The sequence below is a fragment of the Dipodomys merriami genome, unplaced genomic scaffold, assembly GCF_024711535.1.
Source record: "Dipodomys merriami isolate MVZ:Mamm:240054 unplaced genomic scaffold, mDipMer1.0.p SCAF_118, whole genome shotgun sequence".
Taxonomy (NCBI): domain Eukaryota; kingdom Metazoa; phylum Chordata; class Mammalia; order Rodentia; family Heteromyidae; genus Dipodomys; species Dipodomys merriami.
The window spans coordinates 3238070-3310158 of NW_027202471.1; positions in this window are offsets into that span (position 1 = coordinate 3238070).

Consider the following 72089-nt stretch of genomic DNA (forward strand, 5'->3'; position numbering starts at 1 on the left):
TACCTAACCTAACAGTAACCTAACCCTAACCCTAACCCTAACACTCACCCTAAATTTAACTCTAACCCTAAACCTCACCTTCACCATAACCCAAACGCTAACCCTAATCGTAAACCTCACCCTAAACCTATACCTTACCCTAACACTTATGCTAACCCTAACACTAACACTAACCCAAACCCTATCCCTCACACTACCACTAACCATCACCCTAAACTTAAACCTCAACCAAACCCTAACCCTAACCCTCAACTTTACCCTATTCCTCACCCTAACCCTAACCATCAGCCTCACCCTAAACCTCATACTAACCCTAACACTAATCCTCAGTCTAACCCTCACACTCACCCTAACCCAAACCCTCACCATCACCCTTACCATAACCCTCACCATCAGCCTAACCCTCACCTTTACACTTACTGTCACCCTCAACCTAACCCTCACCCTAATCCTAACCCTCATCCTAACCCTCACCCTTACTGTAACACTAACCATCACCCTAACCCTAACCCTCACCCTTACCTTCAGCCTCAGTCTAACCCTAAGCCTAAGCCTAAACTTAACCCTAAACCTCACACTCACCCTAGACCTCACCGTATCCCTAATCCTAACCCTAACCCTCATCATAACACTCACCTAACCATAACTGGAACCATCATTCTAAACCTAATCCTCATCCCCAACCTCACCCTCAGCCTAACCCTAAGCCTCAGGATAACCCTCACCCTAACCCTTACACTTACCCTCACACTAACCCTAATCCTAACGCTAACCCTAAACCTAAACCTCAACCTAACCCTCACCCTAACCCTAACCCTAACCCTCACATTAGTCCTCATCCTAACCTTCAACCTAACCCTAAACCTAACCATCACAAAAACCCTAATCCTCGCCCCAACCTCACCCTCAGCCAAACCCTAAGCCTAAGCCTAACCCTAACTCTAACCCTAACCCTAAACCTAAACCTAATCCTCATCCCCACCCTCACCCTCAGCCTAACCCTAAGCCCAACCCTAACACTAACCCTATCTCCAACCCTAACTCTAAATCTCACCCTAACCCTAAACCTAACCCTCACCCGCAACCTCACCCTCACCATAACTCTAACCCTAACCCTAACAATAACACTAGCTCTAAACCTAACCCTCACGCTAACCCTAATCCTCACCCCCACCCTCATCTTCAGCCTAACGCTAACCCTAACCCTAACCCTAACGCTAAACCTCACCCTCAGCCTAAATCAAACCCTAACACTAACCCTAAACCTAACCCTCAGCCTAACCCTAACCCTAACCCTAAACCTCACACTCACCCTCAACCTAACCATAATCCTAAACCTAACCCTATCCCTAACCCTAACCCTCACACTAACCGTCACGCCAGTGCTCACCTTAACCCTAATCCTAACCCTAACCCTCATCCTTACCCTCAATCTAACCCTAACTCGAACCCTCACCCTAACCCTAAGCCTCACATTCAACCTCAGTCTAAGCCTAACCCTAAGCCTAACCATAAACCTAACCCTAACCCACACACTCATCCTCACCCTAACCCTAATCCTAACCCTAACCTTCACTCTAACCCTAACCCTCACACTAACTCTCACAATAACCATAACCTAACACTGTCCCTAACGCTAACCCTCACACTAACCCTCACCCTAAGCCTAACTTTAATCCTAAACCTCACCCTCAACCTATTCCTAACTCTAAACCTAATCATAACCCTAAACCTCACCCTAACACTAACCCTAACCCTCACCCTCACCCTCAACCTCAACATAACCCTAAACCTAACAACAAGAATAACCCTAACCTAACCCTAAACATCACCCTAACTATAACACTCACCCTAACCCTAAACCTCACCCTAACACTTACCCTCACACTGACACTAACCCTAACCCTAACACTAACCCATACACTAACCCTAACCCTCACCCTAACCCTAAAACTCACCCTAACCCTAATCCTAACCCTAACCCTCACCCTCACCCTAGCCCTCACCCTAACCTTAACCCTCACCCTAACCCTAACACTCATCCTGACCCTAAACCTCACACTAACCCTAATCCTCAATCTAACCCTTACCCTCACCCTAACCCCTAACCCTCACCCTTACCCTAACCCTCACCCTAACACTAACCCTCACCCTGATCTTAACCCTCACCCTCAGCCTAACCCTCAACTTTACCCTTACCATCACCCTCACGCTAACCCTCACCCTATCTCTAAACCTCATGCTAAGCTTCAACCTAAACGTAACACTAAACATCACCCTAATGCTAAACCTTCAGCTCAACCTCACCCTCAGCTTAACCATAAGCCTAAGCCTAATCCTAACCCTAAACCTCACCCTCACCCTGGCCCTAACCATAACCATAATCCTAACCCTAACCCTCATCCTAACCCTCACCCTAACCCTAACCCTAAAAATCACCAGAACCTTAATCCCCACCCCCATCCTCACCCTCAGCCCAACACTAAGCCTAAGCCTAAGCCTAACCCTAATCCTCACACTCACCCTCACCATAACCCTAATCCTAAACCTAACTGTAAGCCTAAACTTAAACTTCAACCTAACCCTCACCCTAACCCTAACCCTCACCCTAACTCTCCCCCTAACCTTAACTCTAACGCTAAACCTTACCCTCACCCTAACCCTAATCCTCACCCTAACCCTAAACCTCACCCTAACCCAAGCCCTAACAATCACCCTCACCTTCACCCTCACTCTCACCACAACTCTAACCCTAACATTAACAATAACACTAACCCTAACCCTAAAGCTAAACTTAATGCTAATCCTAACCCTAACCCTCACCCTCAGCCTCACCCTCACCACAAAGTTAACCTTAACCATAACACTAACAATAAATGTAACCCTAACGGTAATCCTAACACTCACCCTCACCCTAACCCTAATCCTAACCCTAACCCTCACCCTAACCCTAACCCTCACCCTCACCTTAACCCTAACCCTAATCCTAACCCTAACCCTAAACCTCAATCTCACCCTCACCCTAACCCTAACTCTATCCCTAACCCTAAACCTAAATTCATCCTAACCCTAACCCTCACCCTCACCCTCACTGTAACCGTAATCCTAACCCTAACAATAACCTTAACCCTAACCCTAACCCTCATCCTAACCGTAAACATCACCCTAACCCTAACCCTCACCCTAACACTTAGACTCAACCTAACACTAACCTTGACTTTAACACTAACCCTCACACTAACCCTAACCATCACCCTAACCCTAAACCTCACCCTAACCCTAGACCTCACCCTCAGCCTAATGCTCACCTTTACCCATAAAGTCACCCTCACCCTAACCCGCACCCTAACCCTAATCCTTATACTATCTCTCACCCTAACTTTAACCCCAACTATCACCCTAAACCTGACCCTCACCCTCAGCCTCAGCCTAACCCTAAGCCTAAGCCTACCCCTAACCCTAACACTCTCCCTCATCCTAGCCCTCACCCTAACCCTAATCAAAACACTAACCCTCCTCCTAACCATAACCCTAACCATCATTCTAAACCTAATCCTCATCCCCATCCATACCTTCAGCCTAAACCTAAGACTAAGCTGAACCCTAAACCTAACCCTCAGGGAAAAAGTAGTCCTAAACCTAATCCTAACCTTAACATTAAACCTCTACCTAACCATGACCCTAACCTTAACCCTCACAACAACCCTAACCCTAACCCTCACACTAAACCTCCCCCTAAACCTAAATCTAACCCTCAAGCTCACCCTCACCCTAACCATAACCCTAATCCTAAAAACCTAACATTAACCCTCACCCTCATGCTCGGACTAACCATAAGCCTAAGCATAAGACTAACCCTAACCCTCACACTCACCCGCACCCTAACTCTAACCATAACACTAACCCTTACCCTAACACACACACTAACCTAACCCTAACACTAAATCTAACCCTAAACCTCACCCTCACCCTAACCCTAACCCTCAGCCTCACCCTCGGCCTAACATTAAGGCTAACCTTAAACCCACCCCTAACCCTAACCCTAACACTAACCCTCACCCTAACCCTCAACCTAACCCTAACCTTAACCCTCACCCTCAACCCAGGCCATAACCAAACCCTAAGCCTAAGCCTAACCCTAACTCTAAACCTAACCCTCACACTCGCCCTAAAAATAACCCTAACCATAACCCTAAACCTCACACTAACCCTAACCCTAAAACTCACCCTCACCCTAAACCTCACCCTAACCCTAACCCCTAAACCTAATTCTAACCCTCACCATATACATAACCCTCACAATAACCCTAAACCTCACACTAACCCTTAACCAAACCCTCACCCTCACCCTAATCCTAACCCTAACCCTCACCCTCACCCTAATCGAAACCCTATCCCTAACACTCACCCTAACCCTACGCCTAACCCTAACCCTAACCCTCACATTCACCCTCAATCTAAACCTAATCCTAAACATAAACCTATCCCTAACCCTAACCCTAACCCTCACACTAACCATCACCCTAGTGCTCAACCTAATCCTAATCCTAACCCTACACCTCATCCTAACCCTCACCCTAACCTTAACCCGAACCCTAACCCTAACATTAACCCTAACCCTCACCCTCACTCTCATTCTAAGCTTAAGCCTAACCGTAAGCTTAAACCTAACCCTAACCCTCACACTAACCCTCACCCTAACCCTAACACTAACACTAAGGCTAACTGTAACCCTAAACCTCACCCCCACCCTAAACCTAACTCTAACGCTAACACTTACATAAACCTCACCCTAAACCTAACCCTACCCCTCACCTTCACCATAACCATAACTCTAACACTAATCCTAAAAATAACCCTATACCTAACCCTAACCTTCATTCTAACCATAACCCTCACCCTAACCCTAACCCTCATCCTAACACTTAACTTCACCCTAACACTAACCATAACCCTAACACTAACACTAACCCTAACCATCACCCTAACCCTAAACCTCACCCTAACCCTAACCCTCACCCTCAACCTAGCGCTCACCCTAACCCTAACCATCATCCTCACCCTAAACCTCAAACTAACCCTAAAACTAATCCTCATTCTTAACCTCACCCTCACCCAAACCCTAACCCTAAACCTCAACATAACCCTAACCCTCACCCTCACCCTCAGACTCACGCTAACCCTCAGCCTAACCCTCACCCTCACCCTAGACCTCTACCTAACCCTAATCCTAACCCTAACCCTAACCCTAAACCTAACCATCACCATAAACCTAAAACTCATTCCCACCCTCACCCTCAGCCTAACCCTAAGCCTAAGCCTAAGCCTAATCCTAACACTCACACTCACCCTCACCATAACCGTAATCCTAAACCTATCCCTAAACCTCAACCTAACCCTCACCCTAACCCTAACCCTAACACTAACCCTAAACCTAACCCTAACCCTAACCCTCACCCTCACCTTAACCGTAACCCTAAACCTAACCCTAACAATTAACCATAACCCTAAAACTAAGCCTAACCCAAAACATAACCCTCTCCCTAAACCTAACACTCACCCTAACACTTAACCTCACCCTAACAATAACCCTAATCATAACACTTACCGTCACACTAACCCTAACCATCACCTTAAACCTAAACCTCAATGTAACCCTCAACCTCAGACTAGCCCTCACCCTAAACCTAACCCTCATCCTCACCCTAAATCTCACACTAACCCTAAAACTAATCCTCCAACCAACCCTCACCCTCACCCTAACCCTAACCCTAATCCTCACCCTAACCCTCACCCTAACCCTAACCATCAACTTTACCCTTACTGTCACCCTCACCGTAACCCTCACCATAACCCTAACACTCATCCTAAAACTCAGCCTAACAGTAACCCTAACCATCACGCTAACCCTAACCCTTAACCTCAGCCTCAGCCTCAGCCTCAGCCTAACCCTAAGCCTAAGCCTAACCCTAACCCTAAACCTCAACCTCACCCTCGTCCTCACCCTAACCCTAATGTTAACACTAAACCTCATCCTAACCCGAACCATAACCCGAACAACAACCCTAACCCTAAACCTCATTCAAACCATAACCCTCACCCCAACCCTAATCCTCTGCCTAACATTTACCCTCAACCTAACATTAACCCTAACCCTTACACTAACCCTCACACTAACCCTAACCATCACCCTAACCATAACACTCACCCTAAACATAACCCTAACCCTCACCCTCACCCTAGCCCTCACCCTTACCCTAACCCTCATCCTCACCCCAAACCTCACAGTAACCCTAAAATTAATCCTCAATCTAACCACACCCTCACCCTAACCCTAACCCTAACCCTCACCCTAACCCTAACCCTCACATTTACCGTAATCGTCACTCTCAGCCTAGCCCTCAACTTTAGCCTTATTTTCACCCTCACACTTACCCTCACACTAACCCTAACCCTCATCCTAACCCTCACACTGACCGTAACCCTAAGCATCACTCTAACCCTAACTCTCACCCACACCCTTAAACTAACACTAAACCTCAGACTAACCCTCACACTAACACTAAGTCTAAGCCTAAACCTCACCTTCACCCTAACCCTAAACCTCACCCTCACCCTCAGCCTAAACCTAAGCCTAACCCTAAAACTACACCTCACACTCACACTCACCCTCAGCCTAACCCTACCCCTAACACTAACACTAACCATAAACCTCACCCAAAACCTCACCATAACCCTAACTCTAACCCTAAAACTCACATTCGCCCAAACCCTAACCCTAACCCTAACCCTATACCTCAGCCTAAACCTAATCCTAAACCTCAACCTCACCCTAAACCAGCCCTCACCCTAACCCTAAACCTAACCGTAATCCACACCCTAAACATAACCCTCACCGTAACACTATCACTCACACTAACCCTAAACCTAAACCTCAACCTCACCATCAGCCTAACCCTAAGCCTAACCCTAAACCTAACCCTAACCCACGAACTCACCCTCACCCTAAGCCTAATCCTAATCCTAACCATAACCATAACCCTCACCCTAACCCTATCACTCACCCTAACTCTAACCCTAACCCTAACCCCAACCCTCAACTTTACCCTTACTGTCACCCCCATCCTTACACTCACACTAACTCTCACCCTCATGCAAACCCTCTCCCTGGCCGTAACCCTAAGCATCACCCTAACCCTAACCCTCACCCACACCCTAACTTTAACAGTAACGCTCACACTAACCCTCACCCTAACCCTAACAATAACCCTAACCCTCACATTAAACCTCAACCTAAACCTAACCCTCACCCTCAACCTAACCCTAAGCCTAACCCTTACCCTAACCCTCACACTCACCCTAACCCTAATCCTAATCCTAACCATAACCATAACCCTCATCCTACCCCTAACACTCACCCAATCCCTAAGCCTAACACTAACCCTAACCCTAACTCTAACACTAAACCTCATCCTCACCCTAACCCTAACCCTAAACCTAACCCTAAGCCTAACACTAAACGTCACCCTAACCCTAGCCCTCACTCTAACCCTAATCCTAACCCTAACCCTCATCCTGACCCTCACACTAACCCTAATGCTATCCCTCAACCTAAACCCAACCCTCACACTCAACCTCACCCTCAGCCTAACGCTAAGCCTAACCCTAAATCTAACCCTAACCCACACAATCAACCTCACCCTAACCCTAATCCTAACACTAACCCTAACTCTAGCCATAACCCTCACAGTAACCCTCACCCTAACCCAAACCTAACACTAACCCAAACCCTAACACTAACACTAACCCTCACCCTAAGCCTAAATCTAACCCTAAACCTCACCCTCACGCTAACCCTAACTCTAACCCTAATCCTAACCCTAAACCTCACCCTAACCCTAACCCTAACCCTCACCCTCACCCTCACCCTCAATGTAACACTAAACCTAAAACTAACAATAAACCTAACCCTAACTATAACCCTCACCCTAACCCTAACCCTCACCCTAAAACTTACCCTCACCCAAACAGTAACCCTAACACTAACACTAACCCTTACACTAACCCTAACCCTCACCCTAACCCTAAACCTCACCCTAACCCTAACCCTAACCCTCACCCTCACCCTAGCCCTCACCCTAACCCTAATTCTAACCCTTACCCTCACCTAACCCAAACCCTCATCCTCTCCCTAAACCACACACTAACCCTAACCATGCTCCTCAATCTAACCCTGACCCTCACCCTAATCCCTAACTCTCAACCTTAACCTAACCCTCACCCTAACCGTAACCCTCACGCTTATCTTAGCCCTCACCCTTAGACTACCCCTCAAATTTACCCTTACTATCACCCTTACCCTAACTCTCATCCTATCCATAAACCTCATCCTCATCTTCAAGCTAAACGTAATCCTAACCATCACCTTAACCCTAACCATAATACTAACCCTAAACCTAACCCTGACCCTAACCCTCCGCCTAAACCTAACACAAAACCGAAACCTAACATTAACACTCACACTTACCCTAAACCTCACCTTAACCCTAAACCTCACCCTAACGCTAAACCTAACCCTCACCCTCACCCTAGGGTTAGGGGTAGGGTGAGGTTTAGGCTTAGGGTGAGGTTTAGGGTTAGTGTTAGGGTTAGTGTTAGGGTTAGGGTTAGTGTTAGGGTGATCGTGTTAGGGTGAGGGTTAGGATGAGGATGAGGGTTATAGTTAGGGTGAGGGTTAGGGTTAAGGTTAGGGTTATTGTTCATTGTAGGTTTAGGGTTATGTTCAGGTTGAGTGTGAGGGTGAGGGTAAGGGTTAGGGTTAGGGTGAGGTTTAGCGTTAGGTTTAGTGTTAGAGTTAGGGTTAGGGTGAGGGTGAGGTTTAGGGTTAGATTTAGGCTTAAGGTGAGGGTTAGTGTTAGTGTTAGTGTTAGGGATAGTGTTAGGTTAGGGTTAGGTTGAGGGTTAGTGTGAGGGTTAGGGTTAGATTTAGTTTTAGGATTAGGGTTAGGGTGAGGTTGAGTGTGTGGGTTAGGGTTAGGTTTAGGGTTAGGCTTGGGGTTAGGCTGAGGATGAGGTTGAGGGTGAGGGTTAGGGGTAGGGTGAGGGTTAGGATTAGGGTTAATGTGAGGGTTAGGATGAATGTTAGGGTTAGGATTAGGGTTAGAGTGAGGGCTAGGGTGAGTGTGAGGTTTAGTATTAGGGTTAGGGTGAGGTTTAGGGTTATGTTTAGGGTAAGGGTGAGCTTTAGTGTTAGAGTTAGTGTTAGGTTGAGGGTTAGGATTAGGGTTAGTGTTAGGGTTAGGGTGAGTGTTATGGATATGATTAGGATTAGGATTAGGTTAGGCTTATGGTGAGTGTGAGGGTTTGGGTAAAGGTTAGGCTTAGGGTTAGGCTGAGGGTGAGGGTGAGGGTGAGGGTTAGGGTTAGGGTGAGGGTGAGTGTGAAGGTTAGGGTTAGTGTTAGGGTTAGGGTTAGGGTGAGGTTTAGTTTTAGGGTTAGGGTTAGAGTTAGGGTTAGGGTGAGGGTTAGTGTGAGGGTTAGTGTTAAAATTAAGATGTGGGTGAGGGTTAGGGTTAGGGTGATGCTTAGGGTTACGGTCAGGGTGAGGGTGAGTATGTGGGTTAGGGTTAGTGTGAGGGTTAGCCTGAGGGTAAGGGTAAAGTTGAGGGTTAGGCTGAGAGTGAGGATTACGGTAAATGTGAGGTTTAGGGATATGGTGAGGGTTAGGGATAGTGTTAGGGTGAGGGTGTGGTTTAGACTGAGGATTAATTTTAGGGATAGTGTGAGGTTTATGGTGAGGATGAAGGTTAGGGATAGGGTGAGGGCTAGGGTGAGGGTGAGGTTTAGGATTAGGGTTAGGGTGAGTGTGAGGATTAGAGTTAGTGTTAGCCTTAGGTTTAGGCTGAGGTTATGGGAGAGGGTGAGGTTTAGGGTTAGGGTGAATGTTATGGCTAGGGTTATGGTGAGGTTTAGTGTTAGGTTTAGGGTTAGAGTTAGGGTAATGGTGAGGGTGAGGTTTACAGGAAGAGTTTTGTTTAGGGTGAGGGTTAGGGTAGGCGTGAGTGTTAGGGTGGGGATGAAGGTAAGGTTAAATGTTAGGGTTGGGCTGAGGGTGAGAGTTACTATAAGGCTGAGGGTTAGGGTTAGGGTGAGGGTTAGAGGTAGGGGTAGGGTGAGGGTGAGGGTTAGATTGATGATTAGTGTTAGGGTTAGGGTGAGGTTTAGGGTAAGGCTGAGTGTTAGGGTTAGGGTTACTGTTAGGGTTAGGATGAGGTTTAGGATTGGGGTGAGGGTTAGGATGAGGGTGACAGTAAGAGTAAAGATGAGGGTTAGGCTGAGAGTGAGGATTACACATTAACCCTAACCCTAATCCTCAATCTAACCCTCACCCTCACCATAATCCCTAACCCTCACCCGTACACTAACACTCACCCTAAACGTAACCCTCACCCTTATCCTAACCCTCACCCTCACCCTAACCCTCAAATTTACCCTTACCATCACCCTTACCCTAACCTTATCCCTACCTCACCCTATCCCTAAACCTCATCCTAACCTTCAAGCTACCCTTAACCCTAACCATCACACTAACCCAAACACTAACACTAACCCTAACCCTAAACCTGACCCTAACCCTCCCCCTAACCCTAACACTAAACTTAAACCAATTTACCCTTACCATCACCCTTACCCTAACCTTATCCCTACCTCACACTATCCCTAAACCTCATCCTAAACTTCAAGCTACCCTTAACCCTAACCATCACCCTAACACTAACCCTAACACTAACCCTAACCCAAAACCTGACCCTAACCCTCCCCCTAACCCTAACACTAAACCTAAACCTAACACTAACATTCACACTAACCCTAACCCTCACCTTAACCATAAATCTCACCCTAACCCTAACCCTAACCCTCACCCTCACCCTAGCCCTCACCCTAACCTTAATCCTTACCCTAACCCTCATCCTAACCCTCACCCTAAACCTAACCCTAACCATAACACAGACACTAATCCTTACCCCCAACCTCAGCCTCATCCTAAGCCAAATCTTAACCCTAACACTCACACTCACCCTCACCCTAACCGTAATCCTTAACCTAACCCTAACCCTAACCCTAAACCTCAAACTAACCCTCACCCTAACCCAAAATCTAACACTAACCCTAACCCTCAACCTGACACTAAACCTCCCCCTAAACGTAACACTAAACAGAACCCTAAAACTAACCCTCACCCTAACCCTGCCACTAACCCTCACTCTAACCCTAAACCTCACCCTCACCCTAACCCTAACCCTGACCCTCACTCTCACCCACAGCCTAATCCTAAGCCTAACCCTAACCCTAAACCTCACACTCACCCTCACCCTAACCCTAATCCTAATCATAACGATAACCATAACACTCACCCTAACCCTAAAACTCACCCTAACCCTAACCCTAACACTACCCCTAATCCTAACTCTCAACCTAACCCTAACTCTAACACTAAACCTCACCCTCACCCTAACCCTAACCCTAAACCTCATCCTAACCCTAACACTAAAACTCACCCTCACACTAGCCCTCACCCTAACCCTAATCTTAACCTTAAACCTCATCCTAACCCTCACCATAACCCTAATCCTAAACCTCACCCTAACCCTAACCCTCACCCTCAACCTCACCCTCACCCTAAACATAAGCCTAACCCTAAACCTAACCCTAACCCAGACACTCACCCTCACCCTAACCCTAATCCTAACTCTAACCCTAACTGTAACCCTAACCCTCACACTAACCCTAACCCTAACCCTAACCTAACACTAACCCTAAACCTAACCCTCAAACTAACCCTCACCCTAAGCCTAAATCTAACCCTAAACCTCGCCCTCACCCTAACCCTAACTCTAACCCTAATCCTAACCCTAAACCTCACCCTAACCCTAACCCTTACCCTCACCCTCTCCCTCACCCTCAATGTAACCCTAAACCTAAAATTAACAATAACCCTAACCTTTACCCTCACCCTAACACTTACCCTCACCATAGCACTAACCGTAATGCTAACACTAACCCTCACACCAACCCTAAACCTCACCCTAAGACTAAACCTCACCCTAACCCTAACCCTAAACCTTACCCTCACCCTAGCCCTCACCCTAACTCTAATTCTAACCTTTACCCTCACCGAACCCTAACCCTCATCCTCACCCTAAACCTCACTAAACCCTAACTCTAATCTTCAATCTAACCCTCACCCTCACCCTAATCCCTAACCCTCACCCTTAACCTAACCCTCAGCCAAACCGAAACCCTCACCCTTATCTTAACCCTCACCCTTAGCCTAACCCTCAAATTTAACCTTACCATCACCCTCACACTAACCCTCAACCTAGCTCTAAACCTAACCCTAAACTTCAAGCTTACTGTAACCCTAACCATCACCCTAACCCTTACCATAAATCTCACCCTCAGCCTCACCCTCACTGCAAACTTAACCCTAACCATAACATGAACAATAACCCTAAACCTAACCCTAACTCTAACCCTAACCCTAAAACTAAACCTAATCCTCACCCCCACCCTCATCCTCAGCCTAAACCTAAGCCTAACCCTAACACTAACCCTAACTCTAACCCTAAACCTCACCCTCACCCTAACCCTATCTCTAACCCTATCCCCAAACCTCCCCCTAACACTAACCCTAAACCTCACCCGCACCCTCAACCTGACCCTCAACGTAACTCTAAACCTACCCCTAACAATAACACTAACCCTAACCCTAACCATCACCCTAACCCTAATCCTCACCCCCCACCCTCACCCTTAGCCTACCCCTAACCCTAAACCTAACACTAATCCTAATCCTCATCCTCACCTTCACCCTAAGCCAAACCCTAAAACTAACCCTAAACCTAAGCCTAATCCTAACCCTAATCCTAACCCTACCCTCATCCTAACCCTAACCCTCACCCTCAACCTCACCCTCAGCCTAACCCTAAGCCTAACCCTAAACCTAATCCTAAAACACACACTCAACCTCACCCTAACCCTAATCCTAACCCTAACCCTCACCCTAACCCTCACACTTACCCTCACTCTAAACCTAACCCTAACCTTAAAGCTCACCATCAACCTAACCCTAATCCTAACCATATTCCTATCCCTAAGACTGACCCTCACACTCACCATCACCTTAACTCTAATCCTAATCCTAACCCTTACCCTAACCATCACCCTCCCCCTAACCCTCATCCTAACCCTACCCCTAACACTAACACTAACACTAAACCTCACCCTAACCCTCACCCTAACCCTAACTCTAACCCTAAACCTCACCCTCGCCCTAACCCTAACGCTAAACATAACCCTAAACCTCACCCTTCCCCTAACTCTAAACCTCAGCCTAACCCTAAACATCACCCTAACCCTAACCCTAAAACTCACCCTCACTCTAGCCCTCACCCTAAACCTAACTCTCACACTAACCCAAACCCTAACCCTCACCATCACCCTCACATTAACCCTAACCCTAAACCTCACCCTCACCCTAAACCAAACCCTAACCCTAACACTCACTCTAACCCTAAGCCTAACCCTAACCCTAATCCTAACCCTCACACTCACCCTCAATCTAACCATAAGCCTAACCGTAACCCTAACTCTAACCCTCACACTACCCTAATCCTAACCATAACCCTCACCCTAACACTAACCCTAACCCTAACCCTTACCCGAACCCTCCCATTTACTGTAATCCTCACTCTCAGCCTAACCCTTATCTTTACTCTTACTGTCACCCTCATCCTAACCCTCACCCCAATCCTAAACCTCATCCTAACCCTCACCCTAACCGTAACCCTAACAATCACCCTAACCCTAACCCTCACCCTCACCTTCAGCCTCAGCCAAAACCTAAGCCTAAGCCTATACCTAACCCTTAACCTCACACTGAACCTAGCCCTCTCCCTAACCGTAATCCAAACCCTAACCCTCATCCTAACCCTCAACCTAACCATAACCGGAACCATAACTCGAATCCTAATCCTCATCCCCACCCTCATCCTCAGCCTAACCCTAAGCCTAAGCCTAATTCGAACACTAACCCTCACACTCACACTCACCCTAACCCTGACCCTAACCATAAACTTAACCCTAACCTTCACACTCACCTTAGTCCTCACCCTAACCCTCACCTCAAACCTAACCCTCACCTTCACAGTAACACAAACCCTAAAACTCACCCTAACCCTAACCCTAACCCTAACATTAAACCTCACCCTAACCCTAACACCCTCAACCTAGCCCTCACCCTAACCCAAATTGTAACCCTAACCCTCATACTAACCCTCACCCTAACAATAAACCTAACGCTCACCCTAACCCTAAACCTTATTCTAACCTTAAACTAACACTAACCCATAGCCTCACCGTGACACTAACCCTAAACCTAAACCTAACCCTAAACCTAACCCAAACCCTAAACCTCACTGTAACCCTAACCCTCAGCCTCACCCTACCCTCATCCTAACCCTATTCCTAATCCTAACCCTCATGCTAACTTGAATCCTAATCCTCATCCCCACACTCATCCTCAGCCTAACCCTAAGCCTAAGCCTAATTCGAACACCAACCCTCACACTCACACTCACCTTAACCCTGACCCTAACCATAAACTTAACCCTAACCTTCACACTCACCTTAGTCCTCACCCTAACCCTCACCTCAAACCTAACCCTCACCCTCACCGTAACCCTAACCCATACCAAACCCTCACCCTAACCCTTACCCTAACCCTAACCTAAACCTCACCCTAACCCTAAACCTAAACCTCACCCTCAGCCTCACCCTGACTGTAAACTTAAACCTAACCATAACACTAACAATAACACTAACCCTAACCCTAATCTAACCCTCACCCTCACCCTAACCCTAACCCTCACCCTCACCGTAACCCTCACCCTAACACTCACCCTAACCCAAAACCTAACCCTAACCCTAAAACTCACAATAATTCTAACCCTAACCCTCACCCTCACCTGAGCACTCACCCTAACCTTAATATTAAACCTAAACCTCACCCTAACCTTAACCCTAACCCTCACCCTACCCCTAAAACCCTAACAATCACCCTAACCCTAACCCTCACCTTCACCCTCAAGCTCGGCTTAAGCAGAGGACTAGGCCTAAGGCTAACCCTATCCCTCACACTCACCCTCACTCTCACCGTAACCGTAACACGAACCCTAACCCTAACCCTCACACTAACCCGCATCCTAACGCTAACCTTAACCCTAAACCTCACCCTCACCCTAAACCTAACCTTCACCCTCACCCTCACCCTCCGCCTAACACTAAGCCTAACCCGAACCCAAAACCTAACCCTAACGCTCACACTCAACCTCAGACTAAACCTAAGCCTAAGCCTAACCCAAACCCTAACCCTCATCCTCACCATCACCCTCAGCTTAACACTAAGCCTAAGCCTAACCCTAACCCTAATCCTCACACTCACACTAGCCCTCACCGTAACCCTAACCATAACACTAAACCTAACCCTAACACTCACACTAAACCAAACCCTAACCCTAAAAATAACCCTAAACCTCACCCTCACCCTTACACTAACCGTAACTGTAAGCCTCAACCTAACCCTAACCCTAACCCTCAAGATCACCCTTACCCTCACCCTTACCTTAACCTTAACCTTAAACCTAACCCTAAGAATAACCATAACCATAAACCTAAACTTAAAACTCACCCTCACCGTAACTCTAACCCTAACCCAAACCCTCCCCCTAAACCTAACCCTGACCCTAACCCTAACGCTAAACCTCACCCAAAACCTAACACTAACCCTCACCCTAAACCTAACACTAACCCTAATCCTCACCCTAGGACATTCCCTAACCCTAATCTAACCCTAACCCTTACCCTAACCCTCACTCTAACCCTAAACCAAACCCTCACCCTAAATCTAACTCTCACCCTCAACCTCAGCCTCAGCCTAACCCTAAGCCTAACACTAACCCTAACCCTGACTGTCACACTCACAGTCACCGTAACCCTAATCCTAACCATAACACCAACCATAAGCCTAACACTAACCCTAAACCTAACTCTCACCCTAACCCTCACTCTAACACTAACTCTAACCCTATTGCTCATCCTAGCACATACCCTAACGCTAATCCTATCCTTAACCCTCACCATAACCCTCACCCTAACCCTTACTCTAAACGTAAACCTAAAGCTAACGCTCAGCCTCACCCTAATCCTAATGCTAACCCTAACCCTAACATTAACACTAACCCTCACACCAACCCTCATCTTAACCCTAACCCTAATCGTAACCCTTACCCTAACCCTCACCCTCACCTTAACCCTCATCCTAACCCTACCCCTAACACTAACACTAATACTAACCCTCACCCTAACCCTCACCCTAACCCTAACTCTAACACTAACCCTCACCCTCGCCTTAACCGTAAGCCTAAACATAACCCTAAACCTCACCCTAACCCTAACCCTAACCCTCACACTCACCCTAAACATCACCCTAACCCTAACCATAAACCTCACTCTCACCATAGACCTAACCCTAACCTTAAACCTAACCCTAACCCTCACCCTAAAAATAACCCTCAACATAACCCTAACTTTCACACTAATCATAACCCTAACCCTCACCATCACCCTAAACCAAAACCTATCCCTAATACTCACTCTAACCCTAAGCCTAATCCTAATCCTTACCTGCACACTCATTCTCAATCTAAACCTAATCCTAAACCTAACCCTATCCCTAAACCTAACCCTCACATTAACCATCACTTTAGCGCTCACCCTAACCCTAATCCTAACCCTATACCTCATCCTAACATTCACCCTAACCATAATCCTAGCCCTCACACTAACCCTAACCCTAACCCTCATCCTCACTCTCAACCTAAGCCTAAGCCTAACCCTAAGCTTAAGCCTAACCCTAACCCTCACACTAACCCTCACCCTAACCCTAACCCTAACACTAATGCTAAAGCTAACCGTAAACCACACCCTCACCGTAACCCTAACTCTAACACTAACCCTTAATATAAACCTAACCCTAACACTAACGCTAAATCTAACCCTAAACCACACCCTCATCCTAACCCTAACTCTAACCCTAACCCTTAATATAAACCTCACCCTAAAACTAACCCTAACCCTAACCGTCACAATAACTGTAACCATAACCCTAACCCGAACAATTACCCTAAACCTAGCCCTAACCCTCATTGTAACCATAACTGTCACCATAACCCTTACCCTCACCTAACACTTACCCTCACCCTAACACTAACCCTAACCCTAATACTAATCCTCACACTAACCCTAAACATCACCCTAACCCTAAACCTCACCATAACCCTAAACCTCACCCTCACCCTAGCCCTCATTCTAACCCTAACCCTCACTCTAAACCTAGACCTAATCCTATCCCTCAACCTTACCCTAACCCTCACCTTCATCATAACCTTAACCCTAACCCCGAACCTATGCCTAAACTTAATCCTAACCCTAAACCTCACCCTAACCCTAACCCTCACCCTCATGCTAGCCATCACCCTAATAATAATCCTCAACTTAAGCCACATCCTAACCCTCACCGTAAACCTAACTATCACCCTAACCCTAAACCTCACCCTCACCCTCAGCCTAACCCTAAGCCAATCCTAACCCTAAACATAACCCTTACACTCAACCTCACACAAAACCTAATCCTAAACCTAACCCTATCCCTAACCCTAACCCTCACCCTAACCCTCACCCTAACCCTAACACTAACACTAAACCTAACACTAACCCTCACAGTAAATCACAATTTAACACTAACTCTAACCCTAAACCTCACCCTCACCCAAACCCTAACCCTCACCCTCAGCCTCAGCCTCAGCCTATCCCTAAGCCTAAACCTAACCCTAACCCTAACCCTCATACTCACCTCACACTAACCCTAATCCTAATCCTAACCCTAAACCTAACCCTAACCCTAAAACTAACCCTCACCCTAATCCTAACCCTAACACTAACCCTAAATCTAAACCTCACCCTATCCCAAACCCTAACACTAACTCTAATCCTAAACCTCACCATCACCTTAACCCTAACCCTAAACATCACCCTCATCCTAACCCTCACCCTCACCCCAACCCTAACACTAATCCTAACCCTAATCCTCATCCTAACTCTCACCCTAACCCTAACCCTAAATCGCACCCTAACCCTAACTCTCACACAAACGTTAACCCTAACACTCAACCTCACCCTCACCCTCAGCTTAACGCTAAGCCTAACCCTAACCCTAAGCCTAACCCAAACACTCACCCTAACACTAACCCTAATCCTAATCCTAAACCTAACCCTAACCCTCACCCTAACCCTCACCCTCATCCTAACCCTCACCCTAACCCTGACCCTAACACTAACCCTAACCCTAAACCTCACCCTAACCCTCATCCTAACACTAAATCTAACCCTAAATCTCACCCTCACCCTCACCCTAAACCTAACCCTAACCCTAAACCTCACCCTAACCCTAATCCTCACAATCACCCTCACCTTCGCCGTAACTCTAACTCTAACGGTAACAATAATACTAAACCTCACCCTAACCCTAACACTCACCCTCACCATTACCTTAACTCTAACCTAAACCCTCACCCTAACCCTTACCCTAACCCTAACCTAAACCTCAACCTAAGCATCACCCTCAGCCTAACCCTCACTGTAAACTTAAACCTAACAATAACACTAACAATAACACAAACCCTAACCCTAATCTAACCCTCACTCTCACCCTCACCCTAACCCTAACCCTCACCCTAACCCTAACCCTCACCCTCACCGTAATCCTCACCCTAAAACTCACCCTAACGCTAAACTTCACCCTAACTTTAACCCTAACTCTCAGACTCACCCTAGCAATCACCCTAGCCCTAATCTTAAACCTAAACCTCACCCTAAACCTCACCCTAACCCTAACCCTAACCCTAACCCTCACCCTAACCCTAAAACCCTAAGAATCACCCTAAACCTAACCCTCACCTTCACCCTCAAGCTCGGCCTAAGCATAAGTCTAAGGCTAAACCTAACCCTCACACTCACCCTCACCCTCACCATAACCATAACACTAACACTAACCCTAAACCTCACACTAACCCGCACTCTAACGCTAACCCTAACCCTAAACCTCACACTCAACCTAAACCTAACCCTCACCTTCACCCTCACCCTCTGCCTAACACTAACCCTAACCCTTACCCTAACCCTACCCTCACCCTCACCCTCACCCTCAGCTTAACACTAAGCCTAAGCCTAACCCTAACCCTAACCCTCACCCTCACACTAGCCCTCACCATAACCCTAACCATAACACTAACCCTAACACTAACACTCACACTAATCCTAACCCTAACCCTAACAATAACCCTAAACCTCACCCTCACCCTAACACTAACCCTAACTAAAAACCTCATCCTAACCCTAACCCTAACCCTCAAAATCACCCTAATCCTCACCCTTATCTTAACCTTAACTTTAATCCTAACCCTAAGAATAACCATAACCTTAAACCTAAACTTCAACTTCACCCTCAACGTAACTCTAACCCTAACCCAAACCCTCACACTAACGCTAACCCTGACCCTAAGCCTAACGCTAAACATCACCCTAAACCTAACACTAACCCTCATTCTCACCCTAGGACATACCCTAACCCTAATCTAACCCTAACCCTCACCCTAACCCTCACACTAACCCTAAACCAAACCCTCACCCTTAATCTAACCCTCACCCTCACCCTCAGCCTCAGCCTAACCCTAAGCCTAACACTAACCCTAACCCTAACTGTCACACTCACAGTCACTGTAACCCTAATACTAACCCTAACACCAACCCTAACCCTAACACTAAACCTAAACCCAACCCTCACCCTAACCCTCACTCTAAAGCAAACCCTAACCCTATTGCTCATCCTAGCACATACACTAATGCTAATCCTATCCCTAAACCTCACCATAACCCTCAACCTTACCCTCACTCTAAACCTAACCCAAAAGCTAACTCACCCTCACCCTAACCCTAATGCTAACCCTAACCCTAACCCTAACACTAACCTCACACTCACCCTCACCTTAACCCTAATCCTAATCCTAAACCTTACCCTAACCCTCACCCTCACCCTAACTCTCAGCCTAACCCTACCCCTAACACTAACAGTAATCCTCACCCTAACCCTCACCCTAACCCTAACTCTAACCCTAACCCTCACACTCGCCTTAACCCTAACCCTAAACATAACATAAAACCTCACCCTAACCCTAACCGTAAACCTCACCTTCACCCTAAACCTCACCCTAACCCTAAACCTAAACCTCACTCTCACCCTAGCCCTCACCCTAACCCTAACCCTAACCCTCAATCTCGGCCTAAGCCTAAACTTAAACCTAAGCTTAAGCCTAACCCTAACCCTCACACTAACCCTCACACTAACCCTCACCCTAACACTAACACTAACACTAACGCTAACTCTAACCCTAAACCTCACTCTCACCCTAACCCTAACTCTTACCCTAACCCTTAATATAAACCTCACCCTAAACCGAACCCTAAACCTCACCCTCACAGTAACTGTAACCCTAACCCTAACTCTAACAATAACACTAAACCTAACCCTAACCCTCATTGTAACCCTAAGCGTCACCATAAACCTAACCCTCACCCTAACACTTCCCCTCACATTAACACTAACCCTAACCCTAACACTAATCCTCACACTAACAATAACCATCACCCTAACCCTAAACCTCACCCTAAAACCTAGACCTAATCCTAACCCTCAACCTTACCATAAACCTCACCCTCATCATAACTTTAACCCTAATCCCCAACCTATTCCTAAACCTAATCCTAACCCTAAACCTCACCCTAACTGTAATCCTAACCCTCACCCTCATGATAGCCACACCCTAACTATAAACCTAAACCTAACCCTCATCCTAACGCTCACCCTAAACCTAAACCTAACCCTCACCCTAAACCTAACCCTCACCCTCACTGACAGCCTAACCCTAAGCCAATCCTAACCCTAACCATAACTCTCACACTCAACCTTACCCAAAACCTAATCCTAAACCTAACCCTATCCCTAACCCAAACCCTCACCCTTACCCTCACCCTTTCCCTAACCCTAACACTAACCCTAACACTAACCCTCACACTAAACCTCAACTTAACACTAACTCTAACCATAAACCTCACCCTCACCCTAACCCTAAACCTCAACCTCAACCTCACCCTCAACCTATCCCTAATCCTAAACCTAACTCTAATCCTAACCCTCTTACTCACCTCACACTAACCCTAATCCTAATCCTAACCCTAAACCTAACCCTCACCCTAACACTAACCCTCACCCTAAACCTAACCCTAACACTAACCATAACCCTAAACCTCACCCGATCCCTTAATCTAACCCTAACTCTAACTCTAAAACTCATCCTCACCCTCACCCTAAACCTAATCCTAAACATCAACCTCATCCTAACCCTCACCCTAACTCTAACCCTACACTAATCCTAATCCTAATCCTAATCCTAACTCTCACCCTAACCCTAACCCTAACTCTCACCCAAACGCTAACCCTAACCCTAATCCTCACCCTCACCCTCACCCTCAGCTTATTGCTAAGCCAAACCCTAACCCTAAGCCTAACCCAAACACTCACCCTAATGCTAACCCTAATCCGAATCCTAGCCCTAACACTAAACTTCACCCTAACCCTTACCCTCATCCTAACCCTCACCCTAACCCTAACCCTAACACAAACCCTAACCCTAAACCTCACCCTAAACCTCACCCTAACCCTAAATCTAACCCTAAACCTCACCCTCTCCCTCACCCTACACCTAACACTAACCCTAATCCTCACCCTAGGACATACCCTAACCCTAATCTAACCCTAACCCTCACCCTAACACTCACTCTAACCCTAAACCAAACCCTCACCCTAAATTTAACCCTCGCCCTCACCCTCAGCCTCAGCCTAACCCTCAGCCTAACACTAACCCTAACCCTAACTGTCACACTCACAGTCACCGTAACCCTAATCCTAACCCTAACACCAATCCTAACCCTAACACTAAACCTAAACATAAACCTCAACCTAACCCTTACTCTAACCCTAACCTGAATGCTATTGCTCATCCTAGCACATACCCTAAGGCTAATCCTATCCCTAACCCTCACCATAACCCTCACCCTTACCCTCACTCTAAACATAACCCTAAAATTAACCCTCACCCTCACCCTAACCATAATGCTAACACTAACACTAACCCTCACAGTCAACCTCACCATATCCCTAATCCTAATCCTAAACCTTACCCTAACCATCACGCTCAACCTAACTCTCATCCTAACCCTACACCCAACATTAACACTAACACTAACCCTCACCCTAACCCTCAACCTAACCCTAACTCTAACCCTAAGCCTCACCCTCGCCTTAACCATAACCCTAACCATAACCCTAAACCTCACACTAACCCTAACCCTAAAACTCACCCTAAACCTCAACCTAAGCATAACCCTAAACCTCACTTTCATCATAGCACTCACCCTAGCCCTAAACGAAACCCTCAGTCTCGGCCTAAGCCTAAACCCTAAGGTTAATCCTAACCCTAACCCTAACACTAACCCTCATCCTAACCCTAACACTAACACTCACGCTAACTCTAAACCTAAACCTTACCCTCACCCTAACCCTAACTCTAACCCTAAACCTTAATATAAACCTCAACCTAAACCTAGCCCTAACCCTCACCCTCACAGTAACCGTAACCCTAAACCTAACTCTAAAAATAAAACTAAAACTAAACCTAACCCTCATTGTAACCATAATCGTCACCATAAACCTAACCCTCACCCTAACAATTACCCTCACATTAACACTAATCCTAACCCTAACACTAATCCTCACTCTAACCCTAACCATCATCCTAACCCTAAACCTCACCCTAAGCCTAAACCTCACCCTCACCCTAACCCTCACCCTAACACTAACCCTAACCCTAAACCTAGACCTAATCCTAACCATCAACCTTACCCTAAACCTCACCCTCATCATAAACTTAACCATAACACCCACCCTATGCCTAAACTTAATCCTAACCCTAAACCTCACCATAACCCTAACCCTAACCCTCAACCTCATGCTAGCCCTCAACCTAATCCTAATCCTGAACCTAATCCTCATCCTAACCCTCACCCTAACCATAAACCTAACCCTCACCCAAACCCTAACCCTCACCCTCACCCTCAGCCTAACCGTAAGCCTAATCGTAATCCTAACCATAACCCTCACACTCAACCTCACCCAAAACCTAATCTTAAACCTAAACCTATCCCTAACCCTAACCCTCACCCTAACCCTCACCCTAACCCTCACGCTAACCCTAACCCTAACACTAACCCTAACACTAATCCTCACATTAAACCTCAACTTAACACTAACTCTAACCCTAAATCTCACCCTAACCCTAACCCTAAACCTCACCCTCACCCTCACCCTCAGCCTATCCCTAAGCCTAAACCTAATCCTAACCCTAACCCTCATACTCAGCCTCACACTAACCCTAATCCTAATCCTAACCCTAAACCTAACCCTCACCCTAACACTAACCCTCACCCTAACCCTAACACTAACACTAACCATAACCCTAAACCTCACTCTGTCCCTTACCCTAAACCTAACTCTAACCCTAAAACTCACCCTCAACCTCACCCTAACCCTAATCCTAAACATCACCATCATCCTAACCCTCACCCTCACCCTAACCCTAACACTAATCTTAGCCCTAATACTCATCCTAACTCTCACCCTAACCCTAACGCTAACTCTCACCCAAACGCTAACCCTAACCCAAACCCTAAACCTAACCACAACACTAACCGTAACCCTAAACCTCACCCTATACCTTAACCTAAACCTAACTCTAACCCTAAAAGTCACCCTCAACCTCACCCTAACCCTAATCGTAAACATCACCATCATCCTAACCCTCACCCTAACCCTAACCCTAACACTAATCCTAACCCTAGTCCTCATCCTAACTCTCACCCTAACCCTAACCCTAACTCTCACCCAAACGCTAACCCTAACCCAAACCCTAACCCTAATCCTCACCCTCACCCTCACCCTCAGCATAATGCTAAGCCAAACCGTAACCCTAAGCCTATCCCAAACACGCAACCTACAGCTAACCCTAATCCTAATCCTAGCCCTAACTCTAAACCTCAACCTAAACCTCTAACCTCACCCTCTTCCTAACCCTCACCCTAAACCTAACCCTAACCCTAAATCTCACCCTAACCCTAACCCTCACACTCACCCTCACCTTCACCATAACTCTAAACCTAACCCTAACAATAACACTAACCCTCACCCTAAACCTAACACTCACCCTCACCGTAATCGTAAACCTGACCCAAACCGTCACCCTAACCCTTACCCTAACCCTAACATAAACCTCACCCTAACCCTAAACTTAACCCTCACCCTCAGCCTCACCCTTACTGTAAACTTAAACCTAACCATAAAACTAACAATAACAATAACCGTAACCCTAAAATTACCCTCAACTTCACCCTAACCCTAACCTTCACCCTAAACCTAAGCCTCACCCCCAATGTAACCCTCACCCTAACACTTACCCTAAACATAAACCTAAACCTATCCCTGAATCTCACCCTAACTCTAAACCTAACCCTCACCCTCAACCTAGCACTCACCCTAGCCCTAGTCTTAAACCTAAACCTCACCCTAAACCTCACCCTAACCCTAATCCTAACCCTCACCCTAACCCTAAAACCCTAACAATCACCCTAATCCTAACCCTCACCTTCACCCTCAAGCTCGGCCTAAGCATAAGCGTAAGCCTAAGGCTAAGCCTAACCCTCACACTCACCCTCACCATCACCATAACCGTAACACTAAACCTAACCCTAACCCTCACACTAACCCGCACCCTAACGCTAACCCTAATCCTAAACCTCACCCTCACCCTAAACCTAACCCTCACTCTCACCCTCAGCTTAACACTAAGACTAAGCCTAACCCTAACCCTAACCCTCACCCTCACACTAGCCCTCACCATTACCCTAACCATAACACTAAACCTAACCCTAACACTCACACTAACCCTAACCCTAACCCTAACAATAACCCTAAACCTCACCCTCACCCTAACACTAAACCTAACTCTAAACCTCATCCTAACCCTAAACCTAAACCTCAACATCACCCTCACCCTCACCCTTACCTTAAACTTAACCTTAACTCTAACCCTAAGAATAACCATAACCCGAAACCTAAACTTAAAATTCACCCTCACCGTAACTCTAACCCTAACCCAAACACTCACCCTAACCCTAACCCTGACTCTAACCCTAATGCTAAACCTCACCCTAAACCTAACATTAACCCTAATCCTCACCATAGGACATACCCTAACCCTAATCTAACCCTAACTCTCACCCTAACCCTCACTCTAACCCTAAACCAAACCCTCATCCTAAATCTAACCCTCACCCTCATCATCAGCCTCACCCTAACCCTAAACCTAACACTACCCCTAACCCTAACCGTCACACTCACAGTCATCGTAACTCTAATCCTAATCCTAACACCAACCCTAAACCTAACACTAACCCTAAACCTAACCCTCACCCTAACCCTCACTCTAAACCTAAACCAAACCTATTGCTCATCCTAGCACATACCCTAACGCTAATCCTATCCCTAAACCTCACCATAACCCTCATCCTAACCCTCACACTAAACCTAACCCTAAAGTTTACCCTCACCCTCACCCTACCCCTAATCCTAACCCTAACCCTAAGCATAACACTAACCCTCACATTCAATCAAAACTTAACCCTAATCCTAATCCTAACCCTTACCCTAACCCTCACCCTCACCTTAACCCTCATCCTAACCCTACTCCTAACACTAACACTAACCCTAAACTTCACCCTAAGCCTCACCCTACACGTCACCCTAACCGAAAATCTAACCCTTACCCTCAACTTCGCCTTAAACGGAACCCTAAACATAACCCTAAAACTCATCCTAACCCTAACCCAAAACCTCACCCTCACCCTAAAACTCACCCTAACCCTAACTCTAAACCTTACTCTCACTCTAGCCCTGAACCTAAACCTCTAATTAAGCCTAACCCTAACCCTATACCTCACCCTAACCATAACCTCACCATAACCTTAACTTTCACACTAACCCTAACCCTAACTCTCACCCTCCCCCTAAACCAAATCTTAACCCTAACACTCACTCTAACCCTAACCCTAACCCTAACCGTAACCCTAATCCTCACACTTACCCTCAAACTAAACCTAATCTTAAATCTAACCCTATCCCTAACACTAACCCTCACATTAACCATCACCCTAGCGCTCACCTTAACCCTAATCCTAACCCTACACCTCATCCTAACACTCACCCTAACCCTAACCCTAACCCTCACACTAACACTCACCCTAAACCTAACATTAACACCAACGCTAACTCTAACCCTAACCCTCACCCTCACCCTAACACTAACTCTAACCCTAACACTTAATATAAACCTCACACTAAACCTAACCCTAACCCTCACATTAACCGTAACCCTAACCCTAACAATAACCCTAAACCTAACCGTAACCCTAATTGTAACCATAACAGTCACCATAATCCTAACAATCACCCTAACAGTTACCCTCATCCTAACACTAACCCTCACCCTAACCCTAAACCTAACACTAACCCTAACCCTAAACCTCTCCCTATCCCTTACCTGAACCCTAACTCTAACCCTAAAACTCACCCTCACCCTAATCCTAAACATCACCCTCATCCTAACCCTCACCCTAAACTTAACCCTAACATTAATCCTAACCTTAATCTTCATCCTAACTCTTACCCTAACCCTAACTCTCACCCAAACGCTAACCCTAACCCAAACCCTAACCCTAAACCTCACCCTCACCCTCACCCTCACCCTCAGCTTAACACTAAGCCTAACCCTAACCCTAAGCCTAACCCAAACACACAGCCTAACACTAACCCTAATCCTAATCCTAACCCTAACTCTAACCCTCACCCTAACCCTCACCCTCATCCTAACCCTCAACCTAACCCTAACCTTAAGACTAACCCTAACCCTAAACCTCACCCTAAACCTCACACTAACCCTAAATCTAACCCTAAACCTCACCCTCACCCTCACCCTAAACCTAACCCTAACCCTAAACCTCACCCTAACCCTAACACACACACTCACCCTCCTCTTCGCCGAAACTCTAACCCTAACCCTAACAATAACACTAACCCTCACCCTAACCCTAACACTCACCCTCACAGTAATCCTAAACCTATCCCAAACCCTCACCCTAACCATTACCCTAACCTTAAGCTAAACTTCACCCTAACCCTAAACCTAACCCTCACCCTCAGCCTCACCCTCACTGGAAACTTAAACCTAACTATAACACTAACAATAACACTAACCCTAACCCTAATCTAACCTTCGCCATCACAGTCACCCTAACCCTAAACCTCACCCTAACCCTAACCCTCACCCTCACCGTAATCCTCACCCTAACACTCAACCTAACCGTAAACCAAACCCTAACCCTAAACCTCACCCTAACTCTAACCCTAACCCTCACCCTCACCCTAGCACTCACCCTAGCCCTACTCTTAAACCTAAACCTCACCCTAAACCTCACCCTAACCCTAACCCTAAACCTCACCCTAACCCTAAAACCCTAACAATCACCCTAACCCTTACCCTCACTTTCACCCACAAGCTCGGCCTAAGCATAAGCCTAAGCCTAAGGCTAAGCCTAACCATCACAGTCACCCTCACCCTCCCTGTAACCGTAACACTAACCCTAACCCTAACCCTCACACTAACCCGCACCCTAACGCTAACCCGAACCCTAAACCTCACCCTCACCCTAAACCTAACCCTCACTCTCAACCTCAGCCTAACCCTAAGCCTAAGCCTAACCCTAACCCTCACCCCCACCCTCAGCTTAAGACTAAGCCTAAGCCTAACCCTAACCCTAACGCTCACCCTCACACTAGCCCTCACCATAACCCTATCCATAACATTAAACATAACCCTAACACTCACACTAACCCTAACCCTAACCCTAACAATAACCCAAAACCTCACCCTCACCCTAACACTAACCCTAACTCTAAACCTCATCCTAACCCTAACCCTAACCCTCAACATCACCCTCACCCTCATCCTTGCCTTAACCTTAACTTTAACCCTCACCCTAAGAATAACAATAACCCTAAACCTAAACTTAAAACTAACCCTCACCGTAACTCTAACCCTAACCCTCACCATAACCCTAGTGCTAAACCTTACACAAAAAGTAACCCTAACCCTAATCCTCACCCTAGGATATATCTTGACCCTAATCCTAACCCTAATCCTCACCCTAACGCACACTCTAACCCTAAACCAAACCCTCACCCTAAATCAAACCCTCACCCTCAGCCTCAGCCTAACCCTAAGCCTAACACTAACCCTAAACCTAACTGTCACACTGACAGTCATCATAACCCTAATCCTAACCCTAACATCAACCCTAAACCTAACACTAAGCCTAAACCTAACCCTAACCCTAACCCTCTCTCTAACCCTAACCCTAACACTGTTGCTCCTCCTAGCACATACCCTACCGCTAATCCTATCCCTAACCCTCATCATAACCCTCACCCTAACCCATACTCTAAACCTAACCTTAAATCTAACCCTCATCCTCACCCTACACCTAATCCTAACCCTAACGCTAACACTCACATACACCCTCACCTTAACCCTAATCCTAATCCTAACACTTACCCTAACCCTCACCCTCACCCTAACCCTCATCCTAACCCTGACCCTAACACTAACACTAACCCTAACCCTCACTCTAACCCTCACCCTAAACCTAAATCTAACCCTAACCGTCACACTCGCCTTAAACCTAACCCTAACCATAACCCTAAAACTCACCCTAACCCTAACCCTAAACCTCACCCTCACCCTAAAATTCACCCTAACCCTAACCCTAAACCTCACACTCACCCTAGCCCTCACCCTAAGCCTAACTCTAACCCTAACCCTCACCCTAACCATAACCCTTATCATCACCCTAAATTTCACACTAACCCTAACCCTAACCCTCACCCTCACACTCACCCTAACCCTAAACCTAACCCTCACCTTCACACTAAACCAAACCCTAACCCTAAAACTCACTCTAACCCTAAGACTAACCCTAACCCTAACCCTAACCCTCACACTCACCCTCAATCTAAACCTAATCCTAAACCTAAACCTATCCCTAACCCTGACCCTCATATTAACCACCAACCTAGGAATCACCCTCAGCCTAAACCTCACCCTAACCCTCACTATAAACCGACCCTAAAGTTAACCCTCACCCTCACCCTACCCCTAATACTAACCCTAACACTAACCTTCACACTCACCTTACCTTAACTCTAATCCTAATCCTAACCCTTACCGTAACCCTCAACCTCACCCTAACCCTCATCCTAAACCTACCGTTAACACTAACACTAACCCTAACCCTCAACCTAACCCTCACCCTAACCCTAAATCTAACCCTAACCATCACCCTCGCCTAAACGGTAACCCTAACCATAACCCTAAATTCACACTAATCCTAACCCTAAACCTCACTCTCACCCTAAACTCACCCTAACCCTAACCCTAACCCTCATTCTCACCCTAGCCCTCACCCTAAGCCTAACCCTAACCCTCACCCTCACCCTAAACCTAATCCTAACCCTTACTCTCATCCTATAACTGAACCTATCCCTAACCCTAACCATCACCCGAACCCTAATCCTCACCCCCAACCTCACCCTCAGCCTAACCCTAAGCCTAAGCCTAACCCTAACGCTAACCCTCACACTCACCGTCACCCTAACACTAATCCTAACACTAATGCTAACCCTAACCCTAATGCTAACCCTAACCCTAAACATAAACCTAACCCTCACCCTAACCCTAACCCTAACATTAACCCTAACCCGAACTCTCACCCTAAACATCTCCCTAACCCTAACTCTAACCCTAAACCTCACACTCATCCTAAACCTAATCCTAACCCTAGCCCTAAACCTCACCCTAATCCTAATGCTAACCCTCACCCTTACCCTCGCCCTCACCCTCAATGTAACTCTAACCTTCACCCTAACAATAACACTAATCCTAACCCTTATCCTAATCCTAACACTAATCCTATACCTAACCCTCACCCTCAGCCACACCCTCACTGCAAACGTCACCATGACCTTAACACTAACAATGATCCTACCCCTAACCCTAATCCTAACCCTCACCATCACCTTAAACCTCATCCTAACCCTAACCTTCACCCTAACCCTCACACTAACCCTAACCCTAACCCTCACCCTCATGCTCCGCCTAAGCCTAACCCTAACCCTCCCACTAACTGTCACCCTAACCCTAACACAAACACTAACGCTAACTCTAACCCTAAACTTCACCCTCACCCTAATATTAACTCTAACCCTAACCCTAAACAAAAACCTCACCCTAAACCTAACCCTAACCATCACCCTCACTGTAACGCTAACCCTAACCCTAACCCTAACAATAATCCTAAACCTAACCCTAAACCTCATTCTAACCATAACCCTAAACCTAACCCTAACCATCACCCTAACACTAACCCTCAACCTAACACTAACCCTAACCCTAACACTAATCCTCACACTAACCCTAAACGTCACCCAAACCCTAACCCTCAGCCTCACCCTAGTCCTCACCCTAACCCTAACACTCACCCTCACCCTCACCCTAACCCTAACCCTAACCCTAACCCTCAACCTCACCCTAAACCAAACCCTAACCCTAACACTCACACTAACCCTAAGCCTAAGCCTAACCCTAACACTAACCCTCACACTCACCCTCAATCTAAACCTAATCCTAAACCTAACCCTATCCCTAAACCTAACCCTCACATTAACCATCACCCTAGCGCTCACCCTAACCCTAATCCTAACACTACACCACATCCTAACACTCACCCTAACCCTAATCCTAACTCTCAACCTAACCCTAACCCTAACCCTCACCCTCACTCTTGGCCTAAGCCAAAGCCTAACCCTAAGCTTAAGCCTAACCCTAAACATGACACTAACCCTCACCCTAACTCTAACACTAACACTAACGCTAACTCTAACCCTAAACCACACCCTCACCCTAACCCGAACTCTAACCCTAACACTTAATATAAACCTCACCCTAAACCGAACCGTAACCCTCACCCTCACAGTAACCGAAACCCTAACCCTAACCCTAACAATAATCCTAAATATAGCCCTAACCCTCATTGTAACCATAAATGTCAAAATAGCCATAAACCTCACCCTAACACTTACCCTCACCCTAACACTAACACTAACCCTAACACTAATTCTCAGACTAAACCTAAACATCACTCTAACCCTAAACCTCACCCTAACCCTAAACCTCACCCTCACCCTAGCCCTCACCCTAACCCTAAACCTCACCCTAAACCTAGACCTAATCCTAACCCTCAACCTTACCCTAACCCTCACCTTCATCATAACCTTAACCCTAACCCTCACCCTATGCCTAAACTTAATCCTAACCCTAAACCTCTCCCTAACCCTAACCCTAACCCAAACTCTTATGCTAGCCCTCAACCTAATCCTAATCTTAAATCTAACACTCATAATAACACTCATCCTAACCCTAAACCTCACCCTAACCCTAACACAAACACTAACGCTAACTCTACCCCTAAACCTCACCCTCACCCTAACCCTAACTCTAACCCTAACCCTAAACAAAAACCTCACCCTAAACCTAACCCGAAGCCTAATCATAACCATAACCATAACCCTCACAGTCAACCTCACCAAAAATCTAATCCTAAACCTAACCCTATCCCTAAACCTAACCCTCAACCTAACACTAACCCTAACCCTAACCCTAACACTAACACTAACCCTAACACTAACCCTCACACTAAACATCAACTTAACACTAACTCTAACCCTAAACCGCACCCTCACCCTAACCCTAACCCTCACCCTCACCCTCACCCACAGCCTATCCCTATGCCTAAACCTAAACCTAACCCTAACCCTCATACTCACCCCCACACTAACCCTAATCCTAATCCTAACCCTAAACCTAACCCTCACCCTAACACTAACCCTCACCCTATCCCTAAACCTAACACTAACCCGAACCCTAAACCTCACCCTATCCCTTACCCTAACCCTAACTCTAACCCTAAAACTCACCCTCACTCTCACGCTAACCCTAATCCTAAACATCAACCTCATCCTAAACCTCAAACTAAACCTAACCCTAACACTAATCCTAACCCTAATCCTCATCCTAACTCTCACCCTAACCTTAACACTAAATCTCACCCAAATGATAACCCTAACCGAAACCCTAACCCTAATCCTCACCCTCACCCTCCCCCTCAGCTTAACGCTAAGCCTAACACTAACCATAAGCCTAACCCAAACACTCACCCTAACACTTACCCTAATCCTAATCCTAACCCTAACTCTAAACCTCACCCTAACCCTCAACCTCATCCTAACCCTCACCCTCACAATAACCCTAACACTAACCCTAACCCTCACCCTCACAATAACCCTAACACTAACCCTAACCCTAAACCTAAATCTCACCCTAACCCTAACCCTCACACTCACCCTCACCTTCACCGTAACTCTAACCCTAACCCTAACAATAACATTAACCCTCACCCTAAACCTAACACTCACCCTCACCATAATTGTAAACCTGACCCAAACCCTCACACTAACCCTTACCCTAACCCTAACCTAAACCTCACCCTAACCCTAAACCTAACCCTCACCCTCAGCCTCACCCTCACTGTAAACTTAAACCTAACCATAACACTAACAATAACAATAACCCTACGCTAATCTTACCTTCAACCTCAACCTAACCATAACCCTCACCCTAACCCTAACCCTCACCTTCAACGTAACCCTCAGCCTAACACTCACCCTAACCCTAAACCTAAACCTATCCCTAAACCGCACCCTAACTCTAACCCTAACCCTCACCATCACCCTAGCACTCACCCTAGCCCTAATCTAAAACCTAAACCTCACCCTATCCCTCACCCTAACCCTAACCCTAACACTGAAACTCACCCTAAACCAAATCTTAACCCTAACACTCACTCTAACCCTAACCCTAAACCTAACCCTAACCCTCACACTCACCCACAATCTAAACCTAATATTAAACCTAACCCCATCCCTAACACTAACCCTCATATTAACCATCACCCTAGTGCTCACCCTAACCCTAATCCTAACCCTACACCTCATCCTAACACTCACCCTAACCCTAACCCTAACCCTCACACTAACCCTCACACTAACCCTAACATTAACACTAATGCTAACTCTAACCCTAAACCTCACCCTCACCCTAACACTAACTCTAACCCTAACCCTTAATATAAACCTCACCGTAAACCTAACCCTAACCCTCACAATAACCATACCCTATCCCTAACAATAACCCTAAACCTAACCCTAACCCTCATTGTAACCATAACTGTCACCATAACCCTAACCCTCACCCTAATAGTTACCCTCAACCTAACACTAACCCTCACCCTAACCCTAAAACTAACACTAACCCTAACCCTAAACCTCTCCCTATCCCTTACCTAACCCTAAATCTAACCCTAAAACTCACCCTCACCCTCACCCTAACCCTAATCCTAAACATCACCCTCATCCGAACCCTCACCCTCACCCTAACCCTAACACTAATCCTAAACCTAATCCTCATCATAAATCTCACCCTAACCCTAACTCTCACCCAAACGCTAAGCCTAACCCAAACCCTAACCCTAAACCTCACCCTCACCCTCACTCTCAGCTTAATGCTAATCCTAACCCTAACCCTAAGCCTAACCCATACACTCACCCTAACACTCACCCTAATCCTAATCCTAACCCTAACTCTAACCCTCACCCTAACCCTCACCCTCATACTAACCCTCACCCTAACCCTAACCCTAACACTAACCCTAACCCTAAACCTCACCCTAAACCTCACCCTAACCCTAAATCTAACCCTAAACCTCACCCTCACCCTCACCCTAAACCTAACCCTAACCCTTAACCTCACCCTAACCCTAACCCTCACACTCACCCTCACCTTCGCCGTAATTCTAACCCTAAACCTAACAGTAACAATAACCATCACCTTAAACCTAACACTCACGCTCACCGTAATCCTAACACTAACCCAAACCCTTATCCTAACCTTTACCCTAACCCTAAGCTAAATCTCACCCTAACCCTAAACCTAACACTCACCCTCAGCCTCACCCTCACTGTAAACTTAAACCTAAACATAACACTAACAATAACACTAACCCTAACCATAATCTAACCCTCACCATCACCCTCACCCTAACCCTAACCCTAACTCTAACCCTAACCCTCACCCTCACCGTAATCCTCACCCTAACACTCACCCTAACCCTAAACCTATCCCTATCCCTAAACCGCACCCTAACTCTAACCCTTACCCTCACGCTCACCCTAGCACTCACCCGAGCCCTAAACTTAAACGTAAACCTCACCCTAACCCTAACCCTAACCCTCAACCTAACCCTAAAACCCTAACAATCACCCTAAACTTCACCCTCACTTTCACCCTCAAGCTCGGCCTAAGCATAAGCCTAAGCCTAAGGCTAAGCCTAACCATCACAGTCACCCTCACTCTCACCGTAACCGTAAAACTAACCCTAACCCTAACCCTCACACTAACCCGCACCCTAACGCTAACCCTAACCCTAAAACTCACCCTCACCCTAAACGTAACCCTCACTCTCACCCCCAGCCTAACCCTAAGCCTAAGCCTAACCCTTTCCCTCACCCCCACCCTCAGCTTAACACTAAGCCTAAGCCTAACCCTAACCCTAATGCTCACCCTCACACTAGCCCTCACCATAGCCCTAACCATAATATTAAATGTAACCCTAACACTCACACTAACCCTAACCCTAAACCTAACACTAACCCTAAACTTCACCCTCACCCTAACAGTAACCATAACTCTAAACCTCATCCCAACCCTAAAACTAACCATCAACATCACCCTCACCCTCACCCTTACCTTAACCTTAACCTTAACTTTAACCCTCACCCTAAGAATAACAATAACCCTAAACCTAAACTTAAAACTCACCCTCACAGTAACTCTAACCCTAACCCAAACCCTCACCCTAACCCTAACCCTCACCCTAACCCTAGTGCTAAACCTTACACTTAAAGTAACCCTAACCCTAATCCTCACCCTAGGACATACCCTAACCCTAATCCTAACCCTAACCCTCACCCTAACCCTCACTCTAAACCTAAACCAAATCTCATCCTAAATCTAACCCTCATCCTCACCCTCAGCCTCAGCCTAACCCTAAGCCTAACACTAACCCTAACCCTAACTGTCACACCCACAGTCACCGTAAACCTAATCCTAACCCTAACACCAACTCTAAACCTAACACTAACCCTAAACCTAACCCTCACCATAACTCTCACTCTAAACCTAACCCTAACACTGTCGATCATCCTAGCACATATCCTAACGCTAATCCTATCCCTAACCCTCACCTTAACCCTCACCCTAACACTCACTCTAAACCTAACCCTAAAGCTAACAGTCAACCTCACCCTACACCTAATACTAACCCTAACACTAACACAAACATGCACCCTCAATTTAACCCTAATCCTAATCCTAACACTTACCCTAACCCTCACCCTCACCCTAACCCTCTTCCTAACCCTGCCCTTAACAGTAACACTAACCCTAACCCTCACCCTAACTCTCACTGCCCCTAACACTAACATTAACCCTAACCCTAAATCTAACCCTAACCCTCACACTCGCCTTAACCCTAACCCTAACCATAACCCTAAAACTCACCCTAACCCTAACCCTAAAACTCACCCTCACCCTAAAACTCACCCTAACCCTAACCCTAAACCTCACTCTCACCCTAGCCCTCACCCTAAGCCTAAACCTAACCCTAACCCTCACCCTAACCATAACCCTCACCATAACCATAACTTTCACACTAACCCTTACCCTTACCATCACCCTCACCCTCACCCTAACCCTAACCCTAACCATCACATTCACCCTAAACCAAACCCTAACCCTAACACTCACTCTAACTCTAAGCCTAAGCCTAACCCTAACCCTAACCCTCAAACTCACCCTCAATCTAAACCTAATCCTAAACCTAACCATATCCCTAACCCTAACCCTCATATTAACCACCACCCTAGCAATCACGCACAGCCTAAACCTCACCCTAACTCTCACTCTAAACCTAACCCTAAAGTTAACCCTCACCTTCACCCTAACCCTAATACTAACCCTAACACTAACCCGCATACTCAGCCTCACCTTAACACTAATCCTAATCCTAAACCTTACCCTAACCCTCACACTCACCTTAACCCTTATCCTAACCCTACCCTTAACACTAACACTAAACCTAACCCTCACCCTAACCTTCACCCTAACCCTCACCCTACCCTAAATCTAACCCTAACCCTCACCCTCGCTAAAACGGTAACCCTAACCATAACCCTTAAACTCACCCTAACCCTAACCCTAAACCTCACCCTCACCAAAAACTCACCCTAACCCTAACCCTAACCCTCACTCTCACCCTTGCCCTCACCCTAAGCCTAAACTTAACCCTAAACCTCAATCTAACCATAACCCTCCTCATAACCCTAACTTTCACACTAACCCTAACCCCTAAACCTCACCCTCACACTCAGCCTAACCCTAACCCTAACCCTCACTCTCAGCCTAAACCGATCCCTAAACCTAACACTCACTCTAACCCTAAGCCTAAGCCTAACCCTAACCCTAACCCTCACACACACCCTCAATCTAAACCTAATCCTAAAACTAACCCTATCCCTAATCCTAACCCTGTCATTAATGACCAGCCTAGCAATCACCCTCAGACTAACCCTCACCCTAACCCTAACCCTAACACTAACCCTAACACTCACCCTCAACGTCAGCCTCAGAATAACCCTAAGCCTAAGGCTAAAAATAACCCTAAACCTCAACCTCACCCTAGCCCTCTCCCTAACCCTAATCCTAACGCTAACCCTCATCATAACCCTCAATCTAACGATAAACCTAACCATCACCCGAACCCTAATCCTCACCCCCATCCTCATGCTCAGCCTAACCCTAAGCCTAAGCCTAACCCTAACCCTAACCCTCACACTCACCATCACACTAAACCTAATACTAATCCTAACCCTAACCCTAACCCTAAACCTCAAACTAACCCTCACCCTAACCCTAACCCTAACACTAACCCTAAAACTAAACCTCAACCTAACCCTCCCCCTAATCCTAACTCTAACCCTAAACCTCATTCTCAACCTAACCCTAACCCTAACACTAATCCTAACCCTCACCCTCACCCTAAACCTCATCCTAACCCTAACCCTCACCCTAACCCTCACACTAACCCAAACCCTAACCCTCACCCTCAAGCTCCGCCTAAGCCTAAGCCTAAACCTAAGCTTAAGCCTAACCCTAACAGTGTGAGCACTGTCACCCTAACCCTAACACTAACAGTAACGCTAAATCTAACCCTAAACCTCACCCTCACCCTAACCCTCACCCTAACCCTAACCCTAACACTAACCCTAAACCTCACCTTAACCCTAACCCTAAATCTCACCCTCAGCCTCACCTTCACACTAAACTTAACCTTAACCATAACACTAACAATATCCCTCACTCTAACCCTAACCCTAACCCTCACCCTAAACCTAACCCTCACCCTCACAGTAAACCTAACCCTAACACTCACCCTAACCCTAATCCTAACCCTAATCCTAAACCTCGCCATAATGCTAACTCTAAACCTCACCCTCAACCTTGCCCTCAGCCTAACCCTAATCCTAACCCTAAACCTCATCCTAACCCTCAAACTAACCCTAACGCTAACACTCACCCTAAACCTAACCCTTGCCCTCACCCTCACCCTCAGCCTAAACTTATGCCTAAGCCTAACCCTAACCCTAACCCTCACACTCACCCTCACCCTAACCCTTATTCTAACACTAACCCTAACCCTAACCATAAAATTCACCATAACCCTCTCCCTAACCCTAACTCTAAACCTCACCCTAAACCTAACCCGAACTCTAACCATAACCCTAAACGTAAACCTCACCCTAACTCTAACCCTAAACCTCACCCTCACCCTCACCTTAACCATAAGCCTAACCGTAACCCTAAAAATAACCCTAACCCTAACACTAATCCAACCCTAACCATAACTCTCACCCTCACCCTAACCCTCACCCTAACACTTACCCTCACCCTAAAACTAACCCTAATCCTAACACTAACCCTCACACTAACATTAACCATCACCTTAACCCTAAACCTCAACCTAACACTATCCCTAACCCTCACCCTCACCCTAGCCCTCACCCTAACCCTAATATTAAAACTCAATCTAACCCTCACCCTCACCCTAACCCAAAATCTAATCCTCACCCTAACCCTCACCCTAACCCTAGCCCTCACCTTTACCCTACGGTCACCCTCACCCTAACCCTAACCCTAACCCTATCCCTCATCCTAAAACTCAGCCTAACCATAACCCTAACCATCACGCTAACCCTAACCATCAACCTCACCCTCAGCCTAAGCCTAAACCTAAGCCTAAGCCTAACCCTAACCCTCACCCTAGCACTCACCCTAACCCTAATCCTAACCCTAACCCTCAGCCTAACCCTAAACCTAAACCTAACAATTACCCTAACCCTAACCCTAACCTTCATTCTAACCATAACCCTCACCCTAACCCTAACCCTCACCCTTATACTTACCCTCACCCTAACACTAACCCTAACCCTAAAACTAACCCTCACACTAACCCTAATCATCACCGTAACCCTAACACGCACCCTAACCCTAACTTTAACCCTCACACTCACCCTAGCCCTCACCCTAACCATAATTATCATACTCACCCTAAACCTCACACTAACCCTAAAACTATCCTTAATCTAAAACACACCCTCAACCTAACCCTAACTCTAACCCTCACCCTTGCCCTAACCCTCACATTTACCATAATCCTCATTCTCAGCCTAACCCGCAACTTTACCCTTACTGTCACCCTCACCCTAACCTTCACACTAACCCTAACACTCATCCTAACCCTCACCCTGACTGTAACCCTAAGCATCACCCTAACTCTAACCCTCACCCACACATTAACCCTAACCCTCACCCTCACCCTCAGCCTAAGCCGAAGTCTAAACCTAAACCGAACACTCACCCTCATCCTAACCCTAATCCTAATCCTAACCATAACCATAACCCTCACACTAACCCTAACACTCAACCTAACCCTAACCCTAACCCTGACCCTAACACTAACTGTAACACTAAACCTCACCCTGACCCTAACCCTAACCCTGAAGCTCACCCTAACCCTAACCCTAAACCTCACCCTCACACTAGCCATCACCCTAAACCTAATCCTAAACTTAAGCCTCATCATAACCCTCACCCTAACCCTAATCCTAACCCTCACCATAACCCTAATTATCAACCACAACCTCACCCTCATCCTAACCCTAACCCTAACCCTAAACCTAATCCTAACCCACACACTCACCCTCAACGTAACCCTAATGCTAACCCTAACCCTAACTCTAACCCTCACCGTCAGCCTCACCCTCAGCCTAACCCTATGTGTAAGCCTAACCCTAAACCTAACCCTCACACTCACCCTCACCCTAACCCTAATCCTAACACTAACCCTAACCCTAAAGCTAACCCTCCCCCTAACCCTCCCCCTAACGCTAACTCTAACCCTAAACCTCACACTCACCCTAACCCTAATCTTAACCCTAACCCTAAACCTCACCCTAACCCTAACCCTAAACCCCAGCCTTACCGTCACCCTCACCCTGACCGTAACACTAACCCTAACACTAACAATAACACTAATCCAAACCCTAAACCTAACACTAACACTAATCCTATCCCTAACCCTCACCCTCAGCCTCACCCTCACTGCAAATGTAACCATAAACTTAACACTAATAATAATCCTAACACTAACCATAATCCTAACCCTAACCCTCTTCCTGACCCTAACCCTCACAGTAATTCTAGCCCTCATCCTCAGCATAAACCTAACCCTCATCCTAACCCAACCTCAACCTAACCCGAACCCTAAACTTCACCCTAACACTAACCCTATCCCACCCCCTCAACTTAGTCCTCACCCTAACCCTAATCCTAACCCTAATCCTCATCCTAACACTAACCCTAACCCTAACCCTAATCCTCACACTAACCCTAATCCTAACTTTAACCCTCCACCTAACTCTAACCCTCACCATCACTGTAACTTGAACCCTAGACCTCACCCAAACTCTAAACTTAACCCGAACCCTAACCCTCAACCTAACGCTAACCCTAACCCAAACGCTAACCCTAACCCTCACCCTTACCCTCACCCTCAGCTTAACCCTTAGCCTAACCCTAACCCTAAGCATAAACCAAAGACTCAGCCTAACACTAACCCTAATCCTAATCCTAACACTAACCCTAACACTCACCCTCATCCTAACCCTCAACCTAATCCTAAAACTAACCCTAACCCTAACCCTCACACTAACTCTCACCCTAAACCTAACTCTAACACTCAATCTCACCCTCACCCTCATCCTAACCCTAACCCAAACCCTAAACCTCATCCTAACCCTAACCCGGATCCTCACCCTCACCCTCACGGTAAATCTAACCCTAACACTAACAATAACACTAAACCTAACCCTAAACCTAACACTCACCCTCACCATAACCCTAACCCTAACCCTAAACCTCACACTAACCATCAACCTAGCGCTCAACCTAACCATAAACCTCACCCTAACCCTGACCCTAACCCTAACCCTAACACTCACCCTCACACTCGGCCTAAGCCTAAGCCTAAACCTAAGCTTAAGCCTAACTCTAATCCTCACACTAACCCTCACCCTAACCCTAACACTAACAATAACACTAATTCTAACCCTAAAACGCACCCTCACACTAACCCTAACTCTAACATTAACCCTAAACATAAACCTCACCCTCAACCTAACCCTAACCCTCACCCTCACCGTAACTGTAACCCTAACCCTAACCCCAACAATAACCCTATACCTAACCCTAATCATCATTCTAGCCATAAAACTCACCCTAAAGCTAACCCTCACCCTAACACTAACCCTCACCGTAACACTAACCCTAACCCTAACACTAATCCTAACAATAACCCTAATCGTCACCCTAAACCTAAACCTCAACCTAACCCTGACCCTCACCCTCATCCTAGCCCTCACCCTAACCCGAACCCTCACCTTCACCCTAAACCTCAGACTAACCCTAAAACTAATCCTCAATCTTAACCTCACCCTCACCCTAACCAGAACCCTAACCCTCAACCTAAACCTAACCCTGACCATTACCGTAATCCTCACTCTCAGCCTAACCTTAACCTTTACCCTTACCGTAAACCTCACCCTAACACTCACCCTAACCCTAACCCTCACCCTGACTGTAACCCTAAGCATCACCCTAACCCTAACCCTCACCCTCACACACAGCCTCAGCCTAACCCTAACCCTAACCCTAACCATAACCCTAACCCTAACCCTAGCCCTCACCCTAACCCTAATCCTAACACTATCCCCAATCCTAACCCTAAACCTAACCCTAACACTAAACATCACCCTAAACCTAATCCTCATCCCCACCCTCACTCTCAGCCTAACCCTAAGCCTAAGCCTAACCCTAACCCTAACCCTCACACTCACCCTCAACATAACCCTAATCCTCAACCTAAACCTAACCCTAACAATAAACCTCAACCTAACCCTCACCCTAACCCTAACCCTCACCCTAACACCCTCACCTTAAAACTAACCCTAACCCTAACACTAATCCTCACACTAACCCTAATCATCACCCTAAACCTAAACCTCACCCTAACCCTAACCCTCACCCTCACCCTAACCCTTACCCTCACCCTCACCCTAAACCTCAGGCTAACCCTTAAACTAATCCTCAATCTTAACCTCACCCTCCCCCAACCCAAACCATAACCCTAAACCTAAACCTAATCTTCACCCTTACGTTAATTCTCACTCTCAGCATAACCTTCACCTTTACCCTGACCGTCAACCTCACCCTAACACTCACCCTAACCCTAACCCTCATCTTAACCCTCACCCTGAATGTAACCCTAAGCATCACCCTAACCCTAACCCTCACCCTCACACACAGCCTTAGCCTAACCCTAACCATAAGCCTAAACCTAACCCGAACCCTCACCCTCACCCTAGCCCTCACCCTAACCCTAATCCTTACCCTAACCCCAATCCTAACCCTACACCTAACGCTAACCCTAACCATCACCCTAAACCTAATCCTCATCCCCACCCTCACTCTCAGCCTAAACCTAAGCCTTAGCCTAACCCTAACCCTAACCCTCACACTCACCCTCACCATAACCCTAATCCTCAAAGTAACCCTAACCCTAACAATAAACCTCAACCTAACCCTCAACCTAACCCTAACCCTAACACTAACCCTAACCCTAACCCTTACCCTAAACCTTCCCCTAAACCTTACTCTAACCCTAAACTTCACCCTCAACCTAAACCTCAACCTAACACTAAACCAAACCCTCACCCTAACCCTCACTGTAACTCTAACCCTAACCATAACACTAACCCTAAATTTAACCTTAACCCTAACGCTCACCCTCACCGTAATCCTAACCCTAACCCAAGCCCCCATCCTAACCCTAACCGTAACCTTAACCCTAAAACTCACCCTAACCTTAACCCAAAACCTCACCCTCAGCCTCAGCCTCACTGCAAACTTAACCTTAACCATAACACTACAAATAACCCTAACCCTAATCCTAACCCTCACCCTCACAATAACCCTAACACGAACCCTCACCCTAACCCTAAACCTCACACTCAAAGTAGCCCTAAACCTAACCCTCACCCTAACCCTAACCCTAACCCTAATCATAAACCTCGCCATAATGCTAACTCTACAACTCACCCTCACACTTTCCCTCAACCTAACCCTAATCCTAACCCTAAACCTCATCCTAACCCTCACCCTAACCCTAACCCTGACCCTCACCCTAACCCTAACCCTCCCCCTCCCCCTCCCCCTCCCCCTCAGCCTAACCCTAAACCTATGCCTAACCCTAACACTAACCGTCACACTCACCCAAACCCTAATCCTAACACTAACACTAACCCTAACCCTAACCCTCCCCCTAACCCTCCCCTAACCCTAACTCTAAACCTGAACCTCACCCTCAACCTAAAACTAACTCTAACCATAACCGTAAACCTAAACATCAGCCTAACCGTAACCCTGATCCTGACCCTCAACTTCACCGTAACAATAAGCCAAACCCTAACCTTAAAAATAACACTAACCCTCACACTAATCCTAACAGAAACAATAACTCTCACCCTAACCCTAACCCTCACCCTAACACTTACCCTCAACCTAAAACTAACCCTAATGCTAACACTAATCCTCACACTAACATTAACCATCACCTTAACCCTAAACCTCAACCTAACCCTATCCCTAACCCTCACCCTCACCCCAGCCCTCACCCTAACGCTACCCCTAACCCTCACCCTAAACCTCAAACTAATCCTAAGACTAATATTCAATCTAACCCTCACCCTCACCCTAACCCTAACCCTTATCCTCACCCTAACACTCACCCTAACCCTAACCCTCACATTTACCCTTACTGTCACCCTCACTATAACCCTCACCCTAACCCTAACCCTCATCCGAACCCGCAGAATAACCATAACCCTAACCATCATGCTAACCCTAACCTTCAAACTCACCCTCAGATTCAACTTAAACCGAAGTCTAAGCCTAACCCTAAACATCACCCTCACACTAGCCCTCACCCTAACCCTAATCCTAACCCTAATCCTCATCCTAACACTAACCCTAACCCTAACCCTAACCCTAACCCTCACACTAACCCTAATCCTAACCCTAACCCTCAACCTAACCCTAACCCTCTCCATCACTGTAACCTGAACCCTAAACCTCACCCAAACTCCAGCCTAACCTTCACATTAAGCCTTATTGTCAACCTCACCCTAACCCTCACCATAACCCTATCCCTCATCCTAACCCTCACCCGGACTGTAAACCTAAGCATCACCCTAACCTTAATGCTCACCCTAACCCACAGCCTCAGCCTAACCCTAACCCTAAGCCTAAACCTAACCCGAACCCTCACCCTCAACCTAGCCCTCACCCTAACCCTAATCCTAACCCTAACCCAAATCCTAACCCTAAACCTAACACTAACCTTAACCATCACCCTAAACCTAATCCTCACCCCACCCTCACTCTCAGCCTAACCCTAAGCCTAAGCCTAACCCTCACCCTAACCCTCACCCTCACCCTCACCATAACTCGAATCCTCAACCTAACCCTAACCCTAAACCTAACCCTCAAACTAACCCTCACCCTAACCGTAAACCTAACACTAACCCTAACCGTAACCCTCACCCTAACTCTCCCCCAACCCTAAATCTAAACCTAAACCTCACCCTCAACCTAAACCTAACTCTAACCATAACCCTAAACCTAAACCTCACCGTAAACCTAACCCAAACCCTCACCCTCACCCTCACCCTCACCATAACCATAACCATAACCCTAACCCTAATATAACCCTAATCCAAATAATAATCATAACCCTAACCATAACTCTCACCCTAACACTCACCCTCATCTTAACACTTACCCTCACCCTGAAACGAAACCTAATCCTAACACTAACCCTCACACTAACCCTAACCATCACCTTAACCCTAAACCTCAACCTAACCCTATCAATAACCCTCAACCTCACCCTAGCCCTCACCCTAACCCTACCCCTCATCCTCAGACTAAACCTCACACAAACCCTAACACTAATACTCAATCTAACCCTCAACCTAACCCTAACCCTAATCCTCACCCTAACCGTCACCCTAAACCTAGCCCTCACCTTTAACCTTACTGTCACCCTAACCCTAACCCTAACCCTAACCCTCATCCAAAACCGCAGCCTAACCATAACCTAACCATCACGCTAAGCCTAACCCTCAACCTCACCCTCAGCCTCAGCCTAAACCTAAGCCTAAGCCTAACCCTAACCCTAAACCTCACCCTCACCCTAGCCCTCACCCTAACCCTAATCCTAACCCTAACCCTCAGCCTAACACTAACCCTAACCCAAAAAATAGCCCTAACCCTAACCCTAACCCTCATTCTAACCATAAGCCTCACCCTAACCCTAACCCTCACCCTAACACTTACCCTCACCCTAACACTAACGCTAACCCTAACACTAACACGCACACTAACCCTAACCATCACCCTAACCCTAACACTCACCCTAACCCTAACCCTAACCCTCACCGTCACCCTAGCCCTCACCCTAACCCTAACTATCATCCTCACCCTAAACCTCACACTAACCCTAAAACTAATCCTTAAGCTAAACCACAAGCTCACCCTAACCCTAACTGTAACCCTCACCCTAACCCTAACCCTCACATTTACCGTAATCCTCATTCTCAACATAACCCTCAACTTTACTCATACTGTCATCCTCACCCTAATCCTCACACTAACCCTAACACTCATCCTAATCCTCACCCTGACTGTAACCCTAAGCATCACCCTAAACCTAACTCTAACCCTCACCCTCACCCTAACCTTAATCCTAAACCTAACCCTAACCATAACCCTCACACTAACCCTAACACTTACCCTAACACTAACCCTAACACTAACCCTAACCCTAACCCTCACCCTTACACTAACTCTAATACTAAACCTCACTCTGACCCTAACCCTAACCCTAAAGCTCACCCTAACCCTAACCCTAATCCTCACACTCACGCTAGCCCTCACCCTAACCCTAATCCTAACCCTAACCCTCATCATAACCCTAACACTAATCCTTACCCTCACAATAACCCTAACCCTCACCCTCAACCTCACCCTCAGCCTAACCCTAAGCATAACCCTAAACCTAACCCTAACCCACAAGCTCAACCTCAGCGAAACTCTAATGCTAACCCTAACCCTAACTCTAAACCTAAGCCTCCCACTAACCCTAACCCTAATCCTAACCTAACACTAACCCTAACACTAAGCATCAACCTAACCCTCCCCCTAACCCTAACTCTAACCCTAAACCTCACACTCACCCTAAACCTAATCGTAATCCTATCCCTAAACCTCACCCTAACCCTCACCCTAAACCCCAACCTTACCCTCACCCTCACCCTGTCCGTAACTCTAACCCTAAAGCTAACAATAACACTAAAATTAAACCTAAACCTAACACTAACACTAATCCTATCCCTAACTCTCACACTCAGCCTCACCCTCACTGCAAATGTAACCATAACCTTAACACTAACAATAATCCTAACACTAACCCTAATCCTAAACATCACACTCACCCTAACCCTCATTCTAACACTAACCCTCACGGAAACTCTAACCCTCACACTCACCATAACCCTAACCCTCATCCTAACCCTCACCCTCACCCTAACCCTCACCCTAAACCTCACCCTAACGCTAACTCTAACCCTCACCCTTAGCCTAGCCCTCACCGTAACGCTAATCCTAACCCTAATCCTCATCCTAACACTCACCCTAACCCTAAACCTAATCCTAACCCTAACCCTCAACCTAACCCTAACACTCACCATCACTGTAACCTGAACCCTAACCCTAACCCAAACCCTAAGCTTAACCCGAACCCTAACTCTCACCCTAAAGATAACCCTAACCCCCACCCTAACCCTAATCCTCACCCTTACACTCACCCTCAGCTTAAACCTTAGCCTAACCCTAACCCTAAGTCTAACCCAAACACTCACCCTAACACTAACCCTAATCCTAATCGTAACCCTAACCCTAAACCTCACCCTCATCCTAACCCTAAAACTAACACTAACCCTAACCCTCACACTAACTCTCACCCTAACCCTAACTCTAACACTAAATCCCACCCTCAACTTCACCCAAACCCTAACCCTAACCCTAAACCTCATCCTAACCCTAAACCTAATCGTGCCCCTAACCTAACCCTAACCCTCACCCTAACTATAACCCTAACCCTAACCCTAAACCTAACCCTCACCCTAACCCTAACTGTAACCCTATCCCTAAACATAAACCTCACCCTAAACCTAACCCTAACCCTCACCCTCACCATAACTGTAACCCTAACCCTAACCCTAACAATAACCCTAAACCTAACCCTAACCCTCATTCTAACCATAACCCTCACCTAACTCTAACCCTCACCCTAACACTTACCCTCACCTTAACACTAACCCTAACAATAACAATAATCCTCAAACTAATCCTAATTGTCACCCTAACCCTAAACCTCACCCTCACCCTAACCCTCACCCTCACCCTCACCCTAGCCCTCACCCTAACCCTAACCCTCATCCTCACCCTAAACCTCACACAAACCCTAAAACTAATCCTCAATCTTAACATCACCCTCACCCTAACCCTAATCCTAACCCCCAACATAACCCTAACCCTCACCCTTACTGTAATCCTCACTCTCGGCCTAAACTTCAACTTTTCCCTTACCTTAACCCTCACACTAACACTCACCCTAACCCTAACCCTCATCCTAACCTTCACCCGGACTGTAACCCTAAGCATCACCCTAACCCTTACCCTCACCCTCACCAACAGCCTCATCCTAACCTTCACCCGGACCGTAACCCTAAGCATCACCCTAACCCTAACCCTAACCCACACCCAGAGCCTCAGCCTAACCCTAACCCTAAGCCTAAACCTAACCCTAACCCTCACTCTCAACCTAAACCTAATCCTAACCCTAACCCTAATCCTAACCCTAAAAATAACCCTAACCCTAACCATCACCCTAAACCTAATCATCATCCCAACCCTCACTCTCAGCCTAACCCTAAGTCTAAGAATACCCCAAACCCTAACCATCACACTCACCCTCACCATAACCCTAATCCTCAACCTAACCCTAACCCTAACCCTAAACCTCAACCTAACCCTCACCAGAAACCTAAACCTAACACTAACCCTATCCCTAACCCTCACCCTTACCCTCGCCCTAAACCTAACTCTAACCCAAAACCTCACACTCACCCTAAATCTAACCCTAACCCTCAACCTCACCCTCACCCTCAACCTCACCGTTAATCTAACCCTAACCCTAACAATAACCGTTACCCTAACCCTAACCCTAATGCTCACCCTAACCATAACCCTAAACCTAACCAAAGCCTCACCCTAACCCTAACCCTAACCCTCACCCTTAACCTAACCCTAAACCTCAGCCTCAGCCTCACCCTCACTGTGAACTTAACTTTAACCATAACACTAACAATAACCCTAACCCTAATCCTAACACTCACCCTCATACTAAACATCACCCTAACCCTAAACCTAAGCCTAAGCCTAATCCTCGCCCTAATGCTAACTCTAAACCTCACCATCACCCTTGCCCTCATCCTAACCCTAATCCTAACTCTAAACCTCTTCCGAAACCTCAACCTACCCCTAACTCTAACCCTCACCCTAACTCTAACCCTCACTTTCAGCCTCACCCTCAGCCAAACCCTATGTGTAAGCCTAACCCTAAACCTAACCCTCACACTCACCCTCACCCTAACCCTAATCCTAACACTAACCCTAACCCTAAACCTAACCCTCACCCTAACCCTCCTCTAACCCTAAATCTAAACCTAAACCTCACCCTCAACCTAACCCTAACTCTAACCATAACCCTAAACCTAAACCTCAACCTAACCCTAACCTTAACCCTCACCCTCACAGTAACCATAACCCTAACCCTAATCCTAAAATAACCCTAATCCTAATACTAATCCTAACCCTAAACATAACTCTCACCCTAACACTCACCCTCACCCTAACACATACCCTCACCCAAAAATGAACCCTAATCCTAACACTAACCCTCACACTAACCCTAACCATCAACTTAACCCTAAACCTCAAACTAATCCTATCCCTAATCCTCACCCTAACCATTGCCCTCACCCTAACGCTACCTCTCATGCTCACCCTAAACCTCACACTAACCCTAACACGAATACTCAATCTAACCCTCACCCTAACCCTAACACTAATCCTCACCCTAACACTCACCCTAAACCTAATCCTCAATTTTAACCTTACTGTCACCCTCACCCTATCCCTAACCCTAAACTTAACCCTCATCCTAACCCTCAGCCTAACCATAACCTAACCATCACGCTAACTCTAAAACTCAACCTCAACCTCAGCCTCAGCCCTAACCTAAGTCTAAGCCTATCCCTAACCCTAACCCTCACCATCACCCTAGCCCTCACCCTAACCCTAATCCTAACCCTAACCCTTATCCTAAACCTAACCCTAACCCAAACAATAACCCTAACCCTAACTCTAACCCTCATTCTAACCATAAGCCTCACCCTAACTCTAACCCTCACCCTAACACTTACCCTCACCCTAACACTAACGCTAACCCTAACACAAACCTCACACTAACACTAACCCTCACACTAACCCTAACACTCACTCTAACCCTAACACTCACCCTAACCCTAAACCTAACCCTCACCCTCACCCTAGCCCTCACCCTATACCTAATCCTAACCCTAAACCTAATCATAACCTAACCCTAACCCTAACCATCACCCTAAACCTAATCCTCATCCCGACACTCACCCTCAGCCTAACCCTAAGCCTAAGCCTCAGCCTAACCCTAACCCTCACCCTCACCCTCACCTTAACCCTAACCCTAATCCTCACCCTAACCCTAACCCTCACCCTAAAACTTACCCAAAACTTAACACTAACCCTAACCCTAACACTAAACCTCACACTAACCCTAACACTCACCCTAACCCTAACACTCACCCAAAACTTAAACCTAAACCTCACCCCCACCCTAGCCCTCACCCAACCTTAACTATCATCCTCACCCTAAACCTCAAAATAACACTCAAACTTATCCTCAATCTAAACCACAACCTCACCCTAACCCTAACTCTAACCCTCACTCTAACCCTAACCCTCATATTTACAGTAATCCTCATTCTCAGCCTAACCCTCAAATTTACACTTACTATCACCCTCACGCTAACCCTCATCCTAACCCTCACCCTAACCATAACCCTAAGCATCACCCTAACTCTAACCCTCACCCACACGCTCACCACACGCTCACCTAACCCTCACAGTAACACTAACTCTTAACGCAAACATAACACTCAGCCTAACCCTAACCCTCATCCTCACACTCACCCTCAGCCTAACCCTAAGCATAACCGTAATCCTCACACTCACCCTCACCCTAACACTAATCCTAGTCCTAACCATAAGCATAACCCTAATCCTGACCCTAACACTCACCCTATCCCTAACCCTAACACTAAACCTAACCCTAAACCTCACCCTAACAATAACTCTAACACTAAACCTCACCCTCACCCTAATCCTAACCCTAAAGCTCACCCTAACCCTAACCCTAAACCTCACCCTCATGCTAGCCCCCACCCTAACACTAATCCTAACCCTAACCCTCATCCTAACCCTCAACCTAACCCTAATCCTAACCCTCACCCTAACCCTAAACCTCACCCTCAACCTCACCCTCAGCCTAACACTAAGCCTAACCCTAAACCTAACCCTAACCCACACACTCACCCTCAACCTTACACTAATCCTAACCCTAACCCTAACTCTAACCTTAACACTCATACTAACCCTCACCCTAACCCTAACCTAACACTAACCCTAAACCGAACCCTAACTTTAACCCTCACCCTAAGCCTAAATCTAATCCTAAACCTCACCCTCACCCTAACCCTAACTCTAACCCTAATCCTAACCCTGAACCTCAACCTAAACCTAACCCTAACCCGCACCCTAACTATAAATCTCACCGTAACCCTAACCCTCACCCTAACACTTACCCTCACGCTAACACTAACCCTAAGCCTAACACTAACCCTCACACTAACCCTAAACCTCACCCTAAGCCTAAACCTCAGCCTAACCCTAACACTAACCCTAACCCTCAACCTCACCCTAGATCTCACCCTAAAACTAATTCTAACCCTTACCCTCACATAACCCTAACACTCATCCTCAAACTAAACCTCACACTAACCCTAACCCTAATCTGCAATCTAACCCTCAGCTTCACCATAATCCGTAACCCACAACCTTGCCCTAACCCTCACCCTAACTGTAACCCTCACCCTTATCTTAACCCTCAACCTCAGCCTAACCCTCAAATTTAATCTTACCATCACCCTCAAACTAACCCTCACCCAATCCCTAAACCTCATCCTAACTTTCAAGCTAACCTTAACCCTAACCACCACCCTAAACCTAACCCTCACCCTCACCCTCACACTAGCCCTCACCCTAATCCTAATCCTAACCCTAAGCATCATCCTAAACCTCACTCTAACACTAACCCTAACCATCACCCTAACACTAACCCTCACCCTCAACCTCACCATCAGCCTAAATCTATTCCTAAACCTAATCCTAACCCTAAACCTGAACGTCAAACTAACCCTCAACCTAACCCTAACCCTAAGACTAAGCCTAACCCTAACCCTAACCCTAACCCTCCCCCTATCCCTAACACTAACCCTAACCCTAACCCTAACCCTAACACCAACACTCACACATATTCTAACCCTAAACTTCACCTTAACCCTAACTTTAACTCTCACCCTCACCCTCACCCTAACCCTCACCCTAATCCTAACCCTAAGCCTAAGCCAAACCCTAACACTAACCCTCACATTCACAGTCACCCTAAACCTAATCCTAACCCTAATTCTATCCCTAAACCTCAACCTAACCCTCACATTCACCCTAAGGCTAACACTAACCCTAAACCTAACCCTCACCCTAACCCTAAACCTCACCCTAACCCTAATTGTAACCCTAATTCCCATCCCCACCCTCACCCTCATCCTAACCATAAGCCTAAACCTAAGCCTAACCCTAACACTTACCCTAACTCTAACCCTAAAGCTCACCCTCACCCTAACCCTATCTCTAACCCTAACCCTAAACCTCACCCTAACCCTAACCCTAATCCTCACCCGCACCCTCACCCTCACCTTAACTCTAACCCTAACCATAACAATAACACTAACCCTAACCCTAACCATCACTCTAATCCTAATCCTCACACACACCCTCACCCTAAGGTTACCCAGAGCCTAAGCCTAACCCTTACCCTAACGTTCACCCTCACCCTAACCCTAATCCTAACACTAACCCTATCCTTAAACCTCAACCTAACCCTTTCCCTCACCCTCAAGCTCGGCCTAAGCCTAAGCCTAAACATTACCGAACTCTAACCCTCACCCTAACCCTCACCCTAACCCTAAACCTAACACTAACCCTAACTCTAACCCTAAACCTCACCCTCACACTAAGCCTAACTCTAACCCTAACCTTAAACTAAACCTCACCCGCACCCTAACCCGAACCCTCACCCTCACTCTCACCGTAACCGTAACCCTAAACATAACCGTGACAATAACCCTAACCCTAAGCCTAACCCTCACCCTAACCATACCCCTCAACATAAACCTAACCCTCAATCTAACCCTCACCCTCATCCTAACCCTAACCCTAACACTCACCCTAACCCTCACCCTAAACCTAATCATCACCCTTACCGTAAACCTCACCCTAACATTAACCTTCACCTTTACACTTACTGTCACCCTCACCCTAACCCTAACCCTCATCCTTACTCTAACCCTAAACGTAACCCTAACCATCACCTTAACCCTAAACCTCACCCTCAACCTCCGCCTCAGACTAACCCTAATCCTAACCCTAACCCTCATCCTAACCCTCAAGGTAACTATAACACTCACCATCTCTTTAAACCTAATCCTCATCTCCATCCTCACCATCAGCCTAAACCTAAGCCTAAGCCTAAACCTAAACCTAACCCTGACCATAACTCTAAACCTAACCCTAACACTAACACTAACTCTAAACCTAAAACTCACCCTCACCCTAAACCAAACCCTAACCCTAACCCTAAGCCTAGCCCTAACCCTAACACTCACACTCACTCTCAACCCAAACCTAATCCTAAACCTAACCCTATCCCTAAACCTAACCCTCACATTAACCCTCAGCCTAAGCCTAACTGTAACCCTAAACCTCACCCTCACCCTCACCCTAAACGTAAACCGAAACCTAACAATAACAATAACTCTAACACTAACCCTAACCCTTACCCGAACACTTAACCTCACCCTAACCCTAACCCTAACCCTCACCTTCACCCTAGCCTTCACCCTAAACCTAATTCTAAACCTTTCCTCACCCTAAACCTAACCCTCATCCTCAATCTAACCCTCACCCTCAACCTAACATCTAACCCTCACCCTTACCCTAACCCTAACCCTCAACCTTAACTTAACCCTCATAGTTAGCCTAACCCTCAACTTTACCCTTACCATCACCCTCACCCTAACCCTCACCCTATCCCTAAACCTCAGGCTAAACTTCAACCTAACCATCGCCCTAAACATCTCCCTAAACCTAACCCTCACCCTCAACCTCACCCTCAGCCTAACCCTAAGCCTAAGCCTAAGCCTAACCCTAGCCCTCACACTCAACCTAGCCCTCACCCTAACCGTAATTCTAACCCTAACCCTCATCCTAACCCCCACCCTAATCCTAACCCTAACCATCACCCAAACCCTTATCCTCACACCCACCATCACCCTCAGCCTAAACCTGAGCCTAAGCTTAACCCTAACCTTCACACTCACCCTCACCCTAACCCTAATCCTAAAACAAACACTAACCCTAAACCTCAACCTAACACTCCCCCTAACCCTAACCCTCCCCCTAACCCTCCCCCTAACCCTAACTCTAACCCTAAACCTCACCCTCACACTAACCCTAATCCTCACCCTAACCCTAAACCTCACCCTAACCCTAAACCTAACCCTCACCCTCACCCTCACCATAACTCTAAATCTAACCTTAACAATAACACTAATCCTAACCCTAAATCTAAACCTAACCCTAATCCTAACCCTAACCCTAAACCTCAGCCTCACCATCACTGCAAAGGTAACCTTAACCATAACACTAACAATAACCATAACCCTGATCCTAACCCTCAACCTCACCCTAACCCTAATCCTAACCCTAAACCTCACCCTAACCATAACCCTCAGCCTCACCTTAACCATAACCCAAATCCTAACCTTCACCCTAAACCTAATCCTCACCCTCACCATAACCCTAACCCTTACACCTACCTTCAACCTCAGCCTAACCCTACGCCTAAGCCTAATCCTAACCCTAACCCTCACACTTACCCTAACCCTAACACTAATCCTAACACTAAGCCTTTCCCTAAACCTCAAACTAACCCTCACCCTCACCATAAGACTAACAATAACCCTAACCCTAACCCTCGCCCTAACCCTTCCAATAACCCTAACTCTAACCCTAAACCTCTGCCTCATTGTAAGCATAACCCTAACCCTAAAACCCTAACTCTAACCCTAACCCTCACCCTCACCCTTTCGCTTGGCCTAAGCCTAAGCCTAAGCCTAAGACTAATCCTGACCCTCACACTCACCCTCACCCTAACCCTAAACATAATACTTACCCTAACCCTAACTCTCACACTAACCCTCACCCTAATGCTAACTCTAATTCTAAACCTCACCCTCACCCTAACCCTAACCCTACCCCTCCCCCTCACCCTCTGACTAACATTAAGCCTAACCCTAACACCAACCCTAACACTAACACTAACCCAAAACCTCAACATAACCCTAACCCAAACCCTCACCCTCACCCTAGCCAATACTCAAACCTAAGCCAAAGCCTAACCCTCAACCCAACCCTCACTCTAACCCTAACCTTAACACTCACCCTAACCGTAACCCTCACACTCACCCTCACCTTAACCCTAAGCCTAATCCTAACCCTAACACTAAGCCTCACCCCCATACTAAACCTCACACTAACCCTAACCCTAACCCTAACCCTCAACTTCACCCTGGCCTCACCCAAAGCCTAACCCTCATCCTCACCCTTAACCTCACACTAAACCTAACACTAACCCTCAGTCTAACCCTAACCCTCACCCTAACCCTAATCCGAACACTCACCCTTAACATAACCCTCACACTCAGCCTAACCCTCACCTTTACTCTTACTGTCACACTCATTCTAACCCTCACCCTAATCCTAACCCACATCCTTACCCCCACCCTAACCGTAATCCTAACCATCACCCTAAACCTAATGCTCACCCTCACCTTCAGCCTCAGCCTAACCCTAATCCTAAACCTAACCCTAAACTTCCCACTCATCCTAGCCCTCAACCCTAAACCTAATCCTAACCCTAAGCTTCATGCTAACTCTCAACCTAATCATAACCTGAAATATCACTCTAAACCTAATCCTCATCCCCAACCTCACCCTCAGCCTAACCCTAAGCCTAAGCCTAAACCTAACCCTAATCCTCACACTAACCCTCACCCTAATCCTAATCCTAACCCTAACCCTAACCCTAACCCTATACCTCAACCTCAACCTAACCCTCACCCTAACCCTAACCCTAAACTTAACCCTCACCTTCACCGTAGTCCACACCCTAAACCTCACCCCCAACTTAACCCTCACCCGCACCATAACCCGAACCCTAAATCTCACCATAACCCTACCCCTAACCCTAACCCTAAAGCTCGCCCTAACCCTAACCCTAACACTCCCCCTCACCATAGCCCTCACCATAATCCAAATTGTAACCCTAACCCTCATCCTAACCTTCACTCTAATCCTAACCCTAACCCTCACCCTAACCCTAAAACTAATTCTAACCCTCAACCAAACCTTAACCCTGACCCTCACCATAACTCTAACCCTAACCCTCACCCTAACCCTAAACCTAACCCAAAACCTAAACCTCACCATAACCCTAACATTAACCCTCACCCTCACCCTTGACCTCATCCTAACCCTAATTCTAACCCTAACCCTCATGCTAACCCTCACCCTAACCCTAACCCTCACCCTAAACCTAGCCCTAATCTTAACTCTCAACCTAACCCAAAACCTAAACCTCACCCTAACCCTAACCCTAACCCTCATCAGCATGCTAGCCCTCACGCTAAACCTAATCCTAAACCTAACCCTCATTCTAACCCTTACCCTAAACCTAACCCTAACCCTCACTCTAACCCTAACCCTCACCTTCACCCTCAGCCTAACCCTAAACTTAACCCTAAACCTAACCATAACCCTCACACTCACCCTCACACAAACCCTAATTTTAAACCTAAACCTATACCTAACACTAACCCTCAACCTAACCCTCATCCTAACCCTAACCCTAACACAAACGCTAACGATCACCCTAAACCTAAACCTCCCCCTAACCCTAACCCTAATCCTCAACTTCAACCTAGCCCTCACCCTAACCGTAACCCTCATCCTCACCCTAAACCTCACACTAACCCTAACACTAATCCTCAATCTAACACTCACCCTCAAGCTCACCCTAACCCTAATCCTCACCTTAACATTAACTATAACCCTAAACCTCTCCCTCACCCTCACCCTAACACTCCCCCTCCCCCTCCCCCTCAGCCTATCCCTAAGCCTAACCCTAACCCTAACCCTAACACTCAAACTCACCCTCACACTAACCCTAATCCTAATCCTAACCCTAAACCTAACCCTCACCCTAACCTTAACCCTCACCCTAACCCTAACCCTAACACTAACCCTAACACTAAACCTAACCCTATCCCTCACACTAACCATAACTGTAAATCTGAACCTCCCCCTCCCACTCCGCCTTACCCTAACACTAAACATCACCCTCACCTTAGCCCTCACACTAAACCTAATCCTAACCTTAACCCTCATCCTAACCCTCCCCCTAACCTTAAACCTAACCCCCAACCTAACCCTAGCATTCACCCTTAACCTTACCATTAGCCTAACCCTAAATCTAATCCTAAGCCACACACTCTCCCTCAACCTAACCCTAACTCTAACACTTACCCTAACCCTAACCCTCACCATCAAACTCACCCTTAGTCTAACCCTAAGCCTAAACCTATACATAACCCTAACCCACACACTCACCATCACCCTAACCCTAATACTAACCCTAACTCTAACCCTAACCCTCACATTCACTGTGAGTAACCCTAACCCAAACCCTAACAATAACCCTAAACCTAACTCTAACACTCACCCTAACCCTAACGCTCTCGCTAACACTTACCCTCACCCTTACAATAACCCTAACCCTAACATTAACCCTCACATTAATCTTAACCCTCAACCTAACTCTCAACCTCACCCTAACCCTAAACCTCACCCTCACTCTAGCCTTCACCCTAACCCTTATTCTAACAGTAACCCTTACCCTAACCCAAACACTAACCCTAACACTTACCCTTATCTTAACCCTCACCCACAGCCTAAACTTCACCTTTACGCTTACCATACCCTTCACCGTAACACTCAGCCTAACCCTAACACTCATCCTAAACCTCACCCTAAACTTAACCCTACCCATCACCCTAACCCTAACCCTCACCCTCACCCTCACCCTCAGACTAACAATAAGCCTAAGCTTAAACCTAAACCTAACCCTCAACCTCACCCTAGCCCTCACCCTAACCCTAATCCTAACCCTAACCCTCATCCTAACCCTCAACCTAACCCTAACCCTAAACATCACCCAAACCCTAATCCTCACACCCAGCCTCACCCTCAGCCTAAGCCTAAGCCTAAGCCCAACCCTAAACCTAAACCTCACACTCACCGTCACCCTAACCCTAATCCTAAACCTAACCCTATCCATAACCCTTAACCTCAACCTAACCCTCACCCTATCCCTAACCCTAACACTAACCCTAACTTTACCTCCCCCTAACCCTAATTCTAACCCTAAACCTCACACTCACCCTAACCCTAATCCTAACCCTAACCATCACCTCACCCTAACCGTAACCCTTACCTCAACTGTACCCTCACCCACAAACTCACGGTAAGTCTAACCCTAACCCTAACAATAACACTAATCCTAACCCTAAACCTAACCCTAACACTAATCCTATCCCTAACATGACCCTCAGTCTCACCCTCACTGCCAACATAAACATAACCATAACACTAACAATAATTGTAACCCTAACCCTCATCCTAATCCTCACCCTCACCCTAACCCTCATCCTACACCTAACCCTCACCCTAACCCTAACCCTCACCCTCATCATAACCCTAACCCTCATCCTAACCCTCACCCTAACCCTAACCCAAACCCTAAACCTCACCCTAACACTAACCCTAACCCTCACCCTCACCCTAACCCTAATCCTAACACTAATCCTCATTGTAACACTAACCTAACCTAAACATAACCCTCACCCTAACTCTAACCTTAACACTAATCCTTAACCTAACCCTAACCCTCACCCTATCCCTCAGCTGAAACCTAAGCCTAACCCTAACCCTAAACCTCACCCTCACACTTGCCCTCACCATAACCCTAAATGTAACACAAAACCTAACCCTAACACTCACAGTAAACCTAACCGTACACCTGACTCTAACCCTAAACCTCACCCTCACCCTAATCCTAACCCTAACCCTAAACCTAAACTTAACCCTCAACCTCACCCTCAACCTAATGATAACCCTAACCCTCAGACTCACCCTAACCCTAACCCTAACCCTCATCCTAACCCTAAACCTAACCATCAGCCTAATCTTCATCCTAACCCTAATCCTAACTCTAAGCCTCACCCTATCTTTAACCCTAACCCTAACCCTCAACCATACCCTACCCCTCAAACTCATCCTCAACCTCACACTCACCCTCACCCTAACCATAATCATAACCCTAACCCTCACACTAAACCTAACTCTGACACTCACCCTCACCCTATGCCTAACCCTACACCTAAGCCTAATCCTAAACCTAACTCTCACTCTCACCCTCACTCTAAACCTAAACCTTATCCTAACCCTAAACCTAACCCTCACCATAACCCTAACCCTAAACCTCACCATAACCGTAAGCCTAAGCGTAACCCTAACCCTCACCCTAAACCTACCATTAACCCTAATGCTATCCCTAATGCTCACCCTCACCCTAAACTTCACTCTAACCCTTACCCTAACCCTAACCCTCACCCTAACCATAATCCTAACACTAACACAAAACCTCACCCTAACCCTCACCCTAACACTAAACCTAAACCTAACCCTCACCCTAATGCTCACCCTAACCCTCAACCTAACCCTAACCCTCACCCTCACCCTAATGCTCATGCAAAACCTTACTCTTATCCTAAACATAACACTAAACCTAACACTAACCCTCACCCTCACATAATCTAACCTGGATCCTAACCCACACAGTAACCCTCACCCTAAATTTCATGCTATCTCTAAACCTCATCTTCACCCTAAACCTCATCCTAACCCTTAACCTCACCATAACCCTAACCCTAACACTAACACTAATCCTCACCATAACCCTAACCCTCACCCTCACCCTAACCCTCACCCTCACCTAAACCCTCACCCTAACCCTAAGCGTCAAACACGCCCTAAAACTCACCCTCACCCGAACCCTACCCCTCACCCTAACCCTACCCTAACCCTCAAACTAACTCTAACCCTCACCCTAACCCTAACCCTAATCCAAAACCTCACCCTAACCCTAACCCTAACACTAATGCTAACCCTAAACCTCACTCTCACCCGAACCCTCACCCTTACCCTTATCCTCACACTAACCCTAACCCTAACCATAATTCTCACATTAATCCTAACCCTCACCCTCACCTTAAGCCTAACTGTCACCCTATCCCTAACCCTAACCCTAAACCTCACCCTAACCCTAACCCTAACCCTAATGCTATCCCTAACCCTCACCCTCACCCTAACCCTCACTCTAACCCTTACCAACACCCTAAACTTCAACCTAACGCTAACCCTAATGCTATCCCTAAAGCTCAGCCTAACCCTAACCCTCACTCTAACCCTTACCAACACCCTAACCCTCACCCTAATGCTAACCCTAAACCTAACACTATCCCTCACCCTAACCCTCACCCTAAACCTAAGCCTAAACTTCACCCTAAACCTCACCCTAAACCTTACGCTCAGCCCAATCCTAAAGCTAACCCTCAGCCTAACCCTCATCCTAACCCTAACCCTAACCCTCACCCTAACCATCACGTTAACCCTAACCCTAACACTCACATTAATCCTAACTCTCACTCTCAACTTCAAACTCACCCTCAGCCTAACCCTAACCCTAAACCTAATCCAAACGCTAACCCTCACCCTCACCCTCACCCTAACTCTAAACCTATCCCTAACAAAAACCCTCACCCTAATCCTAACCCTATCCCTAACCCTCACCCTAAACCTTACCCTAATCCTAAAACTAACCCTCACCCTCACCCTAACCCTTAACCTCACCATAACCCTCATCCTAACCCTAACACTTACAGTAACCCTCACCGTAAACTTAACTGTAAACCTAACCCAAAACCTAACCCTCACCCTCACACAAAACCTCACCCTCACCCTCACCCTAACCCTCACCCTCACCCTCAACCTAAACCTAACCATTACCATAAACCTCACCCTAAACCTAACTCTGACACTCACTCTAAGCCTCACCCTAAAACTTACCCTAACCCTTACCCTAACCCTAACCCTCAACCTAACCCTCACACTCACCCTCACACTAACCCTAATCCCACCCTAACCCTATCCCTAAACCTCAACCTAACCCTCACCCTAAGACTAACACTAACCCTTAACCCTACCCTCATCCTAACCGTCCCACTAAATCCTAACACTAACCCTAAACCTCACCAGCACTCTAAACCTAACCCTAACCCTAAACCTCAACCTAAAACTCACTCTAACCCTCACCCTCACCCTCACCATAACTCCAACCCTAACCCTAACAATAACACTAACCCTAACCCTAACCCCAACCCTAACACTAACCATAACCCTCACCCTCATCTTCACCCTCACCCCAAACTTAACTCTAACCATATCAATAACAATAACCCTAACCCTAACCCTAATCCTAACCCTAACCCTCACCGTAACCCTAACCCTAAGCCTAACCCTAACCCTAAAACTCATCCTAACCCTCACCCTAAACCTAACCCTAACCCTCACCCTCACCCTAACCCTAACCATCACCCTCATGCTTGGCCTAAGCCTAAGCCTAATCCGAACTCTTACCCTCACCCTAACTCTAACCCTAAATCTAATCCTAACAATAACCCTAAACCTAAACCTAACCCTCACCCTAACCATAACCCTCAACATAATCCTAACCCTAAATCTAACCCTCACCCTCACCTTTATGCTTACCATCACCCTCACCCTAATCACCCTAAAACTAACCCTCATGCTAACCCTCACCCTAACCATAACCCTAAACATCACCCTAACATTAACCCTCACCCTAAACCTCAGTCTAAACCTAAGCCTAAGCCTAAACCTAAGACTAACCCTCACACTCACCCTCACCCTAAACCTATTCCTAACCCTAACCCTATCCCTAAACCTTAACCTAACCCTCAACCTCACCCTAAGACAAACACAAACCCTAAAACTAACCCTCACGCTAACCATCCCACTAACCGTCACTCTGCCCCTAAACTTCACCCTCAACCTAAGCCTAACACTTAACCTTACCCTAAACCTCACCCTAACCCTAACCTGTACCCTCACTCTCACCCTCACCCTCACCATAACTCTAACCCTAACCCTAACAATAACACTAACCCTAAACCTAACCCTAATCATAAACCTCACCCTCAGCCTCACCCTCATTGCAAACTTAACCCTAACCATAACACTAATAATAACCCTAACCCTAACCCTATCTCTAACCCAAACCCATACCCAAACTCTAATCCTCACCCCCTCACTCACACTCAGCCTAACACTAGCACTAACCCTAACTCTAATCCTAAACCTCACCCTCACCCGAACCCTTTGTCTAACCCCAATCCTAAACCTCAACATAACCCTAAACCTAACCCTCACCTGCACCCTCACCCTCACTGTAAATCTAACCCTAACACTAACAATAACACTAACCTTAACCCTAACCATCACCCTAACCCTAATCCTCACCCCCACCTTCACCCTCACCCTAACCCTAAGCCTAAGCCTAAGCCTAACCCTAACTCTCACACTCACCCTCATCCTAACCCTAATCCTAACCCTAACCCTATCACTAAACCTCAACCTAACACTCACCCTCACCCTAATGCTAACACTAAACCTAACCCTAACCCTCCCACTAACCCTCCCCCTAATCTAAACTCTAATCCGAAATCTCACCAGCACCCTAACCCTTACCCTAACCCTAACCCTAAACCTCACCCTAAACCTCACCCTAACCCTCACCCTCACCCTCACTGTGATCCTCACCGTAACTCTAACCCTAACCCTAACAATAACACTAACCCTAACCCTAACCCTAACCCTAACACTAACCATAAACCTCACCCTCAGCCTCACCCTCAACGCAAACTTAACCCTAAACATAACAGTAACAATAACCCTAAACCTAACCCTAACCCTCAATGTAACCCTAAACCTAAACCTAAACCTAAACCTAACCCTAAAATTAACCCCAACCATAAACCTCACCCTCACCCTCACCCCAACCCAAACACTAACCCTAATCATCACCCTAACCCTAACCTAATCCTAAACCTAACCCTAACCCTGAACATAAACCTAACCCTAACCCTAACCCTAACCCTAAACCTCATCCTAACCCTCACCCTAAACCTAACCCTAACCCTAACCCTAACCCTCACCCTCACGCTCAGCTTAAGCCTAAGCCTAAGACTAACCCGAACTCTAACTCTAACCATAACCCTCACCCAAACCCTATCCCTAACACTAAACCTAACTAACCATAAACCTCAACCTCACCCTAAGCCTAACTCTAACCCTAATCCTAAACCTAAACCTCACCCTAATCCTAACCCTAACCCTCACCCTCACCCTTACCGTAACCGGAAACCAAACCTAACAATAACTCTAACCCTAAACCTAACCCTCACCCTAAATATAAACCTCAACATAACCCTAACCCTCAATCTAACCCTAACCCTCACCCTAACCCTAACCCGCACCTTTACTCTTAGCTTCACCCTCACCCTAAGCCTCACCCTAACCCTAACCCTCATCCTAACCCTCACGCTAACCATAACCCTAACCATCAACCTAACCCTAATCCCCACCCTCACCATCAGCCAAACCCGAAGCCTAAGCCTAAGCCTAAGCCTAAGCCTAACCCTAACCCTCACACTCACTCTCAACCTAACACTAATCCTAAACCTAACCCTATCCCTAACCCTAACCCTCACACAAATTGGCATCCCAGCTCTCACCCTAAACCTAATCCTAACCCTAACCCTCATCCTAACCCTCAAACTAACCCTAAACCTAACACTCACCCTAACCCTAAACCTCACCCTCAACCTCAGCCTCAGCCTAAACCTAAGCCTAATCCTAAACCTAATCATCACATTCACACTAACAAAAAAACTAACCCTAAAACTAAACCTAACCCTAACATTAACCCTAACCATAATCCTCACCCTCACCCTCACCCTATCCCAAACCCTAAACCTAACCCTCACCCTAACCCTAACCCTAAATCTTACCTTAATCCAAACCCTAAACCTCACCCTAACCCTAACCCTAAACCTCACCCTCACCCTCACCCTCAATGTAAACCTAAACCTAACAATAACAATAACCCTAACACTAAACCCTAACCCATACCCCAACTATAACCCTCACCCTAACCCTAACTCTCACCCTAATACTTACCCTCATCCTAACACTAAACCTAACCCTAACCCTCACCCTCACCCTAGCCCTCACCCTAACCCTAACCCTAACCCTCATCCTAACCCTCAACCTAACCCTAATTCTCCCCCTCACCGTAACACTAACCCTCACACCCTCCCTCTCCCTCAGCCTAACCCTTAGCCTAAGCCTAAAACCTAACCCTAACCCTCACACTCATCCTTAACCTAAGCCTAATCCTAACCCTAACTCTATCCTTAAACCTCAACCTATACCTCACCCTCACCCTAAGACTAACACTAACCCTAAACCTAGCCCTCTCCCTAACACTCCCACTAACACTCACTCTAAATCTAACCCTCACCCTCAACATAACCCTAACCCTAATCCTCACCCTAAACATCCCCCTAACCTTCACCCTAACCCTAACCTTAACCCTCACCCTCACGCTGGGCCAAAGCCTATTCCTAAGCCTAAGCCTAACCCGAAGTCTAAACCTCACACTAACCCGCACCCTAACCCTAACCCTAACACTTACCCTAACTCTAAACTTAAACCTCACCCTCACCCTAAGCCTAACTCTAACCCTAACCCTAAACCTAATCCTCACCCTAACCCTAACCCTAACCTTCACCCTCACCGTAACCGTAACCCTATCCTTAACCCTAACACTAACCCTAACCCTAAACCTAACCCTCACCCTAACCATAGCACTCAACATAACACTAACCCTCAATCTAAGCCTCAACCTCACCCTAAACCTTACCCTAATCCTCACCCTAATCCTAACCATCACCCTTATTGTAACCCTCACCCTAAACCTAACCCTCAGGTTTACCGTTGCCTTCACCCTCACACTAACCCTAACCCTAACCCTCAGACTAACCCTCACCCTAACCATAACCCTAACCATCATCCTAACCCTAACCCTCATCCTCACCCTCAGCCTCAGCCTAAACCTAATCCTAAGCCTAACCCTCACCCTAACCCTCATCCTCACCTTAGCCCAAACCGTAACGCTAATCCTAACCCTAACCCTCATCCTAATCCTCAATGTAACCTTAACCCTAACCATCAGTCTAACCTAATCTCAACCCCACCCTCAACATCAGCCTAACCCTAAACCTAAGCCTAACCCTAACCCTCAGCCTAACCCTCACCCTAAACCAAACCCTAACCTTAACCCTAAGCCTTAACCTCACCCTAAACCTTACCCTAATCCTCACCCTAATCCTAACCATCACCCTTATTGTAACCCTCACCCTAAACCTAACCCTCAGGTTTACCGTTGCCTTCACCCTCACACTAACCCTAACCCTAACCCTCAGCCTAACCCTCACCCTAACCATAACCATAACCATCATCCTAACCCTAACCCTCATCCTCACCCTCAGCCTCAGCCTAAACCTAATCCTAAGCCTAACCCTCACCCTAACCCTCATCCTCACCTTAGCCCAAACCGTAACGCTAATCCTAACCCTAACCCTCATCCTAATCCTCAATGTAACCTTAACCCTAACCATCAGTCTAACCTAATCTCAACCCCACCCTCAACATCAGCCTAACCCTAAACCTAAGCCTAACCCTAACCCTCAGCCTAACCCTCACCCTAAACCAAACCCTAACCTTAACCCTAAACCTAACCCTCATCCTAACCCTAACCCTAATCCTAATCCTCACCCTCACTGTAACACTAACCCTCACCCCCACACTCACCCTCAGCCTAACCCTAACCCTAAGCCTAACCCTAAACCTATCCCTAAACACCAACCTAACCCTCAACCTCACCCTAAGTCTAACACTAACCCTAAACCTAACCCTCACCCTAACCCTCACACTAACCCTTACTCTAACCCTAAACCTCAACCTCAACCTAACCCTAAACTAAACCTCAACTTAAACCCCACCCTAACCCTAACACTCACCCTCACCCTCACTGTAACTCTAAACCTAACCCTAACCATAACACTAACCCTAACCCTAACTCTAAACCTAACCCTAACCATAAACCATCCTCAGCGTCACCCTCACCGCAAACTTAACCCTAACCATAACACTAACAATAACCCTAACCCTAACCCTAACCCTCACTGTAATCCTAACCCTAACCCTAACCCTAATCCTCACCCCCACCCTCATCCTCAGCCTAATGCTAAGCCTAAACCTAACACTAACCCTAACTCTAACCCTAAACCTCACCCTCACCCTTACCCGATTTCTAACCCTAACCCTAAACCTCACCCTAACCCTAACCCTAACCCTCACCTGCACCTTCACACTCAACATAACACTAAACCTAACAATAACAATAATCCTAACGCTCACCCTAACCCTCACCCTAACTCTTACCCTCACACGAACCCTAACTCTCAGTCTAACTCCCATTCTAACTCTAACCCTAACCCTACCCCTCACCCTAACCTTAACACTAACCGTGAACCTAACCCTCATATTAACCCTAACCCTCACCCTCACTCTCAACCTCACCCTCAGCTAAACCTTAACCCTAACCCTAATTTAAACCCTAACCCTCAACCTCAACCTCATCTTAGCTCTAAACCTAACACTAAACAAAACCCTCACCCTAATCCTAACACTATCCCTAACCCTCATGCTAACCCTAAACCTAATGCTAAACCTAACCCTCACCCTCATCATAAACCTTATGCTCACCCTAACCCTAACCCTAACCCTCAGCCTAACCCTCCTCCTAAACTTAACCCTAACCCTAACCCTCACCCTAACATTAAACCTAACCCTAACTCTCACCCAAACCGTAACCCTCACCCTCACCCTCAACCTCAGCCTCAAACTCACCCTAACCCTCACCCTCTCCCTCACCCTAACCCTAACCATAACCCTAACCCTCACCCTAAACCTACCTCTGACATTCACCCTCACACTCACCCTAAGCCTAACCCTATACCTAAGCCTAATCCTACACCTAAACTTCACCCTTACACTCACCCTAAACCTAAAGCTTACCCTAACCATAATCCTAGCCCTCACCCTAACCCTAACCCTAACCCTAACCCTCACCCTCACACTAAACCTATCTCTAATGCTAACCCTAACACTCACCCTCAACATAACCCTAACCCTAAGCCTCACCCTAAACCTAACCTTAACCCTAATACTATATGTAACCCTCACTCTCACCCTAAACCGCACTCTAATCCTTACCCTAACCCTAACCCACACCCTAACACTAACACTAAACCTCACCCTAACCCTCACCCTATCCTTAAACCTAAACCTAACCCTCACGCTAACGCTCAACCTAACCCTCAACCTAAACCTAAACCACAACCTCAGCCTAACCCTCACCCTAAAACTTACCCTCATCCTAACCCTAACAATAACCCTCACCCTAATCCTCACATTAACCCCAAGCCTGAACATCGCCCTAACAATCAATGTCACCTTAACCCTCACCCTAACCCGAACCATCATTCTCACCCTAAAACTCACCCTCTCCTGAACCCGAACCCTCACCTTAACCCTACCCTAAACCTCACCCTAACCCTAATCTTCACCCTAATCCGAACTATAAACCTCACCCTCATACTAACCCAAACCCTCACCTTAAACCTCACCCTAACCCTCACCCTCACCCTAAAGCTAACCCTAATTCTCACTCTCAACCTAACCCTCACCCTAACCCTTATCCTTACACTAACCATAACCCTAACCCTAATCCTCACATTAATGCTAATCCTCAACCTAACCCTAACCCTACCCCTCACCATAACCCTAACCCTAACCCTCACCCTAACCCTGTCCCTAACACTCAAATTCGCACTACCCCTCAATGTCACCTTCACCCTAACCCTTACCCTAAAACTAACCCTCCCCTACACACTGAACCTCAGCCTCATGCTCACCCTCACCCTAACCCTCACCCTCACCTTAAACATCATCCTAACCCTAACCCTCACCCTAACCCTCACCCTAATCCTAACCCTAACCCTAACCCTCACCTTAAACCTCACCCTCACCCTAATCCTCACCCTCACACTAACACTAACCCTAAGCCTTTCCTAACAGAAAACCTCAACTTCACCCTAACCCTCACCCTAAACCTCACCCTCACCCTAGCCCTCATGATAAAACTAACCCTAAATCTAATCCTCACCCTCAAATTCACCCCCACCCTCAGGGTAACCCTAACCCTAATCATAACCCTAAGCCTAAACCTCACCCTCAACCCCACTCTAACCTTAAGCCTAACCCTTACCCTAATGCTAACACTAGCCCTCACCCTCACCCTAAACCTAATCGTAACCCTAACCCTCACCCTAACCCTAAACCTAACCCTAATGCTAACCCTAAACCTCAACCACACCCTAACCCTCAACCTAACCCTTACCCTCACCGTCAACCTCACCCTCACCCTAACTCTAACCCTAAACCTACTCCTCAGCTTAACCCTCACACTATCCCTAACCCTACCCCTCAGCCTACCCCTCACCATAACCCTAACCCTAACCCTCACCCTAGCCCGGTCCCTAACACTCAAATTCGCACTACCCCTCAATGTCACCTTCACCCTAACCCTTACCCTAAACCTAACCCTCCCTTACACCCTCACCCTCAGCCTCACCTAACCCTAACCCTAATCCTCAGGGTATCCCTAACCATAACCCTAACACTCACCCTAAACCTCTCCCTCCCCTTAACCCTAATGCTAACATTAATCCTCAAAATCACACTAAACCTCGCCCTAACAGTTACACTCAACTTAACCCTATCCCTCACCCTCACACTAACACTCACCCTAACCCTCACCCTCACCCTAACCCTCACCCTAACCCTCATCCTAACCCTAACACTAACCTTCACCCTAACCCTCACCCAAACCCTAACACTAACCTACAACCTCAACCTAAACCTCACTCTCACCCTAACCCTCACCCTAACCCTTACCCTCACACGAACCCTAACCCTAACCCTCAGCCTAACCCTCATCCTAAACCTAACCCTCACACTAACCCTGACCCTAACCTTAATGCTAACTCTAAACCTAACCCTCACATTTACCCTAACCCTCTCCCTCACACTCAACCTCAACCTCAGCCTAACCCTAACCCTAACACTACTCCATACACTAACCCTCACCCTCACCCTAACTCTAAACCTAACCCTAACCATTACCCTCACCCTAATCCTAACCCTAGCACACACCCTCACCCTAAGCCTAACCCTAATCCTAAACCTTACCCTCACCCTCTCCCTAACCCTTACCCTCACACTAATCCTAACCTTAACCCTCAGACTAACCCTCATCCTAACCCTAACCCTAACCCTCACCCTAATTTTAACCCGAACGCAAACCCTAACCCTCAAACAAACCCTAACCCTTACTCTAACCCTCACTCTCACCCTAAACCTAAACCTTACCCTAACCCTAACACTAGCCCTCAAACTAACGCATACCCTCACCGTCACCCTAAAATTAACCCTCACTCTAACCCTTACCCTCACCCTAACCCTCACTCTCACCTTTACCAACACCCTAACCCAAGCCCTAAACCTAAACCTAACACTAACACTAAACCTCACCCTAACCCTCACTCTAACCCTTACCAACACCCTAAACCAAGCCCTAAACCTTAACCTAACACTAACACTAAACCACACCCTAACCCTCACCCTAACCCTAAACCTAAACCAAACCCTCACCCTAAAGCTCACCCTAACCCTCAACCTGACTCTAACCCTCACCCTCACCCTAACACTCACCCAAAACCTTAGCCTCACCCTAACCCTAACCATAAACCTAACTCTAACCCTCACCCTCACCCTAATCTAAACCTCACCCTAACCCTCACCCTAACTCTCACGCTATTCCTAAACCTCAATTTCACCCTAAACATCATCCTAACCCTTACCCTCACCATAACCCTAACACCAACCCTAACCCTAATCCTCACGTTAACCCTAACCCTCACCCTCACCCTAACCCTCAACATCACCTTAACCCTCACCCTAACCCTAACTGTCACCCACACTCTAAAACTCACACTAAACCGAACCAGAACCCTCACCCTCACACTACCCTAAACCTCACCCTAACCCTCATCCTCACACTAGCCCTCACCCTAAAACTAACCCTAACCCTAACCCTCACCCTCAACCTCACCCCCAACCTCACCCTCACCCTCACCCTAACCCAAAACCTCAACCTAATCCTATCGCTCACCCTAACTCTTACCCTCACCCTAACCCTCACCCTAACTCTAACCCTTACCCTACCCCTCAACCTAACCCTCACCCGAAACCTAACCCTAACCCTAATCCTCACCTTATCCCTAACCATAACCTTGAATCTCACCGTAATCCTCACACTCACTGTCACCCCAATGCTAATATTAACACTCAACCTCAGCCTAAATCACGCCCTAACACTTCCCCTCACCTGAAGCCTATTCCTCACCTTCACCCAAACCTTCACCCCAACCCTCACACTCACCTTAACCCTCACCATAACCCTACCACAAACCCTAACATTAACCCTCACCCTAAACCTCACCCTAACCCTAAGCTTAACCCTAACCCTCACCCTCACCCTAACCGTCACCCTAAACCTTACCCTCATCCTAACCCTAACCCTAACCCTCACCCTAACCTTAAGGCTAACCCTAACTCTAACCCTCACATTAACCCTAAACCTCACCCTCAACATCACCCTCAGCCTAACCCTAATCCAAAAGCTAACCATCACCCTCACCCTAACTCTAAGCCTAACCCTAACCAAAACCCTCACCCTAATCCTAACCCTATCCCTAAGCCTCATCATAACCCTAACCTTAATAATAAACCTAACCCTCACCCTCATCCTAACCCGTACCCTCACCCTAACCCTAAACCTAACCCGCAGCCTAATCCTCATCCTAACCCTAACACTAAACCTAACCCTCACCCTAACCTTAACCCTAATCCTAACCCTCAACCAAACCCTAACCCTCAACCTCACCCTCAAACTCACCCTCACCCTCACCCTAACCATAAACCCAAACCCTAATCCTCACCCTAAATGTAACTGTGACACACACCCTCACCCTCACCCTAAGCCTTACCCAAAACCTAAGCCTAATCCTAAACATAACTCTCACTCTCACCCTCACTCTAAACCTAAACCTTAACCTAAACCTAGTCCTCACCCTGAACCTTAAGATCACCGTCACCCTAACGCTAAACCTAACCCTCACCCGTAACCCTAACCCTAACCCTAACTCTCACCCTAAACCTATCCTTAACCCTAATGCTATCCCTAACCCTCAACTTCATCCTAAACCTCCCTCTAACCCTTAACCTCACCCTAACCCTCACAGTAACCCTAAACCTAAACCTAACCCTCACCCTAATGCTCACCCTAAACCTCAACCTAACCCTCACCCTCACCCTCACCCTAACGCTCACCCTAAACCTTACCCTCACCCTAAACCTAACCCTAAACCTAACTCTAACCCTCACTCTCACCTAACCTAACCTGGATCCTAACCCTCACCCTAACCCTCACCCTAACTCTAACGCTATCCCTAAACCTCATCCTAACCCTTACCCTCACCATAAACCTAACCCTAACCCTAACCCTAATCCTCACCGTAACCCTAACCGTCATCCACACCCTAAAACTCACCCTCACCCTCATCCAAACACTATCCTAAACCTCATCCTAACCTTAAACCTTACCCTAAACCTAACTCTAAGCCTCACCCTCATACTAACCCTAACCCTCACCTTATCCCTCACCCTAAACCTAATGCTAACCCTACCCCTCACTCTCACCCTAACCCTCACCCTTACCCTTAT